The 71,702-nt window shown below is 40.9% G+C and overlaps 2 protein-coding genes across 2 annotated transcripts in view; both read left to right on the forward strand.

The window, feature by feature from the left end:
* The first annotated feature begins 4,563 nt into the window (after positions 1-4,563).
* Ahcyl1 (adenosylhomocysteinase like 1) lies at positions 4,564-43,416 on the forward strand. Its single transcript, XM_015505081.2, has 17 exons — positions 4,564-5,030; positions 28,502-28,613; positions 30,831-30,974; positions 31,950-32,050; positions 32,677-32,779; positions 34,206-34,300; positions 34,936-35,042; positions 35,886-36,002; positions 36,237-36,300; positions 37,247-37,335; positions 37,659-37,729; positions 38,103-38,197; positions 38,281-38,379; positions 38,766-38,834; positions 39,364-39,442; positions 40,522-40,642; positions 41,392-43,416. The coding sequence occupies exons 1-17, from the start codon at positions 4,911-4,913 to the stop codon at positions 41,396-41,398; spliced, it is 1,593 nt and encodes a 530-aa protein (XP_015360567.1). The 5' UTR covers positions 4,564-4,910; the 3' UTR covers positions 41,399-43,416.
* Positions 43,417-60,894: 17,478 nt separating this feature from the next.
* The window catches only part of Strip1 (striatin interacting protein 1), a 19,356-nt gene continuing 8,548 nt past the window's right edge, over positions 60,895-71,702 (forward strand). The window contains exons 1-12 of the mRNA XM_015505089.2: positions 60,895-61,100; positions 64,511-64,580; positions 65,318-65,392; positions 65,670-65,804; positions 65,906-66,026; positions 66,810-66,878; positions 67,878-67,984; positions 68,094-68,221; positions 69,701-69,883; positions 70,243-70,460; positions 71,476-71,541; positions 71,650-71,702. The exon at positions 71,650-71,702 is cut by the window's right edge and continues 11 nt beyond it. Of these exons, the coding sequence (XP_015360575.1) occupies positions 60,921-61,100; positions 64,511-64,580; positions 65,318-65,392; positions 65,670-65,804; positions 65,906-66,026; positions 66,810-66,878; positions 67,878-67,984; positions 68,094-68,221; positions 69,701-69,883; positions 70,243-70,460; positions 71,476-71,541; positions 71,650-71,702 (1,405 nt within the window). The 5' untranslated portion in view covers positions 60,895-60,920. The remainder of the gene's footprint in view (positions 61,101-64,510; positions 64,581-65,317; positions 65,393-65,669; positions 65,805-65,905; positions 66,027-66,809; positions 66,879-67,877; positions 67,985-68,093; positions 68,222-69,700; positions 69,884-70,242; positions 70,461-71,475; positions 71,542-71,649) is intronic.

Below are 71,702 nucleotides of genomic sequence, written 5' to 3' on the forward strand. Positions count from 1 at the left end.
AACAGTGAACCTGGAGAGTTGAAAAGAGATTTCTTTTTTTTCTGTCCTTGTGTTTCTCTCTTCTATAATGTTAAAAATAATAATAAAAAGTAAAATATGATGATAATAATAAGTGGAGAGGGAGTCATAGAAGGAGGAGTGTTTCCTTGCCAGAGTCCAAAAGGGAAGGAGCAGAGGCTGGTATGGAGAGTCAGAGGGCACAGGGGGAAGCAGGAACTGTGCATCCCTATCCCTGGTAGTCTCTCGGGCCAGCTGGCACATTGTCAATCTGGAGTGCTGCTCCAGGGACACCCTTTGTCAATTACCATGTCAAGGTGCCTCCCAGATCCATGCTACATGGCCTCTTTGGGGGCATAAAGATGAAGGTGGTGGTCAGGGAGGGTGTGCCCATCTAGAGGGCTAGAGGCAGAGCCACTGCCCTGGTCACCTACTTTCATATTTCTATTGTCACCCAAGATCACTGCACCTACAGTGAGACCTGACTGGCAGGGGGTGAAAGTCCTACAGGGCAAGCGCAGCCTTTCTCTGGCAGGGTGCCAGGCTGGCAAGGGATGGGTCTGTGTAAAAGACACAAACTGGTCTTCCCTGAGACTTAGGGACAGTGACTTCTACATGTCTCAAGCTGACCCTGGATCTCAACAACCCCTCCTTAAAGACCCACTTCTCCTCCTGTGCTCCCAGCACAGGGCACATCACCACCACCCACCCACAGTGCACCAGACAGCACAGGTTCTAGCACCAGCTTCGGCCTCCACTCTGCCCTACCTCTGCACCTTATGCCCTACCTGCCCAGAAATATTGACAGTTGCCATGATACCCCAAGCTGCTTCAATCTCTTGCTTTTTCTAAAGCTGTTACTTCAGCCTGGAATCTCTTCCCTACCTCACCCAGCTGCTTATCTGTCAAGACAGCTCAAGCATCATCTCCCTCTGAGAAATCTTTCCTGGTCTTCCCCGAGCTCCACAGCACCTCACTCCTTATACCCCACCCCCATACCTGTCCCCAGGTAGATAACTTCTACCTAGAGGCACTAACTGTGCCTCTTCTTGTGTCTCAAGTCCAACATCTAGCTCTACTCCTGACACATCTGCAGCATTCAATACCACCATCATGCATCATTTAACTCGATGAAACATTCTCAGAATTGCATCACCAGGCAGTTTCATCATTGTCTGAAAACCACAGAGTGCACTTACACAAACCTAGGTGATATAGCCCACAAGACACCTAGGCTGTAAGGTATAGCCTATTGCATCTAAGCTGCAAACCTGTACTGAACACTAGGCGACTGCTACACAATGGAATTTATGTACCTAAACATAACAAAACAGATGTATTCACACCACCATAAACACATGAGAATGCACTGAACTAGTACATTATAATGGCTAATACATCACAAAGTGGATAGGAATGTTTCAACTCCATTATAATCTTATGGGATTACTACTGGATATTTAGTCATTGAATGAAAGATTATGTAGCACATAACTGTGTATTTTGTGAATAGAAGAATAAATGAATGAATGTCTAGGATAAATTGGGGATGGACAAAGAGTGAATCTGGTTAACTGGACCAAGCCTCTACGTGGAACCCCAATGCCACATTTCGGGGTGGGGGAAGCCTTCCAATTCACCTTCACTTTCAGGCCACTCCTTTCTAGATCAAGGGTTCTCTTGTCTCCAGGCCCTTTGGAGACTTCCTACTACCACATACAGTAGTCATCCCTGTAGGTCCCTGCTCTTAAATACTGGCCCCTGGGATGGTTCTCTCGTCTATGTGGATCGTGTGTTCAGTGGGGTAGGCTTGCTAGCAGAGGGACTATCAAGGGGGATGAAGACATTTCTTGGCATCCATGAGAGGCAGCCCCCTTAGCCAGGCCATGTGAAACCATCTGAGGATTGGGCAGGAGGTGGGCAGCCTCCAAGGTTCTCATGAATGTTATATTGTCACACTTCCTGCCTTGATAAGCTCTTTGATCTCTAGCCAATACCTGGTGGGGGGTGGCAGCCACCCATGCCCTCTGCAGTGGCTGATTTCCAGGAATGCCCAGGCTCTGGTCTGACATGAACCACAGAGGCCTACTGCCTCTCTGCCAGACAATGGGTGCCGGCTCTCCTGCCCTCAATCAAGTACCAGTCCAGCTCATCAGCCTCCTCCCAGACAGGCACTCAGGTAAGTGGAATCTAACCTGCTGGTCTTTTTCTTGGCCCAAACCACTAAGGTCCCATTCTCTCTAGATCTGACCCTGTCCTCATCCTCCTTGCTAGCAAGACCAAGTAGCAAGACCACCAGCACTGTGGGCCTGGAGCCAGAGTGATCTTGGTCCTGAAAGAATAGAAGAGAAACACTCCCAGGTCCAGCAAGTTCACAGCCTGGATGCTAAAATGCACAGAGAATGGGGGACTGCGAGACAAAGCACTCAGACAATAGAAGTTTACAAAATCAGATCCAAAGATAGACATACCTGTGCTTTAAAAAATTTTTTACAATCCTAAATTCTCACAAGTTGTATGTTTTTCTATTCGAGTTACTTAAGAATTTTCATCCCTAGTTCTAACAGGTGTAGTCTACCTCTGGTCTTTGAGCAGGCAGTATTTTTTTTTAGTGTCCCATTTATTTACTTTATTTATACATAACGTGCTGGATATCCGAACCAGGGTCTCTTCTAGGCAACTGCTCTACCACCTAGCTACACCCCTGGCCCCCTGAGTAGGCAACTCTGATGTGTAGACTCTAGAAAATCCATAAGGATGAAAACTCCAAAGAGTTCTGATTGGGCCAGGTATAATTCCTGACCCCCATCTGAGAAAGGGACCAGTGTGGTATCGGGATGGATGAATCTGGTATTCTTGTCTCCATCTCACTGCCCCTTTTGCTACAGGAATGCCCCAGAGGGAAGTCTAAATGTTCACAAGAGGGGGCAGATGAGAGAATTCTAATAGTTCAAGATCAGGAGCTGAAAGTATGCATCCTTCCAGGCACTTCCACAGCCCTCATCAAACACAAAGCCTCATGAGGCTGGGTGGTTGGGACACAGCCTTCTCATACTAAGAACTCGGGGCTCCCACAGTGACTCTTTCACACCCTCCCCAACCTTGAACATAAACCAGTGATGGGGGGGGTGTCATTTCAAACCACAGCTTCTTTCTGGTCAGGGTTGACTTGTTAAAACCCTGATGAGTTTCTGGATATAAAAAGGTGTGTGGGCTTGGAGAGAAATTGGGGAAAAGGCCCTTGGAAAGCTTTGAATGGCTCAGCACAGTAGAGAAGAATCTGTTCTCCACCAAGGAGGGAAAGGTGAGGTCCAAGAGTGGGAAAAGAGGAAGAAGAAGCTATGTGGGCAGCAAGTTAGGGGCTTTGTGAGGTGGCCTGGCCATCGAGAAATCCCCCCGTGGTAACAGCCAAAACTACTTTCCACAGCATTTCAGAAATGTGATTTTAAATTGTTCACTATGTGACATAACCTCTCCAATGTGACCCGCGAACCTTCATTAAAAGTTCTGTTACGTGTTACAGCCTCATTTTTGTGATTGCTTTGGAACAGAGGTGGGGGTTGAAAGGAAAAGGGACTGAGTGACAGCAAGAGCTAAAGAAACAGTCATAAGACCCGAATAGTGAGTAAAAATCCAGACGAGGCAGAAAACTAGAGCCAGAAGGGACCATGAAAATCTAAGTCCCCCCAGTAATTAACAGAAACCCTAGGGAGGGCACTGGACTTTCCACAGGACAAGAGAATTGGTGCCAATGTCATTTGAATCTCAAAGGAAAAGCTACTTCCGCTGACATTAGGTGACAAACAGGTTTTGCGTCTCCAGCTAAACTAAGCCTTGCAAAATACAAAATGTGTCACATGCACCTTTGCCATCCCAGGGCCTTAGCAGGAGACAACACATACTAGGGCTCAGGAAGTGTATGAGCAATCAATGAAGGTCCCAGATGCTCACTGGGCGCTCCTCGGGGCTATTGCCTAGGCGGAGCAAGGAGTTGGAAAGGCAATCTGGCCAGGGCTTCTCTGCCTCTGGCTCTCCACCTTCTGACCTATCAGTTCTATCCCAATGGCTGTAGCCTGAAGGTCTTGTAAACAGGCAAGACCCAGGAGGAGATGGTGGTGAAGGAGGTCACAAAGGGTTGTGCAGAAACCTGACTGCTCTCACTCTGTTCCATTCCCCATGAAGTCAAAAAGGCAAACACTACCCTTTGGGAAGGGGCTTTTGGTCCCAAGGGTCCGAGGCGGGGGCAGTGAGTGGGCTGTCTCGGGCCGTGGATTTTTCCTAAGAGTGGCTGTAGGAAGTGTTATGTGGGGCGCCGTGCCCTTTTCTACAAGCATCGCTCTTATGCCCCCGTGAGGCGTTGCCGAGAATCCAGAAGCCCAAAGACCCCTCAGTTCCACGGCATCCTTGCAGGAACCTTGCGCTGCTCACAGGGCTGATGGCGCCACCTGGTGGCTCTAAGGATAGGGCTCACCCTCGGACCCTCAACATCCTCGAGAAGGAAAGAAGGAGCAGCAGCATATGCGGCCCGGCCCAGCGTGGTGACGTCATGACAGAACGCTGATTCTCCCCGCCTCTTTCCCTTCCTTGGAACTGCCAGTACTTGACGTGGCGTCACCGCCCTCTACCCTTACCTTGCGTGCGTGCTTGCGTGCAGCGGAGGTGGCGGCGCGGGCAGGTCGGAGCTGCGCGCTGCTGCTTCTGGTGTTGCTGTGGCTGCCATCGCTGTCCGGCAGTCTTGGGCTGCCGAACAGAGGAGGCGCGGGTCGGAGCAGCGAGAAGCCCACTCAGCTCAGCACTGGGCCTGGCGGGAGGGTGGGCTAGCGCGTGTCGGAGAGTGCCGCGCGGGCGAGCGGGCGCCTGTGAGGGAAAGAGGCGGGGGCGGCGGGTCAGCCGCGGGCCGGGCCGGCCGGGGGATGTCGATGCCTGACGCGATGCCGCTGCCCGGGGTCGGGGAGGAGCTGAAACAGGCCAAGGAGATCGAGGACGCTGAGAAGTACTCCTTCATGGCCACCGTCACCAAGGCGCCCAAGAAGGTGCGGGGGCTCTGGGTGGCAGCGGGGACCAGGGCTCCAGCCTCGCGGAAGGGGCGCGAGCACCCTGGGCCCGGGCTCGGGTAGTTCGGGACTTCGAAGCTAGGGTTTCGGGTGGTCGGGGACGGCAGGGGTGGTGGAGGGGATGGCAGGTGAGCGGCCCCAGGCCTATCCCGAGCTGAAGAGGCCGCCCCTGACCTCGCTTTCCTTTGTCCCTCGGCCCGACCCCTCGGGGATCTTTTTGAAATCCAGCAGGGCCAGGCCTTAAATTTGCGGCTGACTTTGCTGGATGAAGGGCCTTGGAAGACGAGAGTGAGAGGGGGTGAGCCAACTCAACTGATCCCTGTGACTTGTGCAGGGGATGAGGGTGGACAGAAGATCTCCACCCAGGTGAGTGGGTAAATCTGGCTGAGCTTCTTCAGGCAAATCCTTGGGAGCCGTGGCCGTTTTACCCAACAACTGCGTGATAGCTTACAGGCAAGAGAAAAGAATGCGTGGAACGAGGTCTTTAGTGCAGGTGAAGGCAATGAGGACAGCGTAAGATTGAAAAGCAAACTATGGTTTTTCACCTTCTTCAGTCCTCCAGTTGCTCCAATATATGTAAGAAACGGACATTTAAAGGTTAGTGACAGCAGAAATTGTCATGGATGCAGGTTGATCCTAGAGTCATGTGAATACATTACTTAGGTATTGCTCCAGAAAGGAGCTTGGGTGGGATGAAGGGGTGGGTGGTAAGGAAAGATTGCTCATTCTTTACTGCACTTACGGAGGCAGAACAAGTTTAGTCTATTGTGCTGTGGGTTGAGCTCAAAAGACATCCTTCCAGTTCTCTTGGAAATGGCAACCTTTGGAAATTGTAGTCTAACTAGCTCTCTGAGTGCTGGGATTGTGTTCTCATTTACTGCCAACCACATCTTGACTTTCCACATACCAGTTAACAGACCAGAGAAGCTTTGCAAAGAGGTGACCTTTCTGAAACCAGTGAGAACCCGGACAAATATTTTCCTCCAGTGTAAAGAGAGTGTTTCAGAGCTGTCGCTGTCTGCAGTGTTGAATGAGATGCAGAGCTTGTATAAGCTGAACAAAGATTTGCAGGAATAGTCACTTGTCCTTGAGGCTCCTATACCTGAACTACTTAAGCTAAGTGGGCGAGATGGCTTTTGGTTGTTTTGTTTGTTTTTTAGTTTTTTTTTAAAGCAGTTAATCTGCCTCTCCAGAAATCAAATGCACGATTCAAAGGACAAGTCACCCTTGTATGTTTTAGTTCTGCTTTCTTATAAAATTAAGGTTTTACTGACAATGCCTTTAAAGGTTGTGAAAGATCCCTGGATTCTAAGGAGTATGATTAACCTTAGTTTTAGTGCTCTCAGTTCAACTGACTGCTTTGTTGGGGGCCATAACTGTAATCTGCTATTCTTTGAACAAATAGTTACAGTCCTTATAAGCATAATGCTTAAAGGTAATACTTCACAATGAATTAGGGGAAAGAATGGGAAATCCCTGATAGCCTAATTCCCTCAACTCTTTCTGTCCTCCTTAGCCCGTCCTCTTTTGTATAGTTGCTTCAGAGTATTAGGCATCTTTATTGTTACTTGCCTTTATTTTAGTAAACCTGTATTCTTGGAAGCATCAGTACTGATAAGCCAAAGCTTGTAGATTGTAAACTGCCAGAAAGTCAGGAATCTTGTTCACAATTGTATCTATTGTGCCTGGCTCTGTACCTTGCATATAGTAGGTACTCAGATATTAATTACCCACCTGGCTAACCAGTCACAGGTATCCAAATGACTGCACCAGGAATATTCCTTTTCCCCTTTTCTTCCCGGGAGGAATATTACTAATGTGTATTATTATGAGGCCAAGTGCTAATGACTTTAGAGACTCATATTCCATTAGCTAAAAGAAGCAAGCCTCTGCCAAGAGTATGGGAAGACCCTCTTGTAAGTTTCCATTTGCTGGTAAATGTGACCCCATGTTATTAATTTTGTTCTTTTTGAGCTTTATTGTGTAGCATTTACGTAGCATTTGTATTAAAATGCTTTATGATGACTAATTACCCATCCTCTAGTGATGATAAAAGGCATTTATTTAGTTAATGGATCAGTTGAGGACTAGTCAAGGTCACAAAGCAAGTCCTAGGTAATCCATTTCTCAGAATTTCAACTGAATTGGACATTATGACTAAAGTCACTTTTGTACCTCTGCCATGTGTTGATAAATATGAGAAAGAAAGCATAAGAAAAGTAAAAGGAAAAAGTTCTGTGGCATAGTCCTGAATGGTGTTTAAGAAAAAGGCTTTTTCAAATGGTGCGGTCCTTTACGAGGATTCCAGCCTGGCTCTGGACCAAGTAATCCTTGGATCATTCCAATCCCTGAGACCCTTGGGAATTGAGGACATTTCTGATGCCAGAAGGATAGAGGTGACTTCAGGGTGACCTTAGTGGTCCTCAGTCAGATCACAATCTAGTGTAATTTTCTGGTCAGGTTTTATTCACTTAGAGGTAAGAATGGGTGCCCATCAATTAAAAGCATAGGTACCTGAATTCTCTAACTATGATCATGACTTACTTAGTTTTTTATGCTCTGGGGTCTACCAGTCCATAATAGGGTTAGTGAATTTGATTCAAGGCTTGAAATGTCTGGCTGTCAAGAAGCCAACTAAATTGGTTCTTGAGGCTTCTATGCCTTAGTTTCTGCATCTACCACATCCATGCCTATTGTTCAGACCTGTGGAAATGGAGGCATGTTGGAAATTAAAATGGCAAAAGTAACTTTTTAAAACTCTTATTCCTTCTTTTTAATGATCATTTGCAGTGGGTTATAACAGAATATAACTACAATATAAATATGAAGTCAAAACTGTAGAAATAAGGGGAAATATTGTTAACCCTCAGGGCTAAGATGGATTTGATTATCACAGGCAACACCATAAACATCCCCCTAGCTGAGGATGAAGGGATCACAGAGTATAGTAACCTTAGCAGGCACTGGAAAAAATACGTGCTAATTCTTCAGGAAGACAACTTTTCCTGACACAAAATTCTAAAGGAAATTCTCACGAGACCACATTGATAGCTATGTTATTGTTCATATGGTAAAGATTGTTCTAGACTTGTGATGATTTCAGATGGTACAGCTAGGAAAATTTGAGATGAGAAAAGAGTATTTGAGTGGTAATGATAAGTGTATACTACCACAGCTGAGGCAGATCCCAGTTTTAATGTTGGCAGTTGTAGTCAAACCAATTAAGCCATCTAGTTCCCCATGATCACTGGATGTTTGTCCCTCTTTTTCTGCTACTTTGTGCTGCAGAGGCAATAACTGTCCTTGGACCTTTTGAAAATGACACTGTGTCAAATTGATTCTTTTTTTCATAGAATAAATCCATATCTCCAGTTTGTTGATGAAATTTCCTGCCATCGACATGTTTCTCTGAAATGCCTATCTCAGAACACTGGATGTTTTCTGAACTTCTGAACATTTAGGGGGAGGACTTTCCCAAGTGATACTTTAGTCATTGGACCTAGGACCTGTGCAGTCAGACTTTTACCATTAGCAAAATATAGGAAAGGAAAAGAATGCTAAAGAAACTACTTTTGCTTATAGGATATGTGGCACTGGTTCATCAGAAGGAATAGGAAGCACACCAAGCAGAGCCCCATCAAGTCCTGCTTAGGTGTTAACTTGATAGCCAGTTAACATTCCGGATATTCATTTTCTCTTTGGAATTGTCTTAGAGCAAATTTTTGGAACAATTTCATAGAGTATACACCAAAAATCACTGAGAAGAGACGGGCTGCTGTTGCTGTTTCTTCTTTACAGCCTTATTCTCTAGGACAGCTCCTGTTTTAGTGGCAGTCTTTGAACAGGAGTCAAAAATGTAAGAAGGTCTTTTTTTTTTTTTTTTTTTTTTGGTGGGCTTTGTTTTTTGATCTGGGACCTTGAGCATGCTCAGCAGGTGCTCTTCCCAGCTCAGATCTTTTTTTAGATTTCTTCACAGATACTGATTTCCTCCTCCTCTTACCTGGTTTGATTTAGTTACACTCTAGTTTCCAAATTATTTTTAAGTTCTTTTGTACATTTAACTTGTAACAGAGAAATCTGTTCATTGTCTAGGTCCTTTGCTGGCAAGATCACAAGTGTCTACCTTTTGTCTTATCAGGAAGGTATCATTTGGGTCTAGTGTGTTACCTAATATGTCTTGTGAAGTTGCCTGTAAAGGATGTTTTGACACAGAATCCTGTAGATCCACAGTTGCCTGTGACTCCTGATGTTTATTCTGCTACCTGTAGTAGTTAATAATCTGTAAACAAGCACTTTAATGCCCTCTTGGGGCTATTTCAAGGAATTGGCTGGTAAAGGAGAATAATTTATACGTCTCTGATTCTTAAATTTGGGAATGTGAATATTAAATTTTTTAAAAGATGGGCCACCATTTTTACACTCAACATGTAAATTAGCATGATTCCAAACTGAATAATAATTCCAAACACATCCTTCTTAGGTGGGTCAGAAGCATCTTCATCATGTACAGAGGACAGCACATTTGCGTAGACCAGAGTTTTTTCCAACCTGAAATCTGAGAGTCCAAAGTTGAAGAGATTCTTTCAAATTTTCCTTCCACTTCTTGTCACCACTATCAGTGCCTTATGTGTGGTAAGCAGTTAATGAAAATTCACTTAGGATTTTGGTCACTTTTTCTCTTGTGATTTCCTATTTCCCTTTGACTCAGGTAGTTCTCTTATCCCCACTGTTGTTTGGCTATTACATAAGGCCCGTTAACTTCCCCTTTTTGTTCCAAAAACTGAATGGCATTACATGTAAGTTAAGCACTTGATTTTTGGAGTCAAGTTTAGTTTTAATCTCTACCATTGAGAGCAATGGGACCTTGAACAAGGGATTTAACCTCACTGAGCCTATCTTCTCTCATCTGTAAACCAGGAAGTAACAGTAGTATGACCTATATAGATTTGTTGAGAGGATTAGCACTTAGTAAATTACTGTGTTTGCTCCTTTATACCTAGTGTCTGTATATTCTGGTTTACCTGCATATTTATGGTCTTTTCTTATTATCCTTGCATGCCATTCAGTCAGTGCCTCCTTACACCTGGAGAAGTATGCTGGTTTATGTGGTTACCCTATTGATAACTCTGGGCAATGCGGCATGATAGTTAAGTGAGAACCTAATAATTCCATGAGAATTATTTTCAAAGAGCCCCCAAAATCAAAATGTTTCTGTTGGAATGTCTTTTCAAAGGGGGAAATAATTTTTTTTTTTCTAACAAACAGGTTATTTTGTGTAGAGCTTTAACCTGTTGAACACAATGTTTGTTGATTACCTGGACCCTGAGAGTTTAGAGCTTGTGATGGGAGTGAGCTGTGCTCTACCTCACCTTTCCTCACCTCCATCCCTCATAACATGAAATGCACCCATAGTATATGGGTATTTGTCAGGCTCTGGGCTAACCTGAGTCCAAAACTTTCTTTCCTCAAATTGCAGCAGTTTTGGGGGTCTTCTCAAACTAGAATCTTTGAGTTATGTGAAACAATTCCAAAGACTTTTTGAACTGTGACTTCATCATTTTATGTGGTGACCTTCACCCATCCTTATATACTCAACTTCCTCTCCGAAGTCATGTTTCTCCCTGCTCCCCATGGCCTGTTCCTGGTTATGAATAACTGATTTTATCCTGCAACAGTGTGTGCCCTTTGCTCCACAACAATTACAGAACTAGGTGGAATGTCCATGCCTTTGTTGAAAGTCTTGTTTCATTTTCTTATCTCTGTTAAATTTTTCTAAGAAGAATCAGCCTGGTGCTTTAATTTCAGAATATATATAATGATTGGTACTGCCTGGCAGTATACAGTGGGGCTTAATCATTTACTACCCAAACTGGACACAGTTTAGGAAAAGAACTTTGGCAGAACCACAAATGTAAGGCTATCTGAGCATGCTCCTGCTTTCTTGCCATGAAAGTCCCAGCCTCTCAGTTAACATATATTACCTATGGGGCTTAATGGACTTATTAGCATGTTTCCCTCTATCAGCCTGAGCCAGTTCACCCTGTGCTCAGTTGTAGATAGAAATGAGGCATAATAAGCAGGAGGCATTTGGAACTGCTCACTGTGCCACACTGTTCATCTTGGACCTATCTCAAGCCTAATTCTTTATAGTCTGAAGACTTGCCCAGCAAGAGCATGCCCTATTGTTTCTATGTTTTTCTCTTCTGAACCTGTGAGTGTATCATAGTACCACTAGAATCCACTGAGCTGTGTGCTTAAAGTGCCAAGGAAAATGCTATGCTCATCTGTAATGTGCACAGCTCTTTGTGAGCTAGATGGTGAATTGGTGAATGGCAGAATGAAGGGACTAAAGGCCTGGAAGAGATGAGAGTAACTGCTTCATTGACTTAGACCTCCTTAATAAGCTGTTCAAACTGTTATAAGCAATGACAGGATTTTGAAAGTTCTATTTTTAATAAACGGCTGCAGCTCTTGCTACAGCTCTGTTTTAAGGTGAACCTTTAGGGTACATGTTTTCATAAGGGTAATAGGAATTACTTTAACCCTACCTCTCAGAACTGGTTTGACCACAAGTCCAAGTTTTTGGGCTGTGACCTGTTTCCATTATAGTCCCAGGAGCCTGAAATTTTAAAGAGAGACCTATTAGGAATGTTAATAGGGCAGAGATTCTGATCTGCCTTCTTTGACCAGTTCTACCTTTCTCCTTCCTCAAAAACCTTTAAGAAAAACTCATCTGGACTCTTCATGATAGTTAACTTTTTTTGGAGATGTGGAAGAGATGATTGTCTTGAATTTTCAAAATGCACATCTCCCATATCTATCTACCTATCTCTCTCTCTCTCTCTCTCTCTCTCTCTCTCTCTGTCTCTGTCTCTGTCTCTGTCTCTGTCTCTCAATTTCAGAAGAGAAATGAATAGGCATATTTGTATGGAAGGTAGAGAATTGAAATAGGCTTCACTTTTGCATGTTTAAGGGAATGCTTGCAGAGTCCTGGATTAGACTTTACAGTGGTTCTTAATCTTTTGAGTCATAGATCCCTTTAAGAATTTCATGAAAGTTATTGTTTCTTTCCTTAGGAACATTCAGGATTCCCCCCCAAAATTTGTATGCACTTTCAGAAGGTATTTGGAACTCCCTGAAACTCAGTCATGGATCCTAGGTTTAAAAAACCCTGATTTAGATTGTCAGGCTTCTAGCAGGTCCTGAAACTTCAAAAAGATTGTTTCCAGCATACAGTTTGTCCTTGTGGCTTGGAACAAAGCTGAGACTGTGTTGTTACCCTCCTCCTTGAGATGCTCCTCAGCTGCCCAAGAGACTCATTATAAATGCCTTGAGGGTTTAACTCAGGAACTTTCACATACTGAAACCAGAATTTCAGCAACTTTTTTTTTTTTTTTTTTTGGAACCTTCTTAGCCCTACTGCTGTTCATAAGCAATGTGAATGTCCCTAAAGTTCTAAAGCTGCTTCCATAGGAGTATTTGGAATAAGGAGCTCATATCCTAGACTAGATGTCAAATTAAAAAAAAATAGTAGTTTGCTTTCCTTTATCTCTCAAAAACAGGTATGATTTCAGGTGGAGCACTCACTATTTTAAAACTGAGCTGATGATACCTGAATCTTACTCATTTGGTTTCTTTAGATGGAACCTACTGAAGTTTAGGACTAAATTTCACACATGTCTTATATGTTGTGTCTGCCTATAATGTTGTCATTAAAGTTTATTGAATAAAATACTATGAGAGGATCATCCCTGAGAGAAAATGAATGAACTTGAAATCTTTTGGTGACTTGGACTCACTTGCCCTTTTATTGGACTGAGGCTGTTTTTCTAACTTCAGTCCCCTTCCTAATGGGTGGATAAGGGAATACCAAGAATTACAAGTGAGAAATTATTGAGAATTTCCAACAGTTTAGTCCTTGATAATGCCAGAAACAGAGGTGAGGGAGGAAAGGGCACTAGACACATGGCCTTCAGCCTGTTAGCACAGTAGCACAGAACACAAGGCAGTGAGCTCAGGTCTCTTTACACATAATGAGGAAGGTGATTTAAATTCCTCACCGTGGAAAGAAATTTTAAATCCTTTGCATTAGGGACACTTTGTCAAAAGGTGAAATTGGTATTCTGGTTTACACATGCTCTGGATTTAAGGAACAGGAGATTTTTACCTAGGGGTTTGAGCCTTGGGGGCCAGTGATGAACACTTTGATTTTGGAATAAATGTTGGGACCTGAAAGTACTTGATGAATTGCTCTGCCTGGCAGTACTAAGCAAATTTCTGTGTCAACTTATCCTACAACCCTGACCGCTCCTTCTGATCCAGAGGCTGAACTTAGCACTTAAATGCCATATGTGCTCTTGTCTTTTAAATACCATTTAGGAATTGGGCCAAAGCTGTCCTAACCAAAAGTTCTGTCTCTAGTTGACACTAAATTTTGTGTGTTTCCTTAAAGTACATGACCAGCGGGATTTGAGGAAAGGGAGACCTTCAGAATTTGGCTGTTTGGGATGAAATATGTTCTTTGTAGAGATGGAAGATGTATACAGTTGTTAAGGCAACTAATTCAGTTTCCTGTTGATGGCCAGGTGGTTCCAACTTCTGATTTAATCCTTTAGTTTTTAGTGCCTAGCTTCTCAGCACCAGACTTCTTAGCAAGCAAGACAAGATTTCCAGTGCTCACTTATGGGGAGAGTAGCCCAGCTGGCTTGTCATGCTGGACTAAAATGAATTGTGAATGTTAATTATACTGATCAATACAGTGGCCTTGGTAACAGACTTGTAGCTGCTGTAGAATCTGTTTACTTCAGGTTTGTAACAGAAAAGAGACCAAGTTGGTTGGGGACATGGTGTTCTCACTGTAATAAGCTGTATTGTAAGTCCAAGAAAAATGCATCCTGTAGGGACTGAAATTGCTGCACCCCTTCCCCAGGATTTCCCATTGGGAACTTTACTCTGGAAGTGGTTTCTGTTCTTTTTTGCCAGTTGAGAATGAATCAAGATTGGCAAAGGCTTGGTTCTTTTTGGAGGTGGGGTAAAGAATATTTAAAAATCATAACGCATAGAAGGAGAATACCTGTGTTAAGAAGCACTTTGTTTCTCTACTAGCTTGTAATGGGGAACCTTGATTTATTTATTTTTTAAAATAATTTTTTAGTTGTTAATGAACTTTTTTATATTTATTTATATGTGGTGCTGAGAATTAAACCCAGTGCCTCACACGTGCTAGGCAAGTGCTCTTCTATCATTGGACCACAACCTCAGCCCCTGGGTGTGGATATTTGATGGGATTAATTTTAGCCCTTACATTCAAGAGCTAGAACTTCTGTTGGGGGAGCATGGGGCTCATAATACTGCACATTCTTTTCTGACTCCTTGGGGAGGGGATTAGCTGAGTGCTGGGCATGTTTGGAATGAGAGCATATTGCCAGTTTTTACTGAATTTGAACTAAAATTTGGTAAAAATGCAGTCTCTGTTTTCCTCAGACTGGCTCTTTGTCATATTCTCCTGACCCCTTGTGGACCCATCAGACAGATGGTCTGACAAGATGGAGTTGGTTTAAAGATAGATTCCCTACTTCCTTTGCCTTATTTGTTTGATCTCTGAACAAGGCATGTCTAACCCATTTGTTCTCCGTGTTCCTTGAGTCAGTTTATCAAGAACCTGGTAAACTCAGTGGGCTTGTGTTTATTTCTTCAGGTCCTGCTTAGAATGTTTCTGAAATCACTTCTTATGGGGTGGGGAAGAATGGAAAGTATCGGTCACCTAAGGCGTTTTTTTCCAAAATAGTAATTACCTAAACTAGGCTTACTTAATCAAAATGGCAAAGAGGCTGAGAGTAACGGTGCATATGGAGAATGGGTTGACATTTTGAAACAGCTTCCCCAGATAAACTTAAAAGATTTCAGATTTAGAACCACTCTTACATGATCTAGCAAAGCTGACCAAAATTATTATGAAATCTGGGAATGCAGCTTCAACCCATGTGGGATGACTTAGACTGTTAAAACTGCTGCTTTTTTACTTGTACATGACAGTAGAATGTATTTTGACATACTATACATAAATAGAGTATAACTGTTTCTTCTTGTTGTATATGATATGGAATTACGTTGGTCATGTATTTATATATGCATATGGGAAAATAATGTCTGATTTCATTCTACTATCTTTCCTATTCTCATTCCCCTTCCCTTCCCTTCATTCTCTTTTGTCTAATCCAAAGTACTTTTATTCTTCCCTACCCCTGTCCCCTTATTGTGAGTCAGTATCCACTGAGAGAACATTCAGTCTTTGGTTTTGGGGATTGGCTTATTTCACTTAGCATGGTATTCTCCAGTGTCATCCATTTGCTGGCAAATGCCATAATTTCCTTCTTTATGGGTGGGTAATATTCCATTATATATACTCTCTACACACACACACATACACACACATTTTCTTTATCCATTCATCTGCTCATCTGCTGAAGGGCACTTAGGCTGGTTCCATAGTTTAGCTATTGTGAATTGAGCTGCTGTAAACATTGATGTGGCTGCATCATTGTAGTGTACTGATTTTATACCTTAGGGTATAAACCTGAGGGGTGGGATAGCTGCATCAAATGGTGGTTCTATTCCAAGTTTTCTGAGGAATCTCCATATGCAGAAAGATAGCTTTGATTAAGTTAGTGAGCCAGATAGCCAGCCAAAGAGCAGATTTGAGACTCAAACAAAAAAAAAAGAAAAAAAAAAAAAAGACTTCTTTTTACTCTTGAAGGGTCTGTTGCTATTGCTTTATTGTCAAATAAGACTCAATGTTAATATGTCTCTTTCCCTAGAAAAGTTGGTGTTTGACTGGAAAGAATGGCCAGACCTCTCAGGGTTAGTACAGGGTGTGACATGTACTATAGAAACATGAATGAAAGCTCAGAGGGGAACTTGGGGAGAGAGAATTATGTAGAAAGCAGGGCCAGTGTGAAGGCTGGATCACAGTGAGTGCCCACAGTCCAGTGCCAGTTCTGCCTTTTCCTCTCAGAAAGCTAATCTCAGAATAACCACAGGTCCACACCTCTTTACTGTAGGGTGGTCTTAACAGAAATATTCATTGTTCTGCCTAAGGTCTTAGTGAAGTTTTCCATACCTGTACCAAAAGATTGCCAAATAAGGACTGTATTTAGGCTGTTCCAGGCTAACCTTGTCAGATGCAAGCAGAGCCCCTAGCCCTCCTCTGAGAAGTTAGCTCCAGGTGGTTCCAGTTCTAACTGCTCACCAGCACGTAGAAGAACCTGTGTTAAAAAACCTGCCATCCTGCTGTTAATATAAGGACATCTTATGTATGCTAAGTGATACGTTAAAGCTGAGGGAACTATAATCACATACTAATTATCTCTATTTTGTATTTTTAAAGAAGCTATTTAAAATGACCAGACTTAATTTCAGACCTCACTTCATGGGACTATGTAGAAACATTTTGTGGTTCTGTTAAGCTTATAAAGCTGTAGGGTTAAAACCTGCTACTCAGTTTTTGGAAAAGGTCTATTTCTTAAAAATCAAATATGGAGTTCTTTTTCATTAGTTGATTTTTTTTTTTTTTTTTTAAACTAGGATTGAGCTCAGGGGTGTTCTACCACTGAGCTACATCACTAGCTATTTTCATTTTATTTTGAGACAGGGTCTCACTGAATTGCTGAGCCTGGCCTCAAACTTGTGTGCTCCTGCCCCAGCCTCCCAAGTCACTGGGATTACAGGCGTGTCTGGCCATTTTTCAGCTTTTTAAAAATATAATTGACAGGGCTGGGGATGTAGCTCAAGCGGTAGCACACTCGCCTGGCATGCGCGGGGCACTGGGTTCGATCCTCAGCACCACATAAAAATAAAAGATGTTATGTCCACTGAAAACTGAAAAATAAATATTAAAAAAATTCTCTCTCTCTCAAAAAAAAAAAAAATATATATATATAATCAACAAATTAAAATTGTGTTTTATTTCATTGTATTCAGTATGATGTTTTAACATATAATTATGGAATGATTGCCACTGTTAAGCTAATTAATATGTCCATTTCCTCACAGTTCCTTTTTGTATATACGTGATAGGAATGCTTAAGATGTACTGTCTTAGCAAATTTCAGGCATATAGTATGTTTTTATTAGCTATAGTCACTGTGCTGTACATTAGCTCTCCTGAACTTATTCACCTCATAATTGCAGGATTGCAGATGTTGGTTAAAGGAACCGACATCACCTCATTTCCCTACTCTCTGGTAACCACCCTCTTCTCTCTGTTTCTATGAATTTGACATTTTTAGATTCCACATGTAAGTGAGATCATTTAATTGAATGCTTTAAAAAAATATCTACTGTAACTATGAAATCAAGATTCAGTAGTCACATATCCCTTGTTACTTAAGTCCAGATTATTTTAATAAAATTAGTAACCTTACAAGAACTTTTTAAAGTCATGGGTCAGTTAGAGAGGTGGTACTAGAAGGTAGGAATGCATCAGTGACAAATTTTATCTTTTTAAAATTTTGACCCTACCCATATTTAATATGAGTGTTTTTGTATTGGGAAAATTCAGCTTTGCTAGATCTTTTGGAGATGTCATGTAAGATCTAAGGTAGCTTGAAGAGGATGCTCTTTGAATGGCATACTATAGGTGCAAAGAGAACTTAGTAAAATATTTTCAACTTAAGTACATGTTTTCTGATTGTGTTAACTTTAGTGTGTGAAAGAAGTTTCCTCATCACCATTCACCACAAACTAAATAAACCCCTTTTAAAAACATGTTTAAAATATATTATCTATTGTACATTTAATAAATGGTAAATTCTTGTGAAAACAACAGTTTCCTAGGCATCTGTTTTATTTTAAAAAATATTGGTCAGTTTTAGCCATGCCAAATTGAAAAACTCCTTGTATAAATACAAATAGAATAATGCAAAAAGGAACTTCTGAGTAGATTTGTCTTGGGTAGTAACACAGTTGGCAGTAGATTGCTGGTGCAAACTCTTCCTCCCCACTTCATCCACAGAAGACCATGGAAGTAAGTGCTAGTGTACAGCTTTTTGCTCCTATCAAGTTTGGACTCTGCCATTCTCCCTTCACCCTTTTTCAAGTCTAAGCAGTAGTACCTCTCAGTAGCAATTCATTAGCAACTTTAGAATATTATACTTCTTTATCCGGACCATTTGGCTTCTTACAAAGTTAATCAAGATTTGGGAATTCTTTTCCTTTTCTAAAGCTCACAAATGTTCTCTGATATTGTAAGTGCAGAACGCTTTAATGAAATGTAGACTGTTCTGTAAACTGACCCCTGGAAAAGTCAGGGAAAAGCTATTTCCCCAGCCAAAAGAAGGAAAATAGTACTAGACTTGTGGATTTTTTTCCCCCTTTTTTAAATCTGTTGATAGAAAATTGCTGTAAGCAAGTCACTTAACCCCCAGCCCTGTACTGTTTTCTCATCTGTGAAGTATAGATACAATACTTAAGATTCCAGAATGTTCTGAAAATACAAATTCTCCCTAAACCTTAAGGCACTAAGATCAAGACAGAACTTAAACTAAAAAAGGGAAATCTAGGCATTCAGAATCTTGTTTACCATACCTATAAGTCTAGATTTTAAACTTCTTTTCTAATCAGCTTTGAGTAAAAATCCTGATCTAGTGCTTTCAGGTTGTAAGGCTTATTTTTTATATACCAAGAGTTAAATAAAAATGATTTGAAAACTATTTAGATCAGTAATAGTCTTGCAATGTCATGGATAAAATTTGCCACATAACCTTTCTTAAACAAACAAACAATTCTGACTTCTGGTTTGCCATCCAGGTAGAGCCAAAAGATCTTTGGCTTTGTGCTTCTGACCACTTTGCTTAGAAAATGGCTGTTCAAAAACTCATGGATCAGGAAAACTCAGACTTTGTATTTGGGTCTGGAGGTAGACAGGATGGAGAATTGTATAGTATTCATCGTGGAACAGTAGAGAACTCTTGTTTTTAAATAGCTCCAGAGAAGCTGCAGCCAGCAGTTCTTTTCAGTCAGCTTGTTTCTTGCAAGTAGTGATTTTATACTGAGACTTCTATCTAAAATTGAACATATACTTCCCAGGGTAGGTAGAGAATCAAGAAGAATGGCAAATATCACCTCTCTGGAATGAAAAATACCATTGTGTTTTTAAAATGGTTTGATGTGCGGCTAAGGTTGTGGCCCAGTGGTAGAGCGCTTGCCTTCCACCTGTGAGGCACTGGGTTCCATCCTCAGCACCACATTAAAAAACAAAAAGTATCGTGTCCATCTACAACTCACAATATTTTTTAATATCAGTTTGATGTGACTGACTGATAGATTATTGTGTATGTGTTGTGTGTCTGGTCTTTCCTTCTAGAGACTTAATGTTTTTTTGTTTTGTTTTGAAGAACCGTGGAGGATAAAAATCAGCTGCATTTGATCTTTAAAAGGCTTTCTCTTTGTCCTTTGAACTTGAAAATATGCAGTCTAACTACAGGATGGATTCTGAAAGGTCCTGTAACTTAAGTGATTTCTATCTCATTTGCCTTTGTTGGATGTTAGCCTAGGTTTCAGAACACTGACTTTCATAGACTCAGCTGCCACATATTGGGAGCTACTTATAGTTTTTCTGCTATCCATGTACTACTTGGCAAGGACTTCCATTTCTTTTGCCTCTAGTTAGACATAGCTTAGCCTTCCCAAATACTGTGCTGACTCACAACTGGGTTTGCTCACCTAAGCAAATATATGAATTTAAAACAAAATAGACTTTTAACCTCATTTAAATTAGACTCTCAGATTTAATTTGTTACTTTGATGCCGGGGACTGAACCCAAGGGCACTTAACCACTGAGCCATATGTCTGTCCCTTTTTTTTTTCCTCTTGTTTTTTTTTTTTTTCCTCCTTGCTTAGGGTCTCACTAAGTTGCTGAGGCTGGGGATGTGGCTCAAGGGGTAGCGCGCTCGCCTGGCATGCGTGCGGCCCGGGTTCGATCCTCAGTACCACATACAAAGAAAGATGTTGTGTCCGCCGAAAACTAAAAAATAAATATTTTAAAAAATTCTCTCTCTCTCTCTCTCTCTCTCTCTCTCTCGGAAAAAAAAAAAAAAAAAAAACTTGCAGTCCTCTTGCTTCAGTCTTCCAAGTCACTGAGATTACAACTGTTTGCCACCACACCTAGAAGAATTGTTCTTGTACATTGCTAATCTTCTTCCATCATAACAAACTAAGAAATTACAGATGACATTTGCTCAGTTCATGTGACTACCTTCCAAAATGCCAGCTATCCCATCTTCATTCTAGTGCCATACATGGATTGTTTGCTTTCAGTGTTAAATTTTCTTCCCATAGACATTCGTTTGAAGAGTACAGATTTGCCTATTAATAAGGAATTGATGTTCTTAAAAAAGAACATCCCAGCATACCTTGCAGTAAGGTTTGCCAGTTTAACTTCTTGAGAGCTTCATTTAAAATCAAGATTGACTTTAAAGAGAAGCACAAATTAAGGCTAATGATGACTCCTTATTACAAACTTACAAAGTGAACCTGGGAATCTGGCTTTGTCTTTCCCAAAGAGAGGGAAAATAAATATTTATTTGCCTCTATAAAAGCCAATGGAAGAATAAAGAAGCTGCGGGGTAGCCCATGCCTGTAATCCCAGAGGCTTGGGAGGCTGAGGCAGGAGGATTGCAAGTTCAAAGCCAGCCTCAGCAAAAGTGAGGCACTAAGCAACTCAATGAGATCCTGTCTCTAAATAAAATACAAAATAGGGCTGGGCATGTGGCTCAGTGGCTGAGTACCCCTGAGCTCAACCCCTGGTACCACCCCCACCAAAAAAAAAGAATAAGAAGCCAATGAAAATGTGGAATGAACAGTTACAGGAGTAGGACTAGAAATGAGACTTCTCTGAGTATACCTTTAAAACTTCTGATTCATGAAAATATTTTTATATGTCAGAAATAAGATTAAATCAAAGAGAAAAAAGGAAATCTTAAAAATTACTTATAAGTAAGTTTAAAGTATCAAATCTAGCATACTATATCAAATTGATTATACAGTCTTCTAGTACTTTGACTATATATTCTTTCTGAAATATAGTCTAAGGTCAAAAAGAATTTCAGTGAAATCTTGATCACTGAGGAGACTGTTAGTAATGAGATTAGTTTTGTCCTTTTAAATCTATTTTATGTATTAATTATAGAATATAGCAAATAAGTAAATATATTAGTGTTACTAGGGACCAAGATTTTCAACATAAAAAAATACAAATAGGAAAATTAAGTTTTTAAGGTAATTTTAAGTTTGAAATATAAATATCAATATAAAAAATCAGCATGAACTAATGAATAAAACAAAGATTTATTTCTCTACTGAATGAACCTAGAAGCTTTGAGACCTTTGATAGCAAATACCATACCTTGTATCAGATATTAGTTTCCCACTGAAAGAAATAAAGCTTGGAGAAATGGCTGAAAGAACAGTCAACTTGGTATATCTTCTTTTTAAAAAAAAATTTTTTTTAGATGTTGATGAACCTTTAATTTATTCATTTATTTATATGTGGTGCTGAGAATCAAACCCAGTGCCTCACACAAGCTGGGCAAGCCCTCTACCACTGAGCCACAACTACAGCCCAGTACATATTCTTTTGTCAAAAAGGAGGGAAGTGCTTAAATGGAATGTCAGAAGGACAGAAGATCTGGCTTGTAGGAAGCACCCACTGGCCCAGCTTGGGGGTCAGCATGAGCATTTGGTACACAATGTATAATTGCGTGTAACATTGACTATGAATGACTACTAAAAAAGGAAAAGCAAAGGCTGTCTTCATAAAAGAATGCCAGCTAATGTGTGTGGAAGAAATGAACAATTATTATTTTATAAGCCCCTGTCATTAAATTGGTTTGTGCAAGAATTATTAACAGATGGTGAAGTCACTAGACAATAAGATATTCACCATGATGTTGTTTCGCCCCACAAATTAACCTTTCCTTGCTGAAGAGAAAATGTATCTTTCAAGGGAGAGATCTGATGGTCTTGCTCTAGCCAAGGTTTAATGTTAGTGTCACTAATGGTGCAACAACCTGACACTGTGCCTCCTACAAGGGGAAATATATGACATCATCTATATATCATACCATTAAAATTGCCAAAATTTTAATCTCTCTAATCAAACTGAATTTGTAGTTTACAGGAAGGAAACAACCTGAAAAAATAAGGAAATGGGAGATTCTATAAGAGAGCTGGCCTCGACTCATGAGCTGGAAAAGCAGAATGTTTTAGATTAGCGGAGGCTCAAGGAACCTATTGTATTTAATGAACCTTTATTCCATCCTGTGTTGGAAGATTGGGGAGGCAGTTGGTCCTCAACTGTGAAAAATAACCTTGAGAAAATGGAGGAAGTTTGGATAGTCTGGACATTAGATAATATAGGATTACTGTTAATTTTCTCAAGTGTGATAATACCATCAAAGTTCTGTAGGAAGAGTATTCTTATTCTTTGAAGATGCTTTCTGAAGAATTTATTAGTGAATTTTTGTGTTTGCTACCTTTTTTTTAAGGACCATATGAAAGTATGATGTACGTGTGTATACAAAGAAACGTACAATGGAACATAGAAGACTATGTAAGAGGTACCCACTGACCCCACTTGGGACAATATGAGCATTGGGTACACTTCATGTATAATTGAGTGTAATGTAGCAACTATGAATGACTAGGTGGAGAGTATACAGGTGTCCATTCTACTACTTTTTAATTTTTTTCTATGTTGAAAAATAATCATAATAAAGTCAAAAAAGAAGTATTATTACAGCAGTGGTGCAGAGAGTAGGGGTGGAAGAAGACTTCAGTATCACTAAAATAATGAGTATGTTCCAGGAACCAGGACTTCTTCTGTCACCTCTGCTGGTTTCCTTTTAAAAACATTGTGGTGAGAAAAGAGGAAATGACTGGCACGTTTTTAAATAATATTGGTACTGGGATTGAGGGTGAGAGAAGTATGGACAGTTGAGGCTTCTGAGCAGGTAGATGGCTAAACAGGTATTGAACCAGTCTGGGTGTATGTTATGTTCTGTTGTAAAATTGTGGTTTGGGAAATTTTAAGAAGCCCTTCCCTAGTCTCTTGATGCTATTTTTTAAAACTTCTTAATTTTGCCTGTAGTTGTAGTACTACTTGTACTGACTGGAGCACTTTAGGAGATGGTAGAAAGCCAGTGAAGTGTTTTGTCTCCTATGAAGAGAAGAGTTGCTGAAAAGATAAAAGTCCTGGCTTTTTGAGAGAGTTTTTCAAACTTTTTTCTCAATTTTAAGTGACTCAGCAGTGTGGGGCCTGATACTGCCTCATCCCTTCCTCCCACCAGCATTGACAGAAGATCAAGTTGAATCCCATTTTGAAAAGAGTATTTCTTCTGACTGTGGAATTGGATTCCAGCTGTGTGTGTGTGTGTGTGTGTGTGTGTGTTATATCCAGTTACTGTTGAGACAGACACACAAGGGTGGAGTGGGGGAGGGAGATACATGCTGTGATTAGTCAGCCTCCCATCTCCCTCCCCCCTAGAAACTCAGGCTCCATATGGGGAGACTGAGAACAAGAAACTTGAGACTGGGAACGAGGGCAGGGAACAGCCAAAACCTGCTCAGTCTCAGAAGACTGATTTCCGCACCAGGGAATGGAAAAAGTTGCTGAAGGTGGTTATGGGTTGACTCTGTGGCCTGAGATTGATTCTCTTAAGTTCAGTTCTTTAATAGTGGGAGCACTGTGTTGGGAAGGGGATGCCCTTCTGGGGAACTTCTTTACCTGACATGAAAGATACTCAGACTTACATATTTCTTGTACCAAGAAGGTTGGTGTTTATTGCTGTTTCTTTGAGATTCATCGAATGAGAACCAGACTGATTGGTGGTAAGTATCATGAAAAGGTATTGCACTTGGTTAGGCTGGCTGGAGACCCCTTTCCTTTCCTCTTAAAAGGGAGTAGGCAAAAGTAGAATCTATAAAAGAATAAATTAGCAGAAAGATGTATGAAAAGGGGACTTGAAAAGGTGTAGGAATCCTGGAAGGTGTTGTAGCATGTTGCTTAGGAATTGACCTTGTTAAAATCTCTAGCTTCTGATAGTCACTTTTTTGCTCAATGCTAAGTGTTAGCTAAGAAATATGCTGACCATAATTTCTAAACAGGAAAAAGTCTCTGAGCATAGAATCCTAGAGGGGACAATGGAACAGAATATATGAATTTAGAAGTGTCCCAGAAAACTGATAGTGTACCAGAAGAGGAATACTAGCCCTTCAAATTATCCTCAGCAGTAAGAAAGACTGATCCATGCTTGTTTAAGGTATGCTTTCTTAATGATTTGTTTCCTAGTAATTGATGTTTACCTTAGAGTCTAGTTCTTCATCCTTAGGAGGAAACCCTTTTGAGAAAGCTAAAAGCTGTTGGATAAGCATGTGAAATAACAAGTTTAATAAGATGTCTGGCCTAACCTAATTTTTGGAGGCTTAAGTTAATATCCAGATAAGACAGTGACGACTACAGTATCTAGCATGTTCCTAAAGGAGCAGTGAAATTCCATGGCAAAGCCATTTGAATTATCATTACACTTTGAGTCAAAACACATCTACAGATTTTTAAGGGACCATATTTCCTTGAATAAATCTTTCCTAAAGTACTTAGTGTACTTTAGTCAACAAATGTGATGACTAAAATATAATGTACCATGGGTATTACTCTGATCAGCATTCCTTAGCCATAGAGTCCACATGGTTAACCACATGTGGTAGTTTTTAATTCGTTTTGAATCAAGAGAGAGAAGGCAAAATTGGATAGGACCTGGGAAGGAGGGAGGCTGAGCTGTTAACATTTGAGTATTTAGGATATGTGTTTGTGAAAGTACACTCAGAATTTCTGATGGGAAAACAAATATTAATTAATGTCAACTAAGCAAGTAATATACAACAGTTGTTTTTCTCTTGAGGTTTATAACTTTTTTAGATTGCCTGTGATTCCTTTGATTTGGTAAGTTCTATATAACAGTTCTTTAGGCTCACCTGTCAGCAGGCTTACCACTAGATGGTGGATTTAAAGTACCCCAAATTATTTCTTCAGTAGAGCTTTTCGTTAACATTCTCAGTATGACATAGAAGAAAGTCAACCACCATACCTGCTAAGCTATTTGAAGAGGTACTTTAAAATAGCACATTAAACTGGCCTGATATTTAATTGGGTTTTTAAGACACAGCAAGTAGACTTCTGTATTTGGATGTGCTATTTGAAGAATGAGTCAATCTGACCTTCTAGCCTTTCTCAGATGTGTTAATAGTTCTAGAGTGGAACGCTAGTGTGCTTGTTCAGTTGTAAACTGGATGGTGAGCAACTACACACACAATAATATTTAACAGACATTTTTACTTTTTGACACTTTATCTACTTTTCCTCTTCTTCCCCGTGCTGTTATATTTAGGTCTAGTATTTCTTACAGATATAGATTTGAAGAAACTCTAAAGCACAACTTTAAGACAATGTGTGGAAGAAATCGTGGTGATAGGAAGTAATATAAACAGCACAACCTTGCAGGCATCGTTTGGTTTTCTTTTCCCAAATCATATTTGACTTAAATGCAGTCAAATTGAGTCCAACTCAATCAGTGGTCTATTCTTGAGATCTCATTTCAATGGAGAGGAAACTGACATCCAAAAGTTGCTTTGGGCAGCAGGGTCTTCATTTACAATGTAAAGGTGAAGAACACTCTAGAACGCTCTTCTCTTAGGGGAAAACAGAGCTGCTAGCTGGGAAGACAACTGGTGCAGCTAGGAGGCCTGGAGGAAACTGGCAGAGCAGGCACTCAGCAGCATCAGCTGGGATATGGGCTGTGTGCAGTGTATAGTTGGGCTGAGAGAGAGACAAGGTTATCATGAACCTGTGTGTTGCTGGGCCATAAGAGCTGCAGGAATAGACAGCCACCCATCTACATCAGAGCCTGGGTTCATGTTCTGCCCTCTTCAGATATGGACCATATCATTACTTGAGAGGTGGGGTGGCAGGAGCATCACTGCTTGCCACAGTCTAATATAGAGGGGAGGATTTTGCTAAGCTTTAGGCTGCTGATGAGCTTATTAATGCAAGGGGAGATTAGGAGTATTGATTCAATTCTTAAGTTGCTGAAGAGACATTTCTAACTTGCCACATCCACTTCTCTTATTTTTTTATCTAAAAATCTGCAAATGTTATTGCACTTCCCTCCCCTACCCTTACCTCCCACATAGGTAGTGTCTGGGAACATGCCCAGAACCTTTTGTAAAAAAAAAATGAACAAGGGAGGGAATCATAACAGCCGGAGAGGAGAGAGCTTCTAAACGGGCTGCCCATGCCAACAGCAGGGAGACTGGTGGAGGAAGGGCTGCCTCTAGAGACTGTTAAGAGGCACTGGTGGTCTCTCCACTGTGTATTTTTTCCACTACCAAAAAACTTCATACTGGATTGAAAGTCATTACCTTAGTGTTGGATTAATCTCTTCAGTCAAACTAGCTTTGCCAAGTGCAGAAGTCATATGAATGTGCAGTAGACAATCCTGTCTAGAAGGGCAAATGCTAACCTGTGGCCCTCTAGATGAGGTTTTTCTTGTTTGATTGGTCGGTTGGGGTTTTTTTCTTTTTCTTTGAAAAGTTATTGTGCTTTTGACATTTAAGGTATTTAAAATTAAAGTTTTAGCACCTAAACTAAAAATTCTGCTTTGGATAGACAAAGATACTTGTTAATCATGTTCTGGTAAAGTATGTGGTTCATCTTGAGTCTCTGTGGTTATCATTTATCTTTGAGACTCAATTGGCCTTATACAAGAAAGGATTTTGAAATGTTTACTCATTATACAGAAATTTTCTGAATGCCTTCTTACATGTATAAGACCCTGAGCTGAATACCACAATATGTAGCTTTACCCTGCTCCATGTCATAGAATCTGTCTTTAGACTTAATAAAACAGGCTGCGGACTTTGCCCCCTCAGTGTTTCACATAGTTACCTAAGGGGAAAGCTTGCCCAGTTAGATATTGAGCAAGATAAGTTTTAATTAAAAATACACTGAGGTTTTTCTTGCTGGCCTGTTGTCCAACTGCATTCTCTCCTTTCATTGTTCATGTGAATCATTGATGATAGAAAGTTGAAAGCATGAGCATGTATTCCTCTGATTTCTATGTTATGACCTGTGGAGTCTCAACAATTCACTTTTCAGTTTGTTCATAATGGCTGCCTGCACCTAGGCTGCACATTTAATCTTGAGTCTTACACTAGAGGTTGATGCTCCTCCAGCTACAGGAGGGCAAGGTCATACAACTGTAACTGAAGAATAGTTAGTTTACTGTTGCTGTCTCAAAAGTGGCTGTAACCATGTTGCTTGCATTATGCAGCGAAGATTTTAATTGGAAATGGTGGGTATACATGTATAGGAATGTTTGCTAAAGACTTGGCTTAATGGATTCTCCATGGGAACTTTTTTTAAAAGAGTTACATTGTAAGGAGAATCTTAATTCAGTTTCTCAAACCATTCTGTTATTTTAGAAAAGTGAAGTTTTGGAGTTTTCTTTTTCTTTTTCTTTTTTAGATTTTGAAGAAAGGGTTCCTCAGAGTTTAAACAGGAATTCATGGGGAATGTTTAAATCACATGATATAAGTTAGTACTTTCAAATATTTTAGAAACATCCATTAATTTGTGTATAATTTATAGTTAACTGCAAGCTATTTATTAAAGCCAGTCTTCCAAGTATCCTTCAAATAGTCATCTAATTCTGATTTATTTAAGGAAACTTTTAATAGTTTGCCAAGTCATTATTCTCTCCTTAAATTCATCTCTCTTTCATTGGTATATTCTGGTATTTTAAATTTTCACTGTTTATAGAAGGTTCTGGGGATACTACATTAACTTTATGATATATAGACACATGATTGGGCTCTGAGTATTGGCAATCTAACGCCAATCACCGTTTCTAGGCATCTTTTCATAATTCTTCAAAAAGCAAGACCACAGCCAACTTCACATTAATAATATGCTACAAGAGGATATTCTGGTGAAAAAAAAAAAAAAAACGGAAGTACTATGAGATCTGTCTTCTGATAGAGTTGTGAGGGAGGGTAAAAAGTTAATGTGTCAAGGTTATAAGAGGAAAGAAAATAGAATGGAGAGAGATGGATAAAATTGGGCAAATGCTAAAGAAAGTTGGCCTGTAAGCTTTTCCCCTAACCCCAAATTTTGTCGAAACATTTGGGGAGGAGCAGTAATTAGCATTTTGGGAGAAATCAGAGAGCAGCCTCAGCTGCTCAGAATTAGATGACTATTTGAAGGATACTTGGAAGACTGGGAGAGTTTAGTAGGAACCATGTGGTAACATTGACTTTTAGGGAAGATAATATATGGCCTTAGAATTCTCAGGTACAGAGATATGTAGAATTTCCTCAACATTTTTTCTTTCTCTTTCAGCAAATCCAGTTTGCTGATGACATGCAGGAATTCACCAAATTCCCTACAAAGACTGGCCGAAGATCTTTGTCTCGCTCCATCTCACAGTCCTCCACTGACAGCTACAGTTCAGGTAGGTGTGAACTTCATGTTCACTCTGATCTCTTCCCTGTTCTCTACCCAGTGCTCTTCACTTAACTAGAATCTGAAAACATACTTTATACCAAGACTTCCTGTCAACTGTTAATTAGTAATTAGGCAATGGGAATGTGCCCAGCCAGGCTTGTAGCTAGGGAAGCTTTTGTCATCTTGAGACTTTCTTCCCCTAGCTGTCTCTGTGTGTGGTCTGTGGCCAGTGCCTGGTTGGTAATACTGGGCCAATTTTGATTCCCACATTTGTCCACCCACATTGCAAAGAGAGGGAATCAATGTTATTTTGGCTGACAGAATTGGCCTTGAAAAGAACTATTTGGAAGAATAACTTCTTTGTATAAAATACACACTGTCACTTATCTCTTTCTTTCTTATCCAAGACTGCTTAAATTGTAATGATGACAATTAGTATTTCTGCTCTTTTCATTAACTAGATTGCCTTATGTTGAAGTATACTTCCCTGATAACCTCTGGAGTGGGAAAAATACAGACTACTATACAGTGATTCCAGCTGTTTCTTTTCAGTTCTCTCCTCTAATCTTAGCCATCTATAAGTCTGTTTCTACTGAATCATGCCCTTGCCAACTCTAGACAGGGTGTTTAGAAGAGAATGGAAGAGAAGATCAGATCTTACAAATTGAGTTCTAAAAGAAACATTAGTGACATCTAATATAACCTCTTCATTGTTCAGCTGAAGAATCATTGTTAAAAGATTAAGAGGCTTGTCCAAGGTCACCAGTTGCTGTTAATGTCAACAAAGAGATTAGTACCAAAAGCCATTCATTGTCCTTTGCCAAAATATTGTTTGCATTGTGTTACTAACATTAAAAGCTAGGCTTAAGGTATAAGGAATGTTTTTAAGAAAAGAAAAACAAACAATTATAAATAAATTTATCTCTGCCCTGTGCCACTGAAAATAACCCAGTAGATAGGCAGCCAAGAACAAATAGGGGTTAAGTACAGAAATAAACGAATATATGGATTCACAGGGGGCATAAGTATGCAAGAAACAGTTCTAGATATAATGGCTGTCATAAATCGAAGGATATCTAGGAATGACAAATAAAAAAAGGTGTAAGTGACAAGCAGACTAATTATAGCTAAGAAAAAAGGAAAATTAATTTTGAAAGATGGAGTTATAAGAGGAAGAAAGAGGGAATGAGTGAAGTCTTCAAAGATAGTGATGGTCATGTTACATAAATCTTTAAGAGCATTTGTTAAAGCTTAATGATATAGTTGTCATGGTGGAGAAGATAACCTATGGTAGTATTTGTGTGAATTGCAGTTCTGTCCTTCTGGAGGACCTATCTATAGAAGTTAGTGGGAGAGTCTTGGGGTACTGGCAGGAGAAATGATGAGGAAAATACTTGATGCAGAGGAAAGAAGTGACAAGGGGTAAAGAATGATTGTATATCCCCTTGCATATCTATCGGAAAGATATATTTAGCTTTTATATGACGTTACTATTTAAAGTTGATCATCTTAACAGACTTTCCCAAGGCTGGCAATAGAACCAGATCTGTTCGCCTTCTGTGTCACTTTTTTTCCTCTCTGTATTCCTTGAGCATAGTCTAGAGTAAAATCTGTTTTAAGCCTCTCTTACTGTTTTTTTTTTTCCGTATTGGTGGTTTTCAGAATGACCAGTAGCATCAGCAGCATCTGGGAATTCATTGAAAATGCCAGTTCTTGGGTGCCTCATGAGACCTACAAACTAGGAAACTTTGGCCACGGGGCCTTAGCAGTCTGTGTTTTAACAGACTATGTGATTCTGATAGATGCTTTAAGTGTGAAAACCAGTGACATGTAGAAATAGCATTCCTCATCTCCCTTAAATTATTCTTCCATTTTTTGCCAGGTCTCATTTCAATCTGGATTGGGACCAAGTACCTTTGTTATTACCTGGGATATCTGCAGGTGGTACAGGATTAGGATCAGTGGCTCCTAATTACAGGCCCTAACGACAGACTAATGACGGAGTCTCGTTATGGTGGATACAGGAACTGCAACACTGTGAGGTCCACAGTCATTTCATTCACACCAGCTATTAGACCTTGGAAGAGTAGAATTGAGAGTGACAAAAAAGAGCTCCAATTAACAGCATTTGCTTCACTTAAATTAAAGTCCCTTGGGGCCACACTCTGTAGAGTTGGGGCCATTGAAGTTTTTCTCCCCTTGTTTCTTTCTTTACTGGCTCTAGCTGCGTCTTACACAGATAGCTCTGATGATGAGGTTTCCCCCCGGGAGAAACAGCAAACCAACTCCAAGGGCAGCAGCAATTTCTGTGTGAAGAACATCAAGCAGGCAGAATTTGGACGCCGGGAGATTGAGATTGCAGAGCAAGGTAAAGAAAGGGAGTGGGTAGAGGTCAGAAGCAACCCTCTTACTGGTCATCGGAATCCACAGACAACTTAAGGCTTAAAAGCTACCCTAAAATGTCTTGGGAAAAGACAGTTTCCTGGACTTTTGGGTAAACACTTCTCTATCTAAGGAGCTTGAGCCTCAGAATTCTTGATCTTGTTTTCCCTTCTTCCTATTCTCAGCATGTGGTTATTACACACAGAGTAGTTTCTGTTTTCCTCCCCTGTGACACCATATTCCAAGATCTACAATGCAGAGTCAGCACAAGCTGGAGCACTACATACTGGTTAGTTATGTGGGATTTTACTGTCGCTGCCAATCCCAGAGACCCAGATTTCTCAGAAACAGCTGGTGTGGGAGGGTTCTAAGCTAAGGATATGGTGACCAAGGGTCTCATTTGGTCCTGAGCACCCTCTGCTGGAGCAGAGTAAAAGTGACTGACAATAGTCAAGTCTTAGTTCTTCTTCCTTGCCGCACTCCTGGGAAGGTCTCTTTACTCTTCCGTTGTTTTCATATTGAAGACAAGTTCTATATTGAGAATGGAGGAACCCAAACAGACTGACTGAACCCAAACAGGATAGGGTAGGATAGCAAGTGGCTTCTGCTAAAGGTCAAGTCATTCTTCTAGGTCTGGTGATTGTCCATGTGCCAAACTATTTCTCTCTCCCAAATGACTGATGAGACTCACTCTCCATTTTAGTCAGTTTGGGGAATTTACTTAATTCTCTGTTCAGCCCTTTGGATATAAAGCAGAAGCAGCAGAGGAAGAGAGATATGCCATGACAACTCTCCACTGTTATTTTGCCAGCAAAGCTGTCAGTCATCAAGGAATATGCCTAGAGCTTTCCTGCCTTACCTCGCCGTGTCTCAGCAGACCCAGACAGCCATGGATGTGGCTGAGCAGGAATGGATGGTACTGCTAGTGAAGCCCTAGCTCAAATCCTCTGTTCTTTCACAGACATGTCTGCTCTGATTTCACTCAGGAAACGTGCTCAGGGGGAGAAGCCCTTGGCTGGTGCTAAAATAGTGGGCTGTACACACATCACGGCCCAGACCGCGGTGAGTTTGTTAAAAGAAAATAGAGGGACTTTTCATAAGGGGAAGAAAGAAACAGATTTTTTCCTCCCCCAACTAACCAACCTCCAGATGCTATTAGATGGGACCTCCCTGTGAAACTATAATAGGATTTGTTACCTTCTTTTTGAATAAGTAAACCCATTTTTAATGCTAAAAATAAACCTGACTTAGGAAGATCTAAAATAGGATTGTTTTAAAATGCTATTAAGGCTTTTAGGTTGGGTTCAGGACCATGCGCCTGTAATCCCAGGAAACCTGGAGGCTAAGACAGGGATTGCAAGTTTAAGACTAATTAGCCTTAACAACTTCATGAGGCTGTGTCTCAAAATAAAAAATAAAAAGGGCTGGGGTTGTAGTTCGTGGTAAAGCATCCCTAGATTCAATCCCCAGTACCCCCCCCAAAAAAAAAACAACAACTTAGGAACATGTCTTTTGAGTATAGTTAAATCTCGTGTGCCCTGCCACCCCTAGATAGACTACACCCTTTACTAATTCTCCAGTGTAACACTTCTGTTGCTACAGAGTTATGGTATTGTGTTCTTACTGGTTTGCTCTCTGTGTCTGGGTAGCCCTTCTTCCTCACCCTATCTTCCTGTACATGCATACAGGTGTTGATTGAGACTCTTTGTGCTCTGGGGGCTCAGTGCCGCTGGTCTGCTTGCAACATCTACTCAACTCAGAATGAAGTTGCTGCAGCACTGGCTGAGGCTGGTAAGTTCAGCTTTTTCACCAGCTTTGCTTCAAATTAATTATCTAAACACAACTTTTTATATCAAAATTGTCATTACACTGTCATATGTCTAAGGATTCTAAAATTTGGGCAGTAATAAAAACATCAGCAGCAAGAAAATGGATAATAAAGTCAAGGTTGATATCCATGGTGGAATATTATATAGTCATTAAAAATGACATAAAGGGGCTGGGGTTATGGCTCAGAGGTAGAGCACTCGCCTAGCATATATGAGACACTGGGTTCCATCCTCAGCACCACATTAAAAAAATAAAATAAAAAGATATTGTATCCACCTATAACTAAAAAATAAATATTTTTTAAAAATGATAGTAAGAATCTAAGGATATTGAGGAAATGCCCAATTCTAATGCTAAATGAATGAGGAAGATTATTAAACTGTATGAGCTCAGCCAATCTCTTTTCATCAGAAGTCTCATCAATTTTAAGAAATACAAGTAAGTAGTACTTTTCATATTCATAGTTCATTAGATTACTTGGTATTCAGTATTGCACTGAAGCTAGGCACAATGACCTAGTCCTGTAATCCCAGCATCTCAAGAAACTGAAGCAGAAGGGTTCCAGGTTTGAGGCCAACCTCACAACTTAGTGAGACACCATCTCAAAAATTAAGACTGTTTCAATCCCAAGTTACCGTTCCCCACAAAAAATTTTTGCTTATATGAACTACTGGTGAGCTTAAAAATAAACATTGAATAATTTTTATTGTTAAAATATTCAAAAGAAAATCATAAAGTTTCTTTGAGGATCTCTTTTCTTCCTAGGGTCTTCAGAATGTAACTATATAACACTTTCGTTTTTCTTGTTTATTCTTGTCTGTTAAGTGTTTATTGGAGAAATTTAGGAAGTTCAAAAAAAATTCATAATCCTTTTTTACAGATGTTTGACTAATCTTTCTTTTCTTTTTCTTTTTGTTTATGAAATAAATGTTAGTATGTATGCAGTTTTATAATCTAAATACAGCATTTTCAAAAGTAGTTTTGATATCACTAAACTTAACATCATGTATAATACTCTTTCATATGTTCATGTGATTTTACCTCATTACTTTTTTAATAGTGAGCATTTAGGTTTTTTCAAAATGTTTACTAATATAAATAATGTTCTAAGGAACAACTTTGTATTAATTTCCACTTCATTTTGTTGTCTTAGAGTTCTAAGTTTAAAGAAAATAACATTCTATGATTCTAAATATATTTTTAAATCTCTTATTAATTTTTTTAATTTCTGAACTAAAAGTACTATTTTGACTTTGACCTTTTACTCTATTTCCCTCTCCAGAATAGGTTCTCTTGCCTTTTTCTCTTCATATAAATCTCAGAATTTGATACTAGTATAGGTCACTCTCCAAAAGAAGAATTAGCTGATTTATGTCTGCCTCTGTAGGAGTTGCAGTGTTCGCTTGGAAGGGCGAGTCAGAAGATGACTTCTGGTGGTGTATTGACCGCTGTGTGAACATGGATGGGTGGCAGGCCAACATGGTAATAATGCATGTTTATCCCACACTTCTGACTATAGATTTATTTCCTTTTTTTCCCTCAAAAGCATGGTTCCCTAAACATGTTTTGGATGTTTGGTCTTATACACTGACTTTGTCACTAAAGTGTTTAGCTTGATACCTATTCACAATGGGTTTGAGAAGCACGAGGCCCTGGGTTCAATCCCCAGCACCAAAAAAAAAAGAAGAATGTGTCTGAGTACTGAATGGAAAGGTGGGGGAAGGGCAAGACTAGCTCAAACACATGGCTCAAACGTGGCAGAACGAAATTGAAGGAAGTGACATTGTCCCACTTTGTAGGATTCTGGTTCTTACCTTTCTGCCCCAGCTCTCCTTTTGTGTTCAAAGGGCTGTGTATTTCAAGACTCTGGACTAAAAATGAATCTGTGATTAGTCTAATACTCTTCACTGTAGCCTAGAACAAAGCTAAGGATCCTTTTAACCATTTTACACCAATAAATTGACTCTGTTTCCACTGTCTAAGCCTACTATATGGAGCTCTAAGACATGCTCTTCCAAAACATACAGGGCTCTCTTACTAGTGCAGAAAGTGGGCTCAAAGTTCCCCCTAGCTCTAGCAGCCTGAATGCCCATAGAAGTCTTCTGGCTGTTCTGTAGATCCTGGATGATGGGGGAGACTTAACCCACTGGGTTTATAAGAAGTATCCAAACGTGTTTAAGAAGATCCGAGGCATTGTGGAAGAGAGCGTGACTGGTGTTCACAGGTAACAGATTCTGGAGTAGCTGCCCCTTGTGTCCTTGCCTCAGCAAATTCTTCTGGTCTCTTGTTAGGCTTTAGGACTGTGTTTCAGACTTGAATTAACTAAATGGGATAAAACTGAATTTTCACTTTCAAAAAATCAAGGTGACCCTAGAAGGAAGATTTTTCCAGGTTCTAGTTCAAACGTTTTTCTCTCCCATTTACTCCATTGAGTAATTCTCAAAATAATGTTTGGGGAAAGGGAGTAGGGAATGAATGTATCTTGAAAAACTGTAATCAATATTGTATTGCAATTTTATATTTGAAATATGAAAATGAAAATCTGTAAAGCTACATCTTATATACACAGCAAAAAGTAAAACTGCCAAATATTCTCAACTTGTTGGAAATACCTAAAAGAAGTGTTTCTCTGTTGGGGGCACATTGTACATCCTTGCTCTCTCTCACTCTCACTCACTCTCGCTCTCTCGCTCTCTTTCTCTCTCATATACATACACACACAGGAAACCGTATCAGAATCATTATAATCTTTATTTATCAAAAATAGGCATGGAAAAATGTTGATTTAAGGATATAATGTCCCCTTTATGGAAGAGAAGTTAATTTATTCAACTGAAAGCTTTTAATTTAATTTTCCTTCCAAAACTAATGGGTGGAGAGAGAAGAAAATGAAATAAGTGGGGAGAAATGACAAGGAAATAATTATGTTTATTCATATTCTTGGGCAATAAATAAGACTGGGGAGGGTACCATGGAACTTGAACAGAATTAGGCAGATTTTGCCGTTTGTTATGTTTTACCAGCTAACTTGGTTTTTGTTTGTTTTTGTGGCCTCTTCTCCCTTTAGGCTATATCAGCTCTCCAAAGCTGGGAAGCTCTGTGTTCCTGCCATGAATGTCAACGATTCTGTTACTAAACAGAAGTTTGATAACTTGTACTGCTGCCGAGAGTCCATTTTGGATGGGTAGGTTGAAATATATAGATGTCACACTTAAAGGGGATAAATCTGGATTGGGTTGTAGTGTTAGTCTGATGTTATTGCAGTCTTGTCCCCTGGTCTTCCTTTGCCTTTAAGAGTTTGTTAGAGGGGCTCATTTCATATGAGCTCAGCCAACTTCCAATTGAAATTCTCCTGGGCATTGCCCCACACTTAACTTTGTGCAGAGGGACTGAGTTGAGCCCTTGTCTGTTTCCACAGCCTGAAGAGGACCACAGATGTGATGTTTGGTGGGAAACAAGTGGTGGTGTGTGGCTATGGTGAGGTAAATAGCTGGGCCTCAGTGTCTCTGTCTTTTCATAGACTTACTAGAAATAGCAAGTAAAGGAGAGTTGTGCTGTCAGTCCGGAGTCACTGATGCAGGGTTCAGATGTGTTTGATGTATATCAAAGCATTAACAAAAGTCCTGTATTCAGATTCGTGAATAGACATACAGAATGAGTTTTCAAATTTCACCAATTTGTCTTATGAAATTTCATTATCATCCCCCCATAATAATAATAACCTCTTATGAGATGGCCCCACAGGTGACTTGCAGTACAATGAAAGGTGAAATCTGAAGTGGCATATAATTGACAATCTGTATACTAGAATAGGTTGCAGGAGATTTTATTGTCTTCAGCAGCGACACATAGAAGTTCCTGAGCTGCTAGGCTGTCCTCCAAATAACACATTGCAAGCAAGAGTTATCAGAATTTTTTGTTTGTATTTTTGTTTTGTTTTTGTTTATCACAGTGGTAGGCCTCCTGCTAGGCAAATGTTTTACTGCTGAGCAGCATCTCCACCCAGCCCATATCAGGTTTTTCTGGAATACAAAAATAAGAGGTTTCAGGGCTAGGTATGTTGCTCGGTGGTAGAGTGCTTCCCCAGCATGCCAGAAGCCCTGAGTTCAATCTCCAACACCACAAAAAGAAAAAGAAAAAAAAATTAGAAGTTGCAGTTGCTCTTGCTTGGTCTTGTTTCCCTAATAGTAACAGTTATCCCAAGCCCCTCACCCTTGCTGTGACATGTCTGCTAATTATGTCTTTAACTGAGGTTCACAACATGATCTTGTCTGTTTCTGCTCTGCTTGAGGTTGGAGCCTACCTACAAGTGCTCACTAGATGATTGGTGATTTCAGGAAGGTTAATTCCTATCTCCCAAAGACCCTGCCTGCCCCATTGTCTCTGCCTTAATGTACCTGGCAACCTGGCTGTTCTTGTGTTCTGCAGGTTGGAAAGGGCTGCTGTGCTGCCCTCAAGGCCCTTGGTGCCATCGTCTACATCACAGAAATTGACCCCATCTGTGCTCTGCAGGCCTGGTAAGAACAGAGTGATGGTGATCCATTAGATTCATCTGGGTACATCACATTTCTTAGAGTTCATGATTGATTATATTAATCGTCTTTTGCAGAAATTTTCCAGGGGGAGGAGAAGACTAGGATTTCTCTGTTCCCTTCATTATAATCCTGGGGCTGTCCTAGAGCCTCTTGGCCTTTCCATTCCTGGATGTGGCTCTGAAGAGGCCAGTTTGTGTAGTTTAGCACAGCTTATCACCTGCCATCCCTGCAGAGGGGGATTTTGTGACCAGCTTCCCTCCCACTGCCTCCTTGATTTGCTCATAGTGTTTCTTCTTTTCTTCCAGCATGGATGGGTTCAGGGTGGTGAAGTTAAATGAAGTCATCCGGCAAGTTGATGTTGTAATAACTTGCACAGGTACGTATTAGTGCTTTAGTACTCATGGAGAAGTGTTCACTCCAAGGCTAAATCTTGAAAGTAACCTGACTGGCATTCAGAAACAGTCAGTGAGACCGGTGCTCAGTATGGTGTCTCAGAACTAGAGGAAGTTATCAGAACAGTAATTTGTGTTTTCCAGAGGAAGGAGCCTTTTTCCCCTGATGCCTTTCCATACCACTTGATTTTAAAACCAAATAATTATGTTGAAGGAGCTGCTGTACACTTTCCTCATAACACATACAAGCACTTTAATGCCAGCAAACCTCCTCTGTCTCCCTTGTTCTGACTGAAAACCAGTCAGTGCCTTTGTGGCCTAACATCTCTTCTCTCAGCCACCCATCTTTGCTTTCAGGAAATAAGAATGTAGTGACACGGGAACACTTGGACCGCATGAAAAATAGTTGCATTGTTTGCAACATGGGCCACTCCAACACAGAAATCGACGTGGTGAGGCTTCTCTCGGTTGTTGTTGGGGCTTTCTTCTCTGTTTTCTGTTGCAGCCACAATCAGCTGTGCCTTCTTCCTTTCAGACCAGCCTCCGAACTCCGGAACTGACATGGGAGCGAGTACGTTCTCAGGTGGACCATGTCATCTGGCCAGACGGCAAACGAGTCGTCCTCCTGGCAGAGGTACATACAGAAGACTGATAGACAAGTAGTCCTTTTAGATCTATAGGATGAAGGAGGTGGGGAAAAAATATTTGACCTGTGTTTCCCTGAATTCTGTCTTTGTTTGTTTCTCAAATGGTCTAGTCCATCAAAATAGAGGCACTCCAGGTACATCTAATTTAGCCTAAGTAACAATTTCTTGACCATAGCTAATTTTCAACCTTTCACACTCAGGTGGATTTGCAGAAAATAGGATAAAACCCAGAGTCCTGATCTGGAACTGTAATTATTCTTCTACCAGCTGAGTTGGGAGGGGTATAAAGTCCTTTCCTACATTTGCTTAACTTGTATAGCAAGGGGATCTGAAAGGGGCAATAGCTCATCCCAGGACTCTCTTACCTTTCCAGGGTCGTCTGCTCAATCTGAGCTGCTCCACAGTTCCCACCTTTGTTCTGTCCATCACAGCCACCACACAGGTATGTGGAAAATGCCCACTTTTCCTGCACTGAGACTTATGGAATCAGGGGAAGTTTGCTGTGCTCTGCCCTGTTCTCCCCCCACCCCCCACGTCATACATTGTGGTGACTTCAACTTTCTCAAGTATAGAAAAGAGTCATTAGGGGTTGGGGTTGTAGTTCGGTGGTAGAACACTTGCCTAGCATGTGTGAGGCACTGGGTTTGATCCTTACCACCACATAAAAGTAAATAAAATAAAGGTATTTTTAAAAAATTAAAAGAGTCATTAGTTTGTGTCTATATCGTCTGGTCAGTTGAGAATAGTGTTCCAGCTTAGTTGTATTTAGTGTGTTCTTTTGTCAAGTACTAAATGAAAACACCAACAAATCCTCTTATGACATGTATGGGCCTTTATTCCAGGCAGAGTCCTAGGTGCTATCATGATGGCAGATCATTATGGTGATCCTAAGGTTCTGTTAATCATAGTTTTATTTTTAAATCCCATTCTAAAAAGTGTTTTTGTTTTCTGGTCCTCTTTTCCCACCTTAGGCTTTGGCACTGATAGAACTCTATAATGCACCTGAGGGACGATACAAACAGGATGTATACTTGCTTCCTAAGAAAATGGGTGAGTGAAAAACAGTGAAACCGATACCGACCCCTAGATAGCTTCATGGTTTGGTAAAATGACTGTCATGAAGAGCACTAGATTTAGAGTCAAAAGTTGTGATTCCTCTCTAGTGCTTACTAGTTGTTTGACATCAGGACAGGTTCTAGTCCCCATGAGCCTCCATTTCTTGACCAGTAAAGTGAGACTAATAGTGATTATAGATTTGTAGAATTGCAGAATTGTAGTAAGAGCTCCAGCTAATGAGTATATCAGCAGTTAGCACATCAGTTTAAGGTCAATGCTCTTGTTCTCAAGTAGCCTTATGAGTTCAGTAAATGTCCCAGTGCAACTGAGTATAACCTAGAACAAAAATGAGAGACACAGAAACAGGTTTTAGGGTCCATTTTCAGTCTTGGTTTGAAAATCGCCTTCTATCCAACCTCCTGTCATTCCAGAGGACAACCTGTGCTTAGTTCATGTGACATAATACATCTCAAATCCTTTGCCTTTCTGCACAGTGGAGCTCACCTCCATCACTTAATGGCTAGCCCCAAATACATGGCTTAAAGCTAAAAAATTTCTTGCTCTGGTCCCCTCCAATAGCTTATCTCAGATTGGTTTTTCAAAAATTCAGGTTCATAAAAGTCAGAAAAGCTTTTCTATGGAAAGGTAGTAAATTATCTTAGAAATCCATGATCCTAAGATTTAAGGCCTTTATGGATCTTTTCCTAAATGAATGTTAATGACACAAGATTCTTTTGGAGTCTACTTTGATTTGTAATTTTGACTAGAACTTGATCCAGGAAGGTGGGAGTAGTATGGAATGTGTGGCTGCTGAGATGAAGCCAAATCTTTTACCAGAGAAGGATAGAAAGATAGAGGTTGACCCATTTTATCCTAGTAAGTGGTTTTCTAAATGCATTTTGGAGAGACCGAGAAGTACCCTGCCACAACGAAGCAAATGTTTCAAGATTCTTTCAAAGTTACTCTGGTGCTGTCCTCTTCCTCAAAAAGCTTCAAATGAAAGCAGAGAAGGGGTATGCCCTGAGAGACATATTTGACAAGAAAACTGCCCCCTGCCACTTTGCTCTTCCTAGATGAGTACGTTGCCAGCTTGCACCTGCCGTCATTTGATGCCCACCTGACAGAACTGACAGATGACCAAGCAAAATATCTGGGACTCAACAAAAATGGGCCATTCAAACCTAATTATTACAGGTAACTCAGGGGAAAGCAATGAAAAGCTCTTCTCCCTGATATTAAACCAACCAGCCCAGCCCAGTTTTCTCTAGTAAAGATGAGGTACCATACCTGATTTTGAAAAGTATAAGAACTCCGCTCCAAATTAACAAAGTTGGGGCTGGGGAATGTAGCTCAGTGGTAGAATACTTGTCTAGCATGCCTGAGGCCTTGGGGATTTTGGTTCCAAGCCCAGAACTAGGGGGTGGAGTGGCATGTAAAATAAACAGGGTGAGCAGAGAAAGTATGTGGAAAAACAGGGGCAGATGATGGCCTGGGTATTGTCTGTGGGGATACCCACCCTGCCCAGGGAGAGACTTGGGAAAAGTTCCATTTCATATTCTTCTTGAAACTCTCATATGGAGCCAGGCATGGTGGCACATGGCCCGCTATCCCAGCAACTCAAGAAGCTGAGGCAGGAGGATCGCAAGTTGAAGGCCAGCCTCGTCTACTTAGCGAGACCCTGTCTCAAAATAAAATTTAAAAAGGAGTAGGCATGTAGTTCAATGGTAAAATGCAAGGGAGGCCCTGATTTCAATCCCTAGTACCAGTGGAAGAAAGAAACTCTAAGATTTGAGGCCTTTATGGATCTTTTCTTAAATGAATGTTAATGACACAAGACTCTTTTGGAGTCCACTTTGATTTGTAATTTTGACTAGAACTTGATCTAGGAAGAACTTGATATATGGAAGACATGGATATTAACCAGTCAATCTCTTTCTTTACAGATACTAATGGACCATATTACCGATGACCAGTCCACATGAACCACACAACTCTAAAAGAAATATTTTTTAAAATAACTTTTATTTTCTTTTATTTCTTTCCTCTTGATTTTTTTTTCTATAATTTCATTCTTGTTTTCTCATGTCATTATCCAAGTTCTGCAGAACATACAAGGACTTGCTTGCTTCATGGCTCTTTAGATGAAACTGAGGTTCAAGGTTCCTCACCCTAGTCACTAAAGAAGGATTTTGCTCTCCCCACCCAGAAAGGTGATTCTTTCTTTACCGTTTCTGGGGACTTTAGTCTTAATTGGGTACTTTATTAATAGGAAATGCTAAGGTACCTTTTATGTGGATAATATCTGCAATGTCTAAATTGCCTTAAAAGAGCCCATTTCTTAGCTGCTGAAATCAGTGCTCTTTCACTTCCTCAGAGGAGCAGGGATGGTACCTACCAGCCAGGTAGGTTAGATGTAGGTGGTGCATGTTAATTTCCCTTAGAAATTCCAAACCCTATTTCCTGTGTAAAGGTGGGATGTCTGGTTCAAAGATGTGTGCTAGTGAATGTTGCTTGTTAAGATCCAGTAGGCCCCCTTGAATTTATAGTACAGCCCTTCCTCCATTCCCACCAGCCTCTCTCATTTTTCTAGTTCTTAAACTGCATTCTACCAAATTGAATTTTGTCCTCTAGCATTTCTTTCTTTCTTTCTTTTTTTAATAACACAGTTTTTAGTATTGACACTGAGGAACTACTTGGGTGGTTAGTTTTTACTAACTTCTTTTGAACCTTTGGAGCTAAGAGTGCAGAGTTGAGTCTAGAAAAAAGCTAATCTCAAACTCTGATGAGTCCCTCTGTTTCTAGCCCCTAGTTTATAGCATCAGTGAACTGGAGCCATAAGCAGATTTTCTCAGCTCTGCCCCATACAGCTTATGCTGAAGGCCAATTTCTTGAGCCATTACTCTGTATAAAGCACTGAGCTCTATCCTTAGGGTTTATCCTTTAAGAGCAAATTTCTGGTTAGCTGTGCTTCTGCAACCTAAAATAGTTAAAGGGAGTAGGTATGGATGGATGGAAGAATGATAAATTGGGCCAAGGTTAAAGAAATCTTACTCTATATAATTTGTCTGGAACTATAAGCCCTGCATAATGTTAGTTTCACAGAAGTGGTACCATTTCTGTTTGACACCATGCCACAAAAAGTTTATGAGCTAAGATCTTAAAGGGCAGTTTGTAATCAGTGCATCCTGACTCATACTCTGAAAGAATCCCAGAGAGGCTCTCTCGGAGATCAAGAGAGATGTATTCCCATGCCATGCACCCTGCTTACCAGCATTTCTGCATGGTTAAATGGGCTTTATGCTCATAGGCTTTAAGCATATAATTATCCAGGATTTTAAATCCTTAACTTGTTCTAGCTTGTGATCCTTTAAAGTTGGATCATACATTAGTGCTAGATACTAGAAATTTCACTTCTCTGTTTCCATTGATCAGAGAAGCAGACATTAAAAACAGGAATATAAGAAAGTTTTTACCCTGCAGCTTCCTAGCAGGAGACAATTATCTTGCCAAAATTTTTCCCCCTTCTTTTCCCATTTCTCCCCCACCCAGTCCCTTCCTACTCCTTGCCAGTGTGACTGTGCTTTCTTCTCTGTAGATGCTAACAGTTGAAGCCCTTTTTCCTAGGGCTCGTAACCAGCCAATCAGAACACCATATCCATTAGGGGTCATAACCTGGCCAACAGTGTATCCATTGGGTCAGCTCTGCTGGAGGGAGGCGGCCCAGGTCCTGCTGCCCTCTGGTTGGCCCTCTGATCCTATAGCTATTATGTGTCCATAGGAATAATAGGTAAGGGCTCCGTCTCTGTCAAGCCATGTGACAAAGGACACTGTGGAAAATGTCTGGCATCAGAGGGAGCGTGTGGAGAGCAACTTGGGAGGAAAAAGTTCATTTTGTATTGAATGATTTTTAATGAATGCAATATTAATCCTTGCAGATGAGCAATAATCATTAAAGTCAATTAAAATGATTATTAGTAGTCTGTGTTATTCTTGGTTAAACAGCAAAACTGTTTTCTAGAATGGAACAACTCATTTTTTTGTACCAGGGATTGAACTCAGGGGCACCTGACCACTGAGCCACGTCCCCAGCCCTATTTTGTATTTTGTTTAGAGACAAGGTCTTGCTGAATTGCTTAGCACCTCGCTTTTGCTGAGGCTGGCTTTGAATTTGCAATCCTCCTGCCTCAGCTTCCCAAGCCGCTGGGATTACAGTCATTCACCACCGTGCCCACTCTATTATATCTTAAGATATATCTAGCAGGAGACAATTATCTTGCCAAAATTTTTTCCTCTTCCTTTTCCATTTCTCCCCCACCCAGTCCCTTCCTACTCCTTGCCAGTGCGACCATGCTTTTCTTCTCTGTAGATGCTAACAGTTGAAGCCCTTTTTCCTAGGGCTCGTAACCAGCCAATCAGAACACCATATCCATTAGGGGTCATAACCTGGCCAACAGTGTATCCATTGGGTTGGCTCTGCTGGAGGGAGGTGGCCCAGGTCCTGCTATAGTTTAGATGGTGAATGTCCCCTAAAGGTCCATATATTAAAGGTTAGTTCCCTAGGGTGACAATATTGGGAGGTGTGGTATAGACTTTGGGGTATAGTAGGTGGGTCACTGGAGGTGTGCCCGAGAAGGAGATTATGGAACCTTGGCTCCTTTCTCCTTTTTGCTCCCTGGCTGATGAGATGAGCAGTTTTGCTATACCATGCATTCCCACCATGATGTGCTTATTGCCTGACCAAAGGCCCAAAGCAGGCCAATTGATCATGGACTGAAACCTCCTCCAAAACTGAGCCAAAATAAACCTTTTCTCTGCGTAAGTTAATCATCTCAGGTATTTTATTATAGTGATGGGAAACTTACTAATACCTTAGTTTTATATGCCTGCTCTATCCCAAGCATCAGGCCTAGGCACTTTTTCTCTTTAAAGAAACAAATTGCTATGTAAACTTCAGAGATCCTCATTCGCATAGTCACCTTCTGAGACCTTATACCTTAATCTTTTTCTATAAAGGATGCCCCCAAAGTATAAGCTTCAACCTCCTCCCAAACCTATTTAAATCTCTGAAGTTGCATTGATGCCTCTTGATACAACAAAGTATGTGTCTTAGTTTGTTCCTGCTGCCACTTAAAAAAAAAAAAAAATCAAACTCAGTATTCTATAAAGTAACCAAAATTTCATTTTTGCACTGCTCTGGAGATGGAAGTCCAAAGTTAAGACAACAGTAGATTTGGTGTCTGGAGCAGTCTGCTCTTTGCTTCTAAGATAGCACCTCTTTTTACATCTTCATAGAGTAGAAGGCCAAACAAAGCCTAGTGAGTTCCCTCTAATTCTATTATAAAGACAGAAGTTCATCCCATTGGTAAAGGCTCTTTTCTTCTAATTTAATCACTTAAAGTCTCCACCTCTTAGTACTATAATTGGTGATTAAGTTTCAATTGATGAATTTAGGGGAATACATTGAGGCCATAGCATTCTACCTGAGCTCCCAATATGTATGTCCTTATATATGAAAAAAAAAAATTGTTAGATCCCAGCTCCTTTAGTCTTAGCTCGCAGCACCAACTCAGAAGTCTAAAGCCCAGGATCTCATTTAAATCAGACATGGATCATGCTCAAGGTTAGATTCATCCTGAGATCAATTTCTGTCCAACTGTAAATCTGAAATTAAACAAGTTAATGGATTTCCAAAACACAATGATCAACAGGTATAGGATAGACATTTTTGTTCTGTAAAGGGAAAATCGGGAAGAAACAGGGAGTTACAGATGAAACCCAACAAAGTAAACATTAAATTTTAAGGCCCCAGAATGATCGTTGACTGCATGTTCCACCTTCCAGATACATTGAGATGGAAGTTTGTCCCTCAAAGCTTTGAGGAGGGGGTGGTGCAACATGGTGTATCCCTTCCTGAGTGCTCCTGGCAGTGGGTACTAAATAAACCTTTACCTGCCAAATAACTTAGGAATTAAGGAAACTCAGAGAGAAATTCATACAGTTTTAAAAGAATGTAAAATAAGACCAGTACTCCCTGCTAATGGGTTATGAAACTCAGGGTAGGAGCAGGAATCTGCAACTATAGCCCTCACAGGAGCCGCATGTGGCCCACTACCTGTTTCTGTATGGCTCACAGGCTAAGAATGTTCTTTTACAAATTTTTAATGATTAGGAAAAATCATGACTGATAGTTTGTGACACATGAAAACTACATGAATTTCCAATTTTATTGCCCATAAATGGAGGGTTTTTTTTTTTTTTAAAGAGAATTTTTTAATGTTTATTTTCGGCGGACACAACATCTTTGTATGTGGTGCTGAGGATCGAACCCAGGCCACACACATGCCAGGCGAGCACGCTACCACTTGAGCCACATCCCCAGCCCCTAAAAATGGAGGTTTTGTACACAGCCACACTCATTCATTTATGTAATGTCTGGCTAATTTTATGCCACAATGGAATTGAATAGTTGCGACCAAATGCCCCACAAAACCTGAAGTATTTACTATCTGGCCTTTAACAGAAAAGGTTTGCTGATCCCAGGCACAAAGGTTGTGTTAGAAAGGAAAAGATGCGTTGGAAGGCATTTAATTTGCATTCTATTAGGCAGGAAGAAGGAGTTTCTAGATCAGAGTAGAAACTGACAGAATGAAAGCATTAGAAGGAATGGTTATTTGTTATATTTTGGAATCTTAAATGTCCCAAAAGCTCATGTATTGGTCCTTGGTCTTTGGCTGATGTGCTATTGGGAGGTGGTGGAAATTAGGAGATGGGGCCAAGTTGGAAGAAGTTAGGTCATTATGGGTGTGCCCCTTCCCTTCGAGGCTTCCTGGACACTATAAAGTAAGCTGCCTTTTCTGCCACATACTCCTGCCACCATATTTCCTTGCCATAGGCCCAGAGACAATAAAGGCAAGCAACCTTTTAAACCATGAGCCGAAATAAACCTTTCCTCCTTTTAAGTTGTTTATCTCAGGCATTTTGTCACAGCAGCAGAAAGCTGACTAACATAATATTAAGTTAAAAATATTCTGATCTGAATAGTAGATGCTAAATCTACCTGTAACCCGGCCAAGATTTACTCTGAGATTAAAGGATCACAGAGAACAACATAAAAATTTCTCAGGAAGGTAAATTTTTATTTCAACTTAGAATGTGTAGAGAGTAATTAATTTAAACTTGCAATTTACATTACAGTTAATAGTTTGGAATGGAATGCAAATTAAATGCCTTCCAACACATCTTTTTCTTTCTTTTTACATACAGGATTGGAAATTTATTATAAAGAATAGGAAATTTTTAAAATAGTCTTGGGGCTGGGGTTGTGGCTCAGCAGTAGAGCACTCGCCTAGCACATGCGAGGCACTGGGTTCAATCCTCAGCACCACATAACAATAAATAAAATAAAGGCATTGTGTCCAACTGCAACTAAAAAAATATTTAAAATAAATAAAAATAGTCTTGCTTGTGTTTTGTTTGCTATTTAAGTGCTCTAAAAGGAAAATTGAACATATTAAGTGTATAAATGCATTTGAAAACGTTTAAAAAACTTCAAGTTCATAAATAGCCTATTCACAGTCCCTTTTAAAGTGATTAACATTTGCTAGGAATATAAATACAGTAAGATCTATATAAGCAGAACTTTTAAAAGCTTAAGCAATGTTTTTACTTCTTTTATAAATTTAATGTTAATTTTTTTAACTAAAGTAATATCTCTGCATCCCTAGTGCACCTTTTTAAGTGCCCTTTAAAAAGAATTGTTCTGAACTGTGAGGTATCCAGACATTTCTCCCCTGACCTGATGTCTTGTGGTGTGGTTTCCCCACTGCAACCACTAGAGGGCAAGTTTTCTCATGATCTGTTACTAAACCCTTTAATACAAGATCTGGATGCATGGAACACTCGTTAATGTGGTGGTGATGATTATACAGTGAAATACCACAACCCGTTACCTGAAACCTCAGTGTTGAGAATTTTCAGGTGTTAGAAAATATCTGAATATAAAGAAAATTATCTATTATCTATGGGGTGGAGCAGCATTCTTTACATGATTAAACATGTTGATGGTTTTGCATTTATGAATATTTACAGAATAAGAGACAATAAAAACTATTGATAGTTTCCCATCAGTTCAAATCAGGATTTGTTGTCAAATTAACTTGTGTCAATGTTATGGAGGAAAAACTTGATTTTTACAAATTTTTTGAATTTTGAAGTTGTGAGTAAAGGATTGTAGCTCTGGAATAATAATAGTAACACATATTTAGTGTTTGCTGTATATCTGGCCCCATGCTAAATACTTAACACAATTAACAGACCTGATGCTCACACCAACCTATGAGATAGGTACTATTATTACCCCCATTTTACAGATGGGGAATTTGAGGCAGTAAGAAGTAGCTTGCCCAAGGCTATCCAACCAGTAAGTTGAAAGAACTGGAATTACCCTAAGACTGGCTCAGTGATCCATGCTTGACACTAGGCAATATGGCCTCTAGAAAACAGCACAAAACCAGGGTTCTAGTGATGCCCAAAGTAGGCTATGCATGAGTCACACACATGTGGAGCTTGTTAAAAATAAAAGATAAGTAAAAGGGCTGAGGTGTAGCTCAGTAGTAGGGCACTTGCCTAACATGTGTAAGACCCTGGGTTTGATCCCCAGCACCACAAAAAAATAAAATTCCTGGAGCCTATCTCAGACCTACTGAAACACACTCAGGACCATGAGGAAACAAGGACTGAGGGAGTCAGTATCTTTCCAGGACAGTCAGTATACTTGAGCTAGGATTTAGCCCCCATCTTTCTGGCTCCCGTGGCCTTTCTCCTGAGTCATTCTTGAGGGTCCCAAAGGGTGGTACTCGCCCCTTGGTTCTCATTTCCCAGCAAAGATTTTCTAAGCAGAAGAAACTTGGCTGTGGGCAAAGTCCCCAAACAGTAACTGCTATGCCTTTTCTGAATGCAAACCCAGACAACCTTGGGGAACCTGCCCTCTTCCACTGCACCAAGTTCTGCTTCTCCAAGCCAAGGCCAAACTGATCAAATATAACACACTTGGGGCCCCAAAGACTCCTCCAAGAGCATCTGGGCCCTGAAACTCTACAATCGATTATTTTTTTAATTACAAAACTTCTCACATATTCATTACCAATTCCACTACTTCAGTGCGTGGGGGGCAGAGGACCAAATGAAGGGCTCATTCTTTTTGATGACTCTCTTGCCTTTGTTTTTCGATCTGAGTAAATGATTGTTGAAGGGTCATCTAGAGGTGTTTCCTGCTCAGGGGAGGGGGTAATGACCTGGGCTGGGTGCCACGCTCTAGGAGACTTTTCAAAGGCCAGTAGTGCTTACTGCATGCTATCATTCCAATTTGTCAACAGAAAGGATAGGTCTGTGTCATTCTTTTGAAAGCCTGCTTTATCTTCATCTAATGGAAAGATGTGGTAAAGAGGGATTTGTCTTTTTCACATACAATGGGGAATAAACCTGTACTTGTAGATTTTTCCCACCTGTGCTGTGGGTTTGCTAATATCTAGTAAACAAGCTCATAACCTTTTTAATTTTTCTCTCAAATCTAAATGAATTATATGAAAATATCACTAAATATGTGAAAATGAAGATGCTGCAATCCCTACTATTTTACCTTTAAAATATTATTTGAATCTGTTCCATCAACTTCCTTTCCCCAGGTCATGCCTTCAAATGAAACCACAGCCCTGGTCAACAGCTTGATAAACTTGGGCTCCTCTGACCCATGGACCCATAGATGTGGCTCAATGGTAAAGCAGCCCTGGGATCAATCCCCAATACCAAAATACAAAACAAAACAAAAAACCTGTTGGCATGATTTTCTCTTTAACAATCTTGAGCTTGAGGTACCCAGCAAGTCAATCCCAAATTCTTGACCTACAGAAGTTAAGATGATAACTGTTGTTGTTTTAAGCCTCTAGGGTAATTTGTTACATCAAAACAGAAGTTAATACACAGTGTATGCTGGATACTTGGTGTGTAGCTGGTTCCCCTCCAGGACCTGCATGTTCTCCCACTCGCTGCTGCTAGTACTTGGCAGCTACATCCTTCTCCAATTACTACCTCTGGGAAAGGAGCTACCTTGCCCAAAGATAGGCTCCTTCCCCAGGGACAACCTGCCATCCAAGGACTAGGGCATATAGAAGTGTGAAGACCTGGCCCCGCCTCCAGCATGGGCAACTCTGAAGGGTCATCTTGGCTCTAGAGCCTGTTGCAACTGTGTCACACTTCAACACAACAGAGGTCAGAGGTCAGTGAGCTAAAGGACAGTGGTAGGAGATGAGGCCAAAGATTCAGGCAGAACCCTGTTGGGCCCATTTAGAGCTAAGTGAGGTGGGCAACTGTGGTGGGTTGGGATCAAGTGCCTGGATAGAAAGAAAAAAAAAACAGACTCGGTTTCTCCTACTGTTCTCTTACAACATGCTCTGACACCAGATGTGTGTGAGCCCACCCACTTCAGTAAGCAATGCTGCAATACAGAGACTCTAGCTCAGTGTCCACTCGTTAATTTAATTCTGATGCTATCTTCCAGGAGATAGCATTAGATCCCACAGGTTGAGGGCTCAGTCCCATGAGATTGCCTCCTACTTCCAATACCATGCAAAAGGCCTAAGTTATTTCACCTGTGCTTCTGGCCAACCAGTAGTGTTCCCCCTCTTTGAGTTGGACCAATTTTCTAGAGTAACCATGCCCTCTCCAGACATTCTGTCCTCCAGGAATCTCCACGTGTTCACATCTCCAAAAGCTCAGGAACTCTGTCCTTTGGGCTTTTATGGAGGCTTCTTTACATAATCTTGATTAATTAAATCATACTGTTAGAGATCATCTCTACCTTTAATCCTTTCCCCTACCTGGAGGTTAGTGAGTGGAACTGAAAATCTCACCCCTCTCTGCCTCAAAGGACTTGGTGACTTGTCCCAACCCTGAAGCTACCTAGGGGCTGCCAGCCAACAGTCAATTCATTTGCTTATAAAAAGGAACTAATGCTTTAAAGATTCTAAGATTTTAGGAGTTTTCTGCCAGGAAACAGGACAAATACTAAATATGTATTTCATTGTGGTGATTTAAATTGACACCTGGTTTCAAAGCTAACTCAGGCTGCTGGGAGATCCATTATAGGGCAGCAGGAGAGGAAGTTGTAAAGACTAGAGTGGTAATGGTCATGAAGAGGTCAGCTCTGGGGCATTTCTGTGAGAGTCTTGGTGGATTAGATATGAAGGATGAAGAAAGAAATTAAGGATATATACTATGCTTTGGCTTGAGAAAAATAAGTGCTTGGTAATACCATTTATTGAAACATGGAAGAGCTAAAGAGCAAGTTTGGGGCAAGAGAGAAACCAGAGTTAGTAACATGCTAAGTTTGAAATGCCTTTTAGACATGTCAGCAAGAGGCTAAATGAGCCATTGGATGTACTTGTGGGTCCTTTTTTTTTTTTTTTTTTGATTACTTCATATTATATGTAAGAAAGTTGGGGGGGCTATAAATTAATTTGATCTGGGACTGAGTTAAACTGACTGCAATACAGACGGAAAGACAGCATTAATTGTTATTGTCCTATTAATTAGCTAACTAAAATAATATTGATCTTTCCACTAGCTACTAATGGAAAGAACTCTTCATGACACCACAATTAGAATACAAGACGATATAGATCCATCTTGCTCCATGGGTCATGACTTTAATTGAGCATACTATCAATGTCTTGGCCAGGGCTAAGATGCAAATTGCCAGATATAGGCTCACTCTGCCTTCCAGCATTCACTTAGACATAAATGGCTACGAAACATTATCACTCAGTACCCCTGACTCATGCCAGTTTCCTTCTGCAGAGCCCAACTGGAACAACCACTGTGTTGCAGCTGTTGCAATGCTACAGTGGCTCAGAGAGGAAATTTCACTTCCTTCAGTCTCTTGAGCAATGACTACTGGTAGCAGAGGCAGAGTTTCGTGCCTTAGGATTCCCTTCTTGGTAACAATAATATGCTCCTCATTTAAAACAATACCTCATATAAATTCTCTCATGTATCTGTAACGTCAAAAGACAGGTGGGATTATCCTCATTTTATAAATAAGGAAAGAAGGGGGGAAAAGAGAGAGAAATGCTTGAAGACACTTCTGCAACTTCCACTGTACTGGGTTGGGCTTTTCTGAAAGTTTCCTCACAAATCAAGAAAGTGAGCTCTCCAGCTGTGCCTGGCTCCTTCCCATTTGGGATTCTTTGTCCTATTTGGATTACTCCGTTTTCTGTTGCTAAAAACAAAATACCACCGGATGAGTTATAAAGAAAAGAGGTTTTGTTTTTTTGTTTTTTGACTCTTGGTTCTGGTCCAAGGTAAAGTGACTGCTTGTGGTGATGGCCTTCTTGGTGGCAGGGTCCTGAGGTGGTTCAGGGCATCACATGGCAAAAGACAGAGCATGAGTGCATATCCTGATCTCTCTCTCTTCTTATAAAGTCACCAATATTCAATCAACCTGATGACTTTATCTAATCCTAATTTCTTCCCAAAGGCCCTACCTCTAAGCACCACAGTCAGATTAAGTTTCCACCCTTTTCATTCCTCACGATGGGAATTAAACTCCAACATGGATTTCAAAGGGGACAAACTATATTCAAAGCAAAACATATTCAAACCACAGTACCACAAGATTTCAAATGGAGAACAGTTCAAGGAGTTTTAGCCAGGGTAAAATGAGGACTCTCTGGGATTCAAATGTGGTGCCAATTTAAGTAGCTCTCTTATTTAGAATTCTCAAACTTGTCACAGCTTGGAGACATTATACTTTATTTAGGAAAGCTCCATACAAATTCAGATGATTCTTGTAAAAAAGGCTTGACTTGCCAACATGGTGGCACATGCCTGTAATCCCAGTGATTTGGGAGGCTGAGGCACAAGGATTGCAAATTCAAGGCCAGCCTCAGAAAATTAACAAAACCCAGTCTCCAAATACAATAAAAAGGGCTGGAGATGTGGCTCAGTGCTAAAGTGTTTCTGGATTCAGTCCCAGTACAAAAATAACCCAAAGGCTTGTTACCTCTCTATATTGAGTTTGTACAAGCCAGAAAAACTGGAAACAACCCACATATGCATCAATGAATAACTGCATAAATAATAGAATATGATTTATGAACTATTGGTACCATGGAACACGATGGATTAATTTCAAAATAACTGTTTATGTGAAACGAAAGACAAAAAGAACATATATTGTATGATTCCACTTATGCAAATTTGAAGTATCTTACAAATATCTGATTAACTAGATCTTACTTTCTTCAACATCTCTTCTCACTTAATCTTTCTATAGATTTTTAACTCCAGAATATCTCTTTGATTTGTGCCTTTGCTTACGTTGTCCTAAATGCTAGTGTGCTCATACCCGACCCTAGTTTGAATTCCCCCTCATAAATTGATACTTTTGCTCATTCTCTGAGTGGTCTCTATGTCCTTTGTGAAACTCATTCACCACTCTCCTTTTCTTCCCACTTCCACTGAGCTGGGTTTCCCTTAATATGGTCCCATACTACTCTATGCTTATCTTAGTTTTGCACTTATAAAATTGTATGGAATATAGTTCTTAATGAATCCATCTCAATCACTATAATTTCTTTTCCACTACAATTAGAGAAGTGATACAGATATATGTATGAAGGCAAATTTGAAAAAAATGCGAACTAAACGGTAGTGATGGAAAGCTTCTTGGTGGTTAGTGGAAGGGGAGAGGGCCACTGTGACAGGCAGGAGAGAGGGTGATGAAGGGCAGGGACACTTCTGGGGCTAATGGAAATGTTCATCTCTTGATGGTGGTGATTACTCTATGGGTGTTTGCACATGTCAAGATAAGCCAAGTTGTGTACTTTAGAGGTGCAATTTCCTGTATGCAAATTATACCTCAATAAAGGTCGCACATTATGACAATTTGAAAAAGTCAGAAAAGGAAAAAGAAGGAAATGAAAATAGGCCATTTCCACTATCCAGAAATAAAGCCTGCTAAGATGTGTTGTATTTCTTTTCAGACTCTTGCACGCCCCCTTCCCAGCACATGCTGAGAACCAATTATACATTCAATTACTAATGCCACTTGATTTCCAGTGGAGTTATGCCCTGATAGGTCCATCAAAAGCTGAAAATATGGGAAGTCAGAAATGCATTTAATACACCTTACCTACCCAACATCATAGCTGAGCAACACACTGTACAGTAGCAGTTTCTCTCCCTGGTGATTGTGAGGCTGACTGGGAGCTGTGGTTGGGTCCATGGCCCAGCATCCCAAGAAACTATTGTAGTGCATATTGGTAGACCAAGAAAAGATCAAAATTCAATATACAAAGGACAGTGTCTTCTGAATGAATATTGCTTTTGCATCACTGTAAGTTTAAATATTAAATCAAACCATCATAACTTATGGACCCATCTGTATTTTATAGACATTTTCACATTCTACTCAAAAAGTCAACTTAAACACGAACATTAATAGCTTCTCTGTGTTCTAGAATTTATTTTTAGAAGTGGAATCACTGAACAGAAACCTTAGCATTTTGAATGTCACTGAAACAGTGTAGGATATTTAAGGGTTTAAAATGTTTTACCCCAGTTCATAAAGCTTGTGGTAGTTCAGTCTTAGAACTTGACTAAGCTGTGGTCATTAAAACTAGATCTGGGGCTGGAGTTGTAGCTCAGTGGTAGAGCCTTTGCCTAGCATATGTGACTCATTGGGTTTGATCCTCAGTACCATATAAAAATAAATAAATAAAATAAAGGTATTGTGTCCGTCTACAACTAAAACAAAAAAAAATTAATAAAAACCTAGATCTGGTCATTTTTGTATTGGATTGCATGGGGTTTACTGCTTTCATCTAAGAAGTCTCTTGACATTGGTCATCCTCCTGAGAATCTCATAGTTTGGAAGAAATGTTAATTTATAGTGTGTATTACTGGATATAAGAAGGCACAGTAGCAGAGGACAGAAAGACAAGAGGAAAGAGCAACCCAGGGGCTTTAGATTTATCCATTAATCTAAAGAAAGACTTTTTAAGCACCTAGTGTGTGGGACTCTAGGGGAAATTACACAAGAGTTGTTTCACAGGGGCTTTCTGAGAATTGAGCCTGGGTTGTGGAGCAGCCAACATGAAGCACTGGAGAGACAAAGATGGATAAAATGTCTAAGTATTTCAGAACATAGTAAAAGGTAACAGTAACAGGTAATAACTTAGTACTTCTAAAATTCTAATGGGCATCTCAGCTCAAGATGTCTGATGGTTTTCCATTGAACTTAGAATGATATTCAAACTACTTTCCATTCCCTTCAAGGCCTTACATGTTTCTGGCCCCAGAATTGCATGGCTCTTCTGAACTACTATTCTTCCAAGCTCACTCCGTTCCCCATTCTAACCTCAGGGCCTGTGCATATATCTGGTGACGGTCCAGATTCAATGTTCCCACCTTGAATCTTTGTAGAGCTCTCCTTTTCTTGTAAAACTCCCACAAAAGCTCACCCTCAGGTCTGCCTTCCCTGGGCAGCCTACCTAATACATAGTCACATAGGCACACTGCTACCTGCCGCCTTCTAATTCCTTACACTTCTTTTTTACTTCTTCTGATGAAGTCTCTCTCTTTTTTTGAAATTATTTTTATTAGTGCATTATAATTATTCCTAATTGTAGGCCAGGCTCAACCTTGGCTTCCCTTTTGGTCCTTGTTGAATCCAGTTTGAGCAACCTGCTAAATGTATAGAGAAAATCCTGCACCCTTGGCATCTGACCACTGTTGATTTACTAGCACCCAGGCCTGCCCTCAGCAATAATCTTATCAAGTCAATTTAGCCAGAACCCCTTGTCCTTGATGTTTTGCCGTCGTAATTTTCTATCCACCAGCCTTCAGCCCACTCCATTATAAATGCCCACTTATCTTTGTTGGAATAGGAGTTGGGTCCAATCTACCTTTCTCACCACCAGACTCAGTTGCAGTGGTTCCTATACTGGTTGCCATGACCCCCCCTTCCCCGGCCCCAAATAAAGTCTGCCTTATCATCTTTTTTTTTTAAAGGCAGCTTTTAAAAAAAGGCACCTTATTGCCTTTCTCCACATTTATGGGGAGGCTGCCAGCTCCTTGCCAAGGGATCCTTCTTTCTACCCCGGAGGGTGTAAGCCACTGGAGAAAATAAGTCAGAAATAATTAGTGAAGAACAAAAGACACAGAGTCAGAAAAAATAGTTTTAAAGCAGAGCCCCTGATAGATCCAGCCCACACAGGAGCTGGACAATTAAAAATGTCTCTTGTGGTTTATTTAAGGGGGTACATCAAAGGCAGGGATAAGGTTTCAGGGGTGGAGTCTTGCTTCTTGATGTCTTGCAGTCAGCAGGTTGATTGGCATCTTGGCAGGTCACACCCATTCCTAAGAGGTTGTGCTACTATAGCAGGTCACCCCATCTCCGGTGCTGTGTGGGGCCAGACAGAGCTGAGTAGAAATTCACATGTATTTGGGTGATCACCTTTTCACTAGGCTGCAATGCTGATGTAGTCCACGCATAGCCCATGGATGGCTCTCCACACACATTAATTTTTATTGGTCCACCTTATTGCCTTAACAGCATTATGAGTAATTTTTTCTTTAACAGTTATGGTATAGTGGCTCAGATAGGATCAGATTCATTATTGGACCCTTGGGCCCCTCACTCAGGACCCCAAGTGTGCACCACTGAAGTTTTTTGTTTTCATTCCTGATTGACTGGCCCTGGATTCAATGGTGAGTCAGACTGGTCAACCATTGACCACCCCTCCCAACAAATCTTCACTGAAGCTAATAAGGAGAGGTTTTGATTCTTAAGATTCTGAGTATACTTTCTGAAGCTGGGATGGATGAATGTCAGGCTTCTTTTTTTTTCAGAGGTATACCGCCTAGGCTGGAGGGTCTTCCTGGCTCTCTTTCCTAATTTGTGTTCATTCCTGACTCCCTGAGGTCAACTTTTTTAGTTATTGATGGACACAATATCTTTATTTTTATTTATTTATTTTTATGTGGTGCTGAGTATTGAACCCAGGGCCTTACACATGTGAGGCAAACGCTCTATCACTGAGCTACAACCCCACCCCTGGAAGTCCTTCTTACTAGCTCTCTTGTGATGCCTCCATGTTCTCTTTATTTATCCTACACTGTCCACGGGAACTCATCAGTTCACTGAACAACCTTCTCAGATCCCTACTTCTTCGTCCCCTCTGTCCATCCCTGCCAGACCTTTTTTCCTTCCCACTCTAGTCCTCCAGTCACTTGAGCTTGAGACCCACCTGCTCTTAAGAGACTCTGGGATCCCAAAGTGGCCGAACAAGTAAAACAACTAATGGGAAACAGACTGAATGGAAAGCCACTGAGATGGGCTTTGGAGACCTTCAGACAGCTTCTGGATGACTCCTCAGTCCACTCCTCTCCTAATTAAGTCCAAAGTCTCGATGAGACGGACTTTTTTAAAATTTTGGTACCAGGTATTGAACTCGGGGACACTCAACCATGGAGCCACATCCCCAGCCCTGTTTTGTGTGTGTGTGTGTGTGTGTGTGTGTGTAATTGTAAATGGACAGCATGCCCTTATTTTATTTGTGTCTTTTTTTATGTGGTGCTTAGGGTGGAACCCAGTGCCTCCCACGTCCAAGGAAAGCGCTCTGCCACTGAGCTACAGCCGCAGCCCCTTTAGAGATAGGGTCTCACTGAGTTGCTAACCACCTTGCTTCTGCTGAGGGTGACTTTGAACTTGCAACCCTCCTGCCTTGGCCTTCCAAGCATGCACCACCCAGCCCGGCTAGGACTGTAAGACTTCTATTTGCATCTGTCTATATGTTTATGTATGTCTATTTACACGTGGTACATCTATGTGATTTTCTCCCACCTCCAGGTGATACTGCCAAAAGCAGCCTGAAAGAGGGCTCTATGTAACTGGTTAAAGAAAAATAAGCTCTTACATAAATCAATCATAAAACTCTCAGAAAAACAGGAACTGACCCAAATGCTTTTTCATTTCATATAATTTGAGCAATCTTTGGTAAATGAATGTATTGTTGGTTTAGTAAAAAAAATAAAGAGAATGAGTTTCCCCTCAGAATTGTCAGCATTATATATAATGCAGACATATAACTTAGATTCTATCTAGTTTTACTAAGTCAAATACACTCATGTTATTTCTGTTACACAATTCAAGCATAATTGTTGAGAATGAGTGAATTAAATAAATGTGAGATAAAAGCTTATAAGCAAACTTTTCAACAATGATTATGCTTTATGTCTATTTAAAAGTATTTTCAAAATTGCAATGGTGCACACCTGTAATCCCAGCACCTGGGAGCCTGAGGCAGGAGGATTGTGAATTCAAAGCTAGTCTCAGCAAAAGTAAGATTAAGCAACTCAGTGAGAACTTGTCTCTAAATGAAAAAGAAAATAGGGGGACTGGGGTTGTGGCTCAGTTGTAGAGCGCTTGCCTAGCACATGTGAGGCACTGGGTTCAAACCTCAACACCACATTAAAAAAATAAATAAAAATAATAATAAATAAAATAAAGGCATTGCTTCCATCTACAACAACAACAAAAAAAATAAAATAAAAAATAAAAAAATAGGGCTGGCAATGTGGCTCAGTGGTCGAGTACCCCTTAGTTCAATCCCTGGTACCAAAAAAAGCATTTTATCAGCCCAACTCAAATCTCTTAGTAACTGAAAGCCTTAAAGTTATGCTAAATTAAATGATAAATATTTATTGAATAACTAGATCATTTCTAAGTAAGACAAAGTATTGAAACATTATTGCTGAACATACATTTGTCTACTTTTGGCTTCTTATTACACAGGAACTCAAAATACTTAGGTCTGTTAAACATTTCTGTGTCACGTTAAAAATTGTACTAGAAGAAAGCTCACACTAAGAGAAATTATTAAAGGGTTGTGGCTCAGCGGTATAGCGCTCGCCTAGCATGTTCGAGGCCCTGGGTTCAATCCTAAGTATCACATAAAAATAAATAAATAAAATAAAGGTATTGTGTCCAATTACAACTAAAAAATAAATATTAAAAAAAGAAATTATTAAATGGTATATTCATAAGTTTTCTACAGAATGCTTGTGTGACAGTTCACAATTGCTTACTTTCCAGTTTTGATTAGAAATTTAAAAACTAAAGAATAGAAATTCTAATTTATATATATATATATATATAATTAAAATGACTAGAAATAACAAAAGAAACAACTTTGTACACAAAGTATGCACAGAAAATAACATGTATTTTTGGTAAGAACAGTTATAAGGTATCTTTGCTAAGGGAAAAAAAAGTAATTCTGTAGTTTAAAAAAAAATGACAGGTTGTTTCAGAGTCAGAAAGTAAGATGAAGGATGAAAACTAAAATGATATAGAAAGTTGGGGAGGGAGAAAAAGGGAGAAAGAATTCTGTGTGGTCAAGCTGTCTAAAATTGAATGAATTTATTATAAGGGCTTTACAATGATTCTTAATATCAAAAATACATTGGTATAAAACTAGAATTTGGTCTTGTCTATGTTAAAATTACAGTTTTCTTGCAGTATTGGTCTGATATTGAGAAGAGCTGGAAAAGGTTTTTCTTTATCTTTTAAGGAATCTGACTAGAAAAGCAAGATTATATATTTCATCAACTTAAGTTTCTGGGCCTATTGCTATGACCCATTTTTTAATAAAGTCTGCCTTACCCCATCTTTTTTTTTATTTTTTAATTGTCAGTGGACCTTTATTTTATTTATTTGCAGTGCTGAGAATCAAACCCAGTGCTTCACACATGCTAGGCAAGCGATCTACCACTGAGTCACAACCCCAGCTTCCTGCCTTACCATCTTTAACAAGTGTCATGAATATTTTTTCTTTAATATTTCTCAGTATTTTTGACTCAGGGTCTCACTAAATTGCTTAGGTCTTCACTAAGTTGCTAAGGCTGGCTTTAAGCTTGCAATCCTCTTACCTCAGCCTGCTGAACCACTGGGATTACAGAACAGGCATGAGCCACTGCACCTGGGCTTCACATTTTTAAATTAATTTAATATATCTTTTTTGTTGTTGTTGTTTTGGTATCAGAGATTGAACCCAGGGAGGCTTAACCACTGAGCCACATCATCAGCCTATTTTATGTTATTTTAACACCAAATCTCCCTAAATTGCTGAGGGCCTCACTAAACTGGTGAGTCTGGCCTTGAATTTGTGCCGCCCTCCTGCCTCAGTCTCCCAGTAATTGGGATGACAGGTGTGCACCATTACACCTGGCTTAATGTATGTTTTTAATTGACACATAATTGCACATATTAATGAAGTAGAGTGTGGCATTTCAATACAAGTATACATTGTGTAATGATCATATCGGTGTAACTGGCATATTTAGCATCTCAAAGATTTATCTCACCGCCGCCCCACCCCCACCCCCGACATTAAGTCCAGTGGTCCTTTACCACTGAGCTGCAATCTCTAGCCCTTTTTATTTTCAGCAAGGTATGCAAAATTGCACGGGCTGACCTTTAATTTAAGATCATCCTGCCTCAATTTTCCAAACCTCTGAGATTACAAGCCTGGGCCAGCCTGCTCCACTATTATTTCCTTACCCATTTTGAAATAGTCATTAATTGTCAACCGTGGTTATCCTACTGTACATGAGTAGTTATTATTCACCTACACCCCTGTACCCAGTAACCATAGTCTCTGTTCCTTCTTCTCTTATTATTTCCCTAATATATATAATTGTTTACTGTCCGGCCCACCAAGCACTGTAAAGTACCATCAGTGTAGAAACTTGACTAGTGTCCCATTCTATCCCACTTGCCGGAGCACAGGAGACAATTATTAAATGCTTACTGAATGCATGATTAGCAGAATGATTAGTTTTTTGTCAAAACTGTATTTATGGGGCTGGGGTTGTGGCTCAGTGGTAGAGCACTCGCCTTGCACATGTGAGACCCTGGGTTCGATCCTCAGCACCACATAAAAATAAATAAGTGAAATAAAGGTATTGTGTCCAACTACAAGTAAAAAATATTTTTTAAAAAAATGTATTTATTCATTGTTTGCATTATCTCCCCCATGTGAATGTAAACTCCATGAAGGCTGGGATCCTATCCTTTTGTTCACTACTGTATTTCCCATGTCTTCTACAAGGATATGACCCTGATAAGTGCAAAGTGATATTAGACGGGCAACTAGATTTAAGGAACTAAAGGAGTTGTTATATATAAAATGGCATCTAAATGGAATTGGAAGGAGGGGAAAACTGAATATAACAAAAAAGGGAGCGCTTTCTGGCAGTGGGAATCTCGGGAAGTGTGTAGAAGCCAAGATGGCTTACAGAGCTTGCCGCCACACTCAATATGGCAACCAGAGAAATTTCCTGGAGGAACTAACGCGAGAATTGCATGACTGCAACTATCCGTGAATTGAGCTGGGGGTGTGGAGCAGCCAAGATGGAGCCGGCAGCCGGTGTTCCTGGCCCGCTGATTGTGAACAACAAGCAGCCCCAGCCACCGCCACCTCCGCCGCCCGCAACCGCGCAGCCTCCACCAGGGGCACCGCGGGCCGGCGGGGGCCTCCTGCCCGGGGGCAAAACCCGAGAGTTCAATCGCAACCAGCGCAAAGACTCGGAGGTCAGGAGCTTGGCGGGGGAGAGGCCAGCACTGAGTGGGCGGCGGCGGGGTCCCGGGCCGTTTCAGGGCCAAGCTGGTCTTGCCAGAGGGCTTGGAGGGTCGGGTCGGGTCGGGGAGTTGTCACTTTATAGCGAAAGGAGTTTCAAGAGAGGCTGCAGCTCCAGGAGATGGAGGCGTGAAGGCGGGACCCCAGCCGCGATCTCCTCCACTGTGACTGAAGCCACTGATCGCCCCGCTTGCTTGCCTGGGGCCAGGGGCGTGGGCGGGGCCTCTGGTCCAGTCCCGTCCTAGGGTGAAGAGCCGCGGGTCTGCTGGTGCCCTGGAGGTCGGCAGCCGCGCCCCCAACCCCTAATTATCTTGGGCCTCTGTTCCTGGGCGTGCGGTGGATCGCGCGTATTGGCAGGAAAGAGACCATAAACAAGGGTTTAGAAATCACTTAGAAGCCGAACAGGGCCCATTATCAATACTAGAGCTGTGTGGACAGCGGTTGCGAGAGTAGCAGGGGAAATAATCCCGCGTCCCTCCGATTTAACTAATGCAGGCTAAGGAAACTGGCAGACGGTGCCTAGTGTTTGATGTTACCAGTGCGACTGATGCTGAGCCGTTGAAGATCAGAAATACACATTTTAAAACATACTTTAGGGCGCAGAATTCCCTCCTCTTCTAAGTGAGCCCTGCCTCCTCTTATTGAGACACCGTAGTCTGGAGCAGACTATTCACCTCGCCCTAAGTTAAAATTCCTCCCACTTCTTCCCTTTGCAGAATTCGTGAATGAAGACACACTTTGCAGAGTTTTAGGGCTTCTTAATCAGCCTGTTCCCAGAGTACTTACTATGTGGTCCTCTTCACCTGAGTCAGCTCCTAGGCTGATCAACAGTCTGGCGTTATTTAATGAGAGGGAGTTCCTCATTGTCCAAGCATGATGTTCCAGCTCATACCAAAGAATGAAGATACTGTCTTTAGACCTATACAATCAGTTTCTCTCAATCATCTGTTTTTTTGTTGTAAGCCCACTCCTCTAGTAAAATGTGAAAAATGGGCAAGCCCCAAATAGCGGAACCTTGAGTTTTAAGTAAATAATTGAAGAAGCAAAGAAGCCAACCATTTATGAGTCTTTCCATGATGGGATGATGGGACATCAATGGTGTCTATTCAGCAGTTTTTCAAGTGTGGAGGATTAGGAAATTGGTGAGGGTGAATCCATCTTCTGATCATTAAGGGATTTTTTTGTTGTTGTTTTGTTTTAGGGAGTTAACACCCCAGTCCTTTTTATGTTTTATTTTGAGACAGTGTCTTGCTAAGTTGCTGAAGTTCTTGCTAAGTTGTTGAAGCTGGCCTCAAACTTCTGATCCTCCTGCCTTACTCTCCAGAGTAGCTGGGATTACAGGCATGTGCCACCCCACTAGCAGGAGTTATCTGTGTGTGTATGTGGAGCTGGGGATCAAACCCAGGGCCTAGTGATTACTGCTAAGCTACACCTACAACCCTCATTTTAAAAAATAGTTTTACATTTTCATAAGTGGCCATGAATGGTCAGATAAAAATATTCTTTATTGCAATTTATTTATTTAGTGGTGTAGGGGATTGAATTCAGGGCCTTGTGTATGCTAGGTAATTGTTCTGTCACTGACCTGCACTCCTAACCTCTATGATGCATTTTAATTTCTCTTTCTACCCTTTAATATCCACATAGATTCAACACATGGAAGGCCAGTCAAACAGACAGGGAGACCTATCTATTAAATTCATGACTTAGAGTTACTTATAATACACTCTTTCTCTTGTCAGTATTTTGGGAGCCTAATCATATCTGGAGGACAAGGAGGCTAACATTTGATGACCATTTATTTCGTGCCTCATAATTTAAAAAGAATATTTTTAGTTGTAGATGGACATAATAACTTTATTAGTAGTAGTAGTATTAGTAGTAGTATTTTTAATTTGGTGCTGAGGATCAAACCCAGTGCCTCACACATGCTAGGCAAGCACTATACAACTGAGCCACAACCCCAGCTCTTGTGCTACATAATTTTAATCAGTCTGTAAAAACATTCAAAGTAGATTTTTATCATCCCCATTTCATAATGAAGAAACTGATGCTCAGTAACTTGTGAAAGTGTACACTATTGTCTATGAAAAAGAAGTAGAGGGACTGAGGTTGTGGCTCAGTGGTAGAGAGCTTGCCTTGCACATGTGAGGCACTGGTTCGATCCTCAGCATCACATAAAATAAATAAGTAAAGCAAAGGTACTGTGTCTATTCAACTAAAAAAAAATTTAAAAAAAAAGAAGTAGAGTTCTTGCTTGTAAGTGGTCTTTGTCTTCCCAAGTAAATTTTTAAACTTTTTATTTAATTTTTAAACTATTATTTGTTTTTGTGGTAGTGGGGATTGAACACAGGGCTTCCATATTGCCAGGCAAGCACTCTACCACTGAGCAACATCCCTGCCCTTTTATTTTATTTTAATATAGGTATCACTAAGTTGCCCAGATTGGCCTAGAATTTGTGATCCTCCTGCCTCAGCCTCCTGAGTAGATGGGATTAACATGTGTGCACCACTGCACCCAACTTCTTTCTTTTCCTTTTTTCTGTGGTGCTGGGGATTGAACCCAGGGCCTGTATACACTAAACAGTTGCTCTACCACTGAGTGGACACCCCCCAGCCCCTGGAGTAAATCTTAATTAAACCTAAGAATTTTACCTGTCTCTTCCTCACTTCATTTTTCTTCCCAGTACAGAGCATCCAAGATGGCATGTTATTAGTGATCACCTGTCTCTAGCATTAAAAAATTGTTTTTGGCATATTGTCTCCTCTGTGTGGGAGGGAAACCAATGTGTTCCATTTTTGCCTTCCCTGTCACTTGTCACAGAAATCTGAGACATGGGCAGGAAAGCTGAGGGTTTCAGTACTCATTTTGTCCAGAACTGTTGATAACCTACTAGCCAGAAAGAAGTGAGGCTTCTGGATTTTTTACCACTATATGGAGTGATCATTCCCTGCACAAAGTAGAAGCTTTATGTTTGTTCATTGAACATGTATGTATTTGAATGTAAACCATGCATTCTCTCATTCGTTCCGGCCAGGTACCTTGCTAGACAACTGTGGAATGATTTGGTGAATAAAATGGACAAAATTGCTATTCTCATGGAAAGGCAGACACTAAACAAATACATCAGTATATAATTATAAATTTTGATAAGTGCTCTGAAAACAAAGTATTAGTTGTTCTGAGAAGGTTTAACAGTGAGAATTGGGCTATCCCAGAGATAAAAAATAGTATGATAAACATAAAAAAAGTAGAGGCAATGATATCCTATAATATAGCAGTGTCTCTTGAAGCATATTTGTTTTTCCTTTGGAAACCACTCAGGATAGTCTTTCACGGAAAGCTCCCTCCTTTTATCAACAGGGTTATTCTGAGTCTCCAGACCTGGAGTTTGAATATGCTGACACAGACAAATGGGCTGCGGAGCTCTCAGGTAAAGCATTTTTTACCTGAAAAAATGCTTCGTGTTATTTGAGGGTAGTTTTTTCTTATTTGGTCTGTAAGAAAATTAAGAATGAATATTATTTTGGAGTTCATTGTTTTACCTAGTTAGATCTCTCAATGGCATGTATAAAACAAGTATTAATTATTAGATTCAAGCCCTGCATATCTCATAACTTTGAATTGCCCTTTACTTTTATGAAGCATCTATTTGTTGTCAGCCCAGTCCCAGTGTGGGACCGTGATGCTCCTTGAACACATACCCTCGCCCTGACAGTGTTCTCTTAAAGCAATGGGTCATGAGGGATGCTGGTAAATGTGCTTGCATCTGTGCACATCTGTTGCTGCCATTGTTGCTCTTGTGCAAGGTGATCAGTGTGAGTTGTTTTTTCAGCCCCCATAATATAGATTCTACTCAGAATGTAGCACTTGGGAGACCTGTGTTTAGGGTGATGGTTAGCTGCTGGCATGGTGGGATAGATACACATCAGACTGAAGTGCTCAGATTTATACTTCACTGACTTTCTGGTTTTAAGCTATGAGGCAGGTCACCATTCTGTCCATTGTGTACTTCAGACGACTAAGTCATAGAGAATATAGCCCAAGAGTCCCTGTGATTAAGGAACAGAGCTGGGATTGGAAACAAATGCCTTACCCACCCTGCTTCATGTGAGACTTGGTATGGAATGTAGTCGTGGAGCAGCTGATGATGAGATTTGTTCTTGACAGAGCTTTACAGCTACACAGAAGGGCCAGAATTCCTGATGAATCGGAAGTGCTTTGAGGAAGACTTCCGGATCCATGGTGAGACTTTTTGATTCCCTTCACCTTGCATCAGGAGAGCTGTAGGGTTTATCTTAGTCATATGAATGACCTTAAATCATCCTAGATGTAACATTTAGAGTGGGCCTTATGCACACTTTCTGAGAAATTCAAATTCATAGAGTAGCATTGTGACCATATTCCTTACATAGGGAGTATATTGGTCCTGTAGTGATACCAATCCTGAGGAATAACACTGAATTCATTCCATTGTGAGGATTTTTCTGGGCTGAGATATAACTGATCTCTTGCCCTGCAGTGACAGACAAGAAGTGGACCGAGTTGGACACCAACCAGCACCATACCCATGCCATGAGGCTCCTGGATGGCTTGGAAGTCACTGCCCGGGAGAAGAGACTCAAGGTGGCTCGAGCAATTCTCTATGTTGCCCAAGGTACTGTGTGGGCTTCCTCAGGGACCCCTGGTACCTCTGCCAGTGATGTAGCTCAGTCAAATGTGTGGAGTTGCTTGGCAAACTTTGCCCTGTGTTTTCAGGAACTTTTGGGGAGTGCGGCTCAGAAGCTGAGGTGCAGTTCTGGATGCGCTACAACATCTTTCTGCTCCTGGAGGTGGGCACGTTCAATGCCTTGGTGGAGCTCCTCAACATGGAAATAGAGTGAGCACCTCTGCTTGCAGGGCTTGAGTAGGGAAAGCAAGGAAGGGGAAGGGGGACAGAACTGGCAGACTGACTGACTTTGAGAAGGGTAAATGGGCTACCTGGGGCTGAGGGTCTGGTTCCAGGCTGTTTTGACTAGCAGGGGTTGAATAATGAGGAAGTTGTTCAACCACACCTTAAAGACTAATAAAGATTAATGACAGGTTCCTGCAGCTTCCTAACACTGGAGCTTCCTGCCCAGGCCTAATGCACCAGTCAGACAGCTTCTCATTTTGAACTCCTTTTTGAACCCTGTATTTTCCTTGGACTTTTCCTTTTGGTAGGAGGTCAGATACAAGTCTGACATGTGGGCTCAAGCCTACTTTAGCCTGTCCCTTGTCCACTGAGTAGGTCAACTGCTGTTCATTTAAGGGTAATGCCTTCAGTAATAATAATTAAGAACACTGAATGCTACACGTCCCAGGCATTGTTCAGGATGTCACATGTACTGATTCATGTTAATGACATGGCTACTATTATCACCCCCATGTTATAAATGAAGAAACTGAGGTACAGAGAAGTTGGATACCTTGGCTAAATGTACATAGTAAGTATTAGAGTCAGGATTCAAACCTTGGCTGTCTGGTCCAGGGCCTAAGTTCCTAACCATTGTTCTGTCACCTCTTATGCAGTCTAAGCACACACCATAACATTTGGTTCCCCCATGAGACAGTTCATTCTTGTGGGGCATCACTTATCACTGCTTTGCTGGCAAAAGTGCTGATTCTTGTATCTCTCCTGCAGCAACAGTGCTGCGTGCAGCAGTGCGGTGAGGAAGCCTGCCATCTCCCTGGCTGACAGCACAGACCTGAGGTGAAGCAAGCAGCAAACCTGGGCACCTTGAGCTTTAGCCAGAGAATGAGCTCAGAGCAGAGTGTGGGAGGGTATCTTTGGGTTTCCTGACTGTGGGTGCATTCCTTCTGCACATACTAATCTGCAGGTGTGATGGGCTCAGTGTGAGTAGTTAGTCCTGCTGAAGGCTTTACCTATGACGGAGGTCTAGAAAATAGAGGAAATCCATGGTCAAGATACTTAAGAGCCACAGTTAAGTCCAGCCCACACTACTAAGACTTTTTGTGGAGTATTTTACATTTGAATGAAACGTAATGTTGCTCCCTGGCCTCCCACCTTCTCATGTGCACAGCTTGATTCCTATCTACACTCATTAGTTCTAGCCACTTCACAATGTTTCATGGCTTCACAGGAAGTAATAGCAACTGCTAAGGAATGAGATCACCTTTCTACATTTGAGGGTTGAAATCTGTCTCTTTTGGTGAATTTGGAAACTTTTCAGACTGGATATTTGTGGTGTTCCCCATGTATTAAGGTCCCTTGGTATCACCTCCTGATTTCCACTCCATCATTGTAAACTCTTCTTGTTCTTGCTGTGCTCCTGTCCTGCTTTGACCCCCATAACTCACTCACACCTCCTTGGTTTTCCCATTCCAGGAAGCTTAGGTCAGTAAGTTCTTTTGGCCTTTTTTTCATACTCATTTATTCCCCCCAATCACTTGGTAAGCACCTGCTTTGAGTAAGCACTTTTTTAGATATGAAATACAAGGCAGAGTAAGATCTGGTCCTAGCCAGAGCAATGAAACTCTGAAGGAAGCATGAGGAGGGAAATCCTTTAGCATTCTTTTGCTTGGTGGAAGACACAGCTTGTCACTTTTCTTAGTTTTCTTTGCATTACAGCCTTCCTCCACCAGCTAGCCTTTGTACACAGATATTTTTGTGTTAGCTGGGATGTGAGGAAGCCAAGGGTGCCCCTTTGTCCCCTGTCCTACTCCGTTATGAGCTGGCTCTTGTGCTCAGGGTTCTGCTCAACATCATGTACTTGATTGTGGAGAATGTTCACCAGGAGTATGAGGGCGACAAGGCTGAGTGGAGGACAATGCGACAGACCTTCAGAGGCGAGCTGGGTAAGGCCCTGGGGATCCTCTTAGAGGCCCTGCCTGGGAGCTGAGACTAGAGGGCTTTGGGAGGGTTTTGTTGCTGCCTGTGGTTCTGATGCCCTTGGGTTACCTCCAGGCTCCCCGCTGTACAACAATGAGCCATTTGCCATCATGCTGTTTGGGATGGTGACCAAATTTTGCAGTGGCCATGCTCCCCACTTTCCCATGAAGAAAGTTCTCTTGCTACTCTGGAAGACAGTATTGGTGAGCACCTTCTTAGGGGGAACTCTCAGGTGCTGGGGATGGGACAGGAGGGATACCTTGTACAGTCAGCCATTCATTTCACATCCAAGGATTCAGCCAACTCGGATCCAGAATATTTAGGGGGAAATGTATTTGTATTGAATATGTAAACTTTTTTCTTATCATTCCCTGAAATATACAGTATAACAACAGTTTATGTAGCATTTACTTTGTGTTAAATATTATAAGTGATCTAGACGTGATTTAAAGTATGCAGGAGGATGTGCCTAAGTTATATGCAAGTATTACACCATTTTATATAAGGGACTTAAGCATTTGCAGATTTTGGTAACCACCTGGGGGAGGGGTTTGGGAAGGGGTCCTGGAACCAGTCCCCCATGGATAATTAGAAATGACTACATTTGCTTTTGAATGCTGAATTATGTGAAAATGTAACCCCATTGGTGTTAAATTATAAAAAGCTCCTAAAAGGAGGTGACAAAAGAAATGTCTTTTGGCCCCCAACAGCCAAAACAGCTTTTGAGTCAAAATAGATTGGCTTCCTGACCCCTTGATGCTATTTTCTCAGTCATAGAATAGCTTCACCCCAGACATGGCACCTCTCAGAAATCACCTCCCACACCTGGAGTTTGGAAAGTGATTTGAGGCCATTAAAGCTGGTATAGTTGGGGGGTCTTTCTATCAGATGTCACTTAAGAGAAGCCAGGATGAGCCCTGAGCTAGCCTCTGTTTTCCTCAGGGTCTGGTATGAAACTGCCTAGCTGGGGAGAGCATGGGGCAGGGGCTGTCTTGCGGGTATTGTCAGCAACCACCTTGGCCAATCAGGAGCCCTTTCCTCCAGGAGGATGCTTCTCTCTCGAAGGCCTGTCCCTTTCTGCAGCCAGGGATTAGGGAGCTTCAGGCCCCTTAGAAGTCATCTACATGTTTTATCTTGGCCACACATCCTGCTGGTTCCTCACAAAGCCTCACTGAAGCCAAAGAAAAGCTGAGTTGCTCAGGGACAATGATACTAAGTAGCTTAAAATGTAGTTTGGGCTTTTAGGGAGATGTTTAGATGTTTTTGTCCTCCCGCCCTCTTAATTTGAACAACCAACAGTATGTTTCTAGTTGGACTTTGACAACTGGCACACACAACTTTTAAAGCAAGCATCTGCTAGCTTTTCTAGAAACTGAAAGGGATGGGGTTTCCAGTCTGCTGCTTTTTAGAACTGAAGAATATGTCACATGTAGAGAGTTAAGTGTGTGCACTAGGTTCCATCAACTGGTATTTTACTCTTTGCTGTTTTTTTCTCCTCTCCCTTGCCAGAGTCACTGGATTCTCCTTTAGGGGGTAGCTTTAGTTCCTTGTTCAGAGGATGTGTGGGTGTCTGTAAAGACAGGTCATCATGATGTCACCTGTGCTTTTTGAGTCTGACACCATGATCAGGGACCAACCTGATGGACATTATGACCCTGGCTTTGCATCCCTGTCTGATGCAGTGCACACTGGGTGGCTTTGAGGAGCTGCAGAGCATGAAGGCTGAGAAGCGTACCCTCCTGGGACTACCTCCTTTGCCTGAGGACAGCATCAAAGTGATCCGCAACATGAGAGCTGCCTCCCCACCAGCATCTGCGTCAGACCTGATTGAGCAGCAGCAGAAACGGGGCCGTCGGGAGCACAAGGTAAGGTAACAGAAAGTCCTGGGACTCTGAGGGCTCTAGAGATGCACACAGGCAACAGCATTGTCCTTGGAGGAGTAGGTGCTGAGAATCTGCTCTGATCAACAAATGCCTCCACAACAGGGATGTTATCTTCATCCCAGACCCAGTGTACAGTGGTACTCAGGACATGGCAGTTTTGAGGGGTTAGAGCAAAAAATGATTTGTCATTTGGTTCCAGTTTTGACTACTTCTCTGGGTTCTCCACTGTTCTCAACTCTCTGCCTGACACCTTTCTGTGTTCTAGCCACACTCCCTGCATTTCCTTTTTCCATCTTGTCAGTTGGCTCTGGATTCCTCACCTCCCTTCCCTTTGTTTTTAGGCTCTGATAAAACAGGACAATTTAGATGCCTTCAATGAGCGTGATCCTTACAAGGCTGATGACTCTCGAGAAGAAGAAGAGGAGAATGACGATGACAACAGTCTGGAGGGGGAGACATTCCCCCTTGAGCGTGATGAGGTGATGCCTCCCCCACTACAACACCCCCAGACTGACAGGCTTACCTGCCCAAAGGGGCTTCCATGGGCTCCCAAGGTCAGGTGAGTCTCAGACTTCCAGAACATACTTGGCTTCTGAAGCCAGAGCCCTCACACCCTGAGGCCAGCATCTGGCCTGAGTCCCTATGCATGGTCCTTTGTTGGGCTAGGCTGAAATTGGCTTTGGGACAAGGCTCTCTTAAAGTACCTTGTGTTGTCTTCGGGACTTCTAAGGTTGGCCTTGGTCTCTCACAAAGTGGCCCTTATATGGCTTCCAAGTTAGTAATCTGAGTTAGCATTTGGTCAGACTTGCTAGTGAAGAAGAATAAGGAAAAAAGTAAAAATTATTTGGGCAAATCGATTCCTGCCTATCCTGAAGTTGTATGTATTTGTTCATTTGTTTTTTTCAGTGCTGGGGATAGAACTTGGGGGCCTTGTACATGCTAGACAGAAAAATAATAGATTCAGGAAGGGTTTCCTCAGAACCATAATTAAGATATTTGAGATATATGGGGGTGAATTGACAAATGGGAGGATACCTGGAGATACAAAAATGGTATCTTTTTTGATGGGAAGTAATTTAAGAAATAGAGGAGCATATGAAAAGATATAAAAATCACTTTATTAATCCAGATAAAACTTCAGTTTTCAGTATTCTGTGAGGTGAATGCAGAATAGGTCATCATAAAATGCAAGTGTGCATTGTTTGAGACAGGAAACTGACCCACATGAAAAGTCAGTGGTTTATATGTCTGTGTTTAAGAATGTTAAATATTTAAGAAAGCCTATTGAAAGATTTAGTACTGTCTGAATAAAAGTATGCTTTGAAGTTTGATGTATCTATCATCTTAATTTTATGAGTAAAATAGTTGCACATATTTGTAGCTTGTTAACTCAACAAAACTATCAAGAACAACAAAATAGCTGAAGAATTTCTGATTTTTCATCCTTTTTGAAAAGGAAAAATAATTGAGAGACTTTTCCTTCTCCTGGTTCACAGTTTCTGGATATTCTATTTCTATTAACTGAGACACCTTAAAGTAGTGTTTGTTAAAACCTTTCTTGTTTCCTTTGGCAGAGAGAAGGACATTGAGATGTTCCTCGAGTCCAGCCGCAGCAAATTCATAGGTTACACTCTAGGCAGGTAAGTGCAATCTGAGTTTCTTTCAAAGTTCATTCTCCTGGCCTTTGGTGTGTGGGGACCGGGATGAATTGATGTCAAGGCTTATCACAGGCCTTCTTTGTTCTCCAGCGACACCAACACAGTGGTGGGGCTGCCCAGGCCAATCCACGAAAGCATCAAGA

This window comes from Marmota marmota, unplaced genomic scaffold (assembly GCF_001458135.2).
Source record: "Marmota marmota marmota unplaced genomic scaffold, marMar, whole genome shotgun sequence".
In the NCBI taxonomy this organism is placed as follows: domain Eukaryota; kingdom Metazoa; phylum Chordata; class Mammalia; order Rodentia; family Sciuridae; genus Marmota; species Marmota marmota.

What these genes read in the sequence shown, in the direction of transcription:
- Ahcyl1 (XM_015505081.2), top strand. Translation starts at nt 4,911, where the DNA reads ATGTCGATGCCTGACGCGATGCCGCTGCCCGGGGTCGGGGAGGAGCTG. An exon ending in CGAGAGTCCATTTTGGATGG is followed by an intron (nt 36,003 to 36,236) that starts GTAGGTTGAAAT and finishes CTGTTTCCACAG; the next exon opens with CCTGAAGAGGACCACAGATG. An exon ending in TGTTGTAATAACTTGCACAG is followed by an intron (nt 37,730 to 38,102) that starts GTACGTATTAGT and finishes CTTTGCTTTCAG; the next exon opens with GAAATAAGAATGTAGTGACA.